This window comes from Hydra vulgaris, chromosome 14 (assembly GCF_038396675.1).
Source record: "Hydra vulgaris chromosome 14, alternate assembly HydraT2T_AEP".
NCBI classification, from domain to species: Eukaryota; Metazoa; Cnidaria; class Hydrozoa; order Anthoathecata; family Hydridae; genus Hydra; species Hydra vulgaris.
In genome coordinates, this window is record NC_088933.1 from 8,639,950 (window position 1) to 8,712,038 (window position 72,089).

A 72,089-nucleotide genomic window follows, 5' to 3' on the forward strand; every position below is an offset into this window, starting at 1 on the left:
TCAGCCCAATTTATGATCTATATATTAATATTAGTTTTGTCATACCCAGACACCAGACAGTAAGGATATACTGGTCCGATAATGGCTAGCCTATGCCAGCAAATTCAATAAAGGTCCGATAAAGTTCCGTTCTTGGATTGCCAGTTCTGGAAAAAAAAATTTCATTTAAACATTTAACCAATATTATTGGTTTAATTTTTAAATAAAATTTTTTTCACCAAGCTAAACTAGTTAAAGAAACTTAAAACCTAATTTACGGAAACAACACTGAAGAAGGACAATTGTTGACAGAAAAAAATTGATAAAAATGTTGGTTTGATAAAAAAGGAAATATTTAAAATATATGTATATTATTGTGTAGATTATTTGAACTATTTAGAAATTTATGACGAATTAAGTTGACAATTGGATAAGAAACGTAAAAAAGCACGATTGTTGGATGGTTATGAATCAAACCATTGTATAATAATTGTTTTTTGTCGATTAAATATATTTTCAAATTTAAGCTTGTTTTTCAAATTTATTCATAAAAAATAAAATTATCAATAAACATGTGTTTAATACTTTTTATTGTCCTTAAACTAATGAAAACTACGCCAATTTTTAACCTAAAAATTACAGTCGATTCTGCTAAAAACAACCTTAAATAATTAGGAAGACTTGAGGGGTCGAAAAGGAAAGTATAGAGACTTTAATTAGGATTGCCTGATGAAAATCCATAACAATCCCATGCACAGTCCATTTAGTTAACAAAGACAAAATCACGATGATACCGTCTAACATTGGCTAATCGTTGTTATGTCAGTTCTTGTCCTGCACTGCTAGCCGCTGTTTTACCATAACTGGCTAGCCAGGCTGGTCCATGAAAAATCCTTAGAGCAAAACGGAGCCTTGGCAGCCTACTCAGGACCAGTCCGGGACTATTATATCCTTGCTGTCTGGGTAGTTTTCTACACGATATGCAAATTTTTTAGCTGATGAAGAGAAATCATCTTTTCAATCTTTCGTTTTAAAAAACCATTTCATTATATGAAGTCTTTTACTACTTAAACCAAATGGTGACAAATGAGATAAACCAAAAACACGGTTAATATTATCTACAACTAAGAGATCATTTATAATTGTTAACTCATTTTCACTAATTTGAAATGTTACTTCAGTAACACATTGCTCGAAAAAACAGTCATTTAAGCATGCTACAAAATCTTGAGCTTGTTGGTTATTCGATTCTACAATACTCTCTTTCCACTTTAAAGTGTTGTAGTTAAAGTCGCCTGTTATCATTATACAAGTAAATTTTTTTTTGTCTTGTGCTCTTTTAGCTGCTATAATAGAAAAAGGAATATTTTTATTGGTGACATAGGATGAGTCAGGCAGACGATATATACATCCTATTTAAGCTTTTTCTTGACCATACTGAATCCATGTCTATATCTGCTCAATAAGATCGGAATTGAGTTCAGTATTAATAATTTTATATGATTTTAAAGAACTATTAACATGTTTGCAAATACCACCCATATTTTTCACCATTCAGCATTAATATTAAGGGTTATCTAGTATATAGATCGTTTCTATATACTAGGTAACTCTTATTATTAACATCTGATAAAAGTGTATACCATGTTTGAATAACAGCAAAAATGTATGGCTTTTCAATATCAGTTAAAACTCTGAAATCATTTTTTTTTATTGTTTAAAAGTATTGAATTTGTATAGTATACTATTAGACTTTAGTTACTATTTAATAAATGACCATCATTGGGATTCTCTGTTAAATTGCTTAACTTTTCATATCGTACATTTTTTGAGATATCTGTTGACATGGTTGTGTTTATTCATATAGCTATTTTTTTATCATTTCTAATATTAAAATGGTATTTTAGATCTTAGTTAACTTCTTTTAATTTACCACGTTCTTCTCTAACAGCTTTCACGTTAATCTTTCACGTTAATATAATTAGTTTCTGCTAAATTTCTCAAGTTTTTAACAGTTTTTAATACAGCATTTCCTTTTTCTTTGTTAGTTAAAACAACAATAACTGGAGGTGGTTTGTCTGCTTTTGTATTTAATTTAAAAACTTGCTGAATAGCACCTTTAACATTAATCTGTTTAAATTTTGTAACTCTTGTTTATCATCTTTTTTAGCCACGCTTCTATCACTATTTGTAGAGGTTTTAAATCCGAAAACTACTAATTTTTTTTTGTCTTAGTTCTCTGTCTTGAGATTCTTTAAGAACAACTTTAATAAACCCAGTTGCACAGATGTATTTTTTTACCTCTTTTTAACTACATCTAAATTTTTTTTTTGTTATGATTTTAAAAATGGAAGAAAGTTTCCTTTTTCTGTTTTACTTTAAAAACATATGTTTATAATTTTTGTAATATATTTTCATAATTTTGTTATATAGAGAAAAATTGTTATATAGAGAAAGTTATTGTAAACCCTCATTTATTTAGAGTTTAGATGTTTCATTTGTGGGATATACTTATCATGTTTTCTAAAAATTCAAATAAACAACATCTTTATTATCGAAAAATAAACTAAACAGTTTAAAAAGAAATTTCAATCCACAATAAAATTTTAAAATTTAATTTTATGAAAAATCGATAATTCTATTCAAAACTTAAAAACGTTGATTTGTCGTCTTCTAATATATAGTTATACAGCTATACTTTTCTTTTACATTGAGTAACATCTTTTATTTAAGTTTTATTTATCTTCAATCTTTGCACACAATTTTAACAATAAATAAACTATTTAAACGAATACAGAACATGTAAGATGAAATCTTAATCCATGTTCTTACATTGATTGTTAAACCACAAGAACTTTTGCAAAAAGGGTAGCTATTTTATATATAAAACGCATTGTGTATTTATTGACATATACATAGATGGATTTTTAAACCATAAGAAGTTTTCAGAAAAGGTTAGGCATTTTTTATCTTAAAAATTGTTGCTTATTTGTTGACATTTCTAATTCATCTAAAGTCATATTGATATTGAAGTTATTTTTTCAGAAAAAAATTACAATTAATTACAATAAAATTTTTCCTAAATATGTTTTGAACTACTTCAGTTTCAAGGTATTTTTATTATTTAGTTCAAGGAATTGGCAAGGAAGCTAGACTTTTTCATTGCAAAGGTGTTGAGTTCACAAATAATTAAATCACCTTTCTAAATTGGTCATCTCGGAAAACTGATTTTAAGATTACTTAATATTCATGCTAATTTTTTTTGTTTTCATGATGATATATGGCTTTTATTTTATAGTTTTTTGTATAAATTATGTCTAGTTTCAGGGTTTTTTCAGGACAATTGCCAACATGAGACAAAAATATGTATTTTGAAATGAATTAAAGTTTAGACAAATATTTCTTGCTCATTTTTAGGAATGCAGGTGTTACAGATTTTTTTTTTTTTTACAAAAGAAATAGCAATAGTTAAAATTATTTTTTCTTTAAAGCTTGCTAAAGCGTGACCATGATGATCATGTTTATTTTTTTGGTAATATGGTGAGTTACTTTATATATCTTAACTTTATCTAGAGAGAAATTTATTCACCTAGGTGAGCTTGTAATTATTTTTTAATTTTATTGTGTACACTTGTTTTAGTTTATTGTTTCTATACAATTAGTTAATTTTTTTTTCAACTTTAAAATCAATTTTCAAGTAAAAGTTTAAAAAAAATTCAAAAATATAGTAAATAAACATTGTATTTGTGTGAAAATATTATTGAGTAATAAAGGTATGACTTTAATTGGTGTGTTCTTTATTTTTTCATTTTTTAATGTATGTTTCTTGTTTATAAATCAATTTAGATGCAAAGTTTTATCCTATAACTTTTCTTTACATATAACAATTTTAAAATTGGCCTTTTTACCAAACTAACCTAGTTTTCATGATATTTAAAATAAAATTGAAAATGAGTATGAAACGAACATAACTATGTTTAAGGAAACAATCAATTATACATAACTCATTTTTAAAGTCTCATAGAAAACCCTCTTGTAAAAATGTGTTTTATGTTTGGTTATTTATTGTTACTTATTATCTTTACTTTAACAAAAAGCAACTGTATAACATCTATAATATAGAACTATAATTTCAAAGGTATACCACTTTTTTGAGAGTTTTACTGATATAACATATATTTCCAAATACAATGAAAATAAACTAATTTAAATTCAAAATTTGACTTAAAAGTATACAAGATGTTTATCAATTAATGTTTAATATTTTTTAAGGTATTGAACATTATTTTAAATTTTTTTGGCTGTAGTTTTGAGCTATTCTACAAAATTGTTACCATTTTGCTTGAACTTTTTTAAATTTTACTTTTTTAAACATACATATTCTGCCAAAATCTATACATTCATAAGAGTTAATTTTTTATTATTAAAGACCAATTTCAGTATGGTACATAACGTAAATAAACTTTTAAAGTATCTGTAGTGTCTGTACTACACCCCTTTTCCTCAATATTGCTTTCCTTAAGATTTAGAATATGACGAAAGCTACATATACCAGGTAAACCCTGCAAACTCTTTATGCATGGTTACCATTGGATTATGATTGGCACGCACGCCTGTGATGTATCATATACCAATATTTTGCCAAGGTTGTTTTACGATCTACATCACTGTGCCAATTTTGCCAATCATGCAGATCTTTTGCCAGTCTTAACCCGTTTATAACAACTTGAAAACTAACATAATGTTGAAAATTTAACAAAGCGTATGAAAACTTAAGTTTTCAACATAACGTTAGTTTTCTTGTAATTTACGAAGATTTGACTAGGGATTATCAAATATATTTTCAGTAAACTGTCTTATTTGTATTATACAAATAAAGAAGATAGATTATATTAAAAATGGATGCAGTTGTGGGTGGTATACCAGAATAAGGAGTTTATTAACTGTACTAAATATAAATTTTTTTCTTAACTACATTACTGAAAATATAATTTTCAAAAAATGATTAAAAGAAAACAATAAAAAAAGTAATAATAAAAATTGAATATTATTACAAGCATTATAATAATTTTTTATTAGTAATTTAAGTTATTTTATAATATTTTCATGGTATTTTATATTTATAAGGTAATTTAAGGTAATAATAATTACATAAACAAACTAAATGTCTTTAATATGCATACATTTAATTCATTAAGGTGTCGTTTAAAAACAAAAAGATAAATAACTGCTCGATTAGCAAGCATATAAAGATTATACATGTCCTTCTACATTTAAATATATCTTACTGCATCCTTCAAATTTATTAAATGTTTTTGTAACCCACTACATATTATTGTATGGTAAGAACAATGTTGTTCATAAGGTACATATATATTACATTTTCTTTTATATCATGCAAAGACATTTGGTTGTCTTAAGAATGTTTTGTTTGGTTGTCTTAACAATGTTTTACCTTTTTTTGTTGAGAACTATATGAAATTTGTGCATTATATGGTAAGACAATCAAAACAAGCTTTTCAGCAAGTTATCAAATGTTAGTATGATTCTGAAATTGTTTAAAGTCTTCGAATAACTTTTTTATCAAAAACATAACAAGTAAGCTTCTTTTTCAAACATTAAGCACTTAAATTTTTTTCAATCATGGTTAAAAATGTTTGTAATCATTTTAATCATGGTTAACATTTTTCAATAATATTGGTAAAAATTTAACAGTTTGCAATAATTTTTAATGTCTTACTGTTTAAACTGAAGAAAGAAACGGTTTTATTGAAATTTCTTTAAGTTTTGCAACAATATGAAATATGAAAAAAGGAGCATAATGGTTAAACGAACTGTTGATTTTTAAACAAATTCTTTGTTTTTTTACATCCAAATTCTTTATCTGATCCTTTTATTTTTAGATTTTTCAATCTTACTTCTAACCCATATAAAGCAGATATATCAGAAATATTATTTAAGTTCGTTTGGCTACAATATGCGTATGTTTGTATGTGTATGTATGTATGTGTGTATGTATGTATGTATGTATGTATGTATGTATGTATGTATGTATGTATGTATGTATGTATGTATGTATGTATGTATGTATGTATGTATGTATGTATGTATGAATGTATGTATGTATGTATATATGTATGTATTTATGTATGTATGTATGTATGTATGTATCTATGTATGTATGTATGTATGTATGTATGTATGTATGTATGTATGTATGTATGTATGTATGTATGTATGTATGTATGAATGTATGTATGTATGTATATATGTATGTATTTATGTATGTATGTATGTATGTATGTATGTATGTATATATGTATGTATGTATGTATGTATGTATGTATGTATGTATGTATGTATGTATGTATGTATGTATGAATGTATGTATGTATGTATATATGTATGTATTTATGTATGTATGAATGAGTGTATGTATATGTATGTGTGAATACATGTATATATGTATCCATATTTAAAAAAGATAGTTGAATATGTATACATATATATATATCGCACCATCTTTATCACAATTATCATCTTCATCATCATAACTTAAAAGTTTTGATTTATTTTTATTAGCATAAAAAGATGCATGAATTAATTATGAGCAAAAATGTAAATTTGATCCTACGTTATTGTAAGTGGAGCTAGTTTTTTCAATGTAACTTTAATTTGCTTTTATTATCAAAAATAAAGTGATGAAGTATTTAAGTATCTTGTTTTAAATTTAGCAAATACAGTTTGACAGGCGAAAAAGATTTGGAGATCAAGAAATATCAAAGCTTAGCATTCAAAGCATCATCGAATAAAAATGACGATTGAGCTTTGACTTTTTGTTGATCTTGTTGTATATGAACAATATGTATTATATGGGATATATTTTCTCTAATAAATTTTAATGCAATACAAATTATTTATTATTTTATATCGTATTGGTAAAGTGACGGAGATATTATATATTTCAAAACAGTCTACATTCTGTTTTTATTGTTTGTATCCTTTTTTTAGGTCGGAAAACATCGAATTATTTCAACTAAATCATTCGGCTTTTTATAAATAATATAAAAAAAAAGATAAATTCTCAGATTTATTTAAGTATTAATCATTATTAAAAACAAACAAAACGAACTAAAAGTAACATAAAAATGAGCAACAACGAAGCAACGTACAATGGGCCAGTGGCAAGCAAAATCCTTCAAAACCAACTTTTAAATTTGAGTAATTTGTTTTTTTAAATGTAATCTAGAGACCCCCAGCACTCGAAAACTGATATAATTTTTTTTCCTACTGTGATATTTAGCTTAGTATATCAGTTTTACCTCAAAAATGGCAATATTTTATTTTTCAAATATTGGCTAAAATGTAAAAAATCATATAAAAATGAAATATGAGGACAGCAAGACAACTTTAAAACATTTTAATTTCTTAACGACTTATATTATTCCATTGACATCATGTATTGAAACAAAAAGAAGAAATATGAAAATTTATTTTTTATGCTTGCTTTTTTTCAAAATGTTTTTCAATAAAACCCTTAAAATGCCCAATATTTTCTTTAACACATTACACAAGCAGAAAATATTGGACCGCTTAAGACCTCACATGTGATCTATTTTAAAATACACTCATGTATAGATAAAAATTTGCAATCAAATTTTCTGAATTAGTTGAGTGCTGAAGGTGCTAGGCTTTTTATTATAAATGATATTTAATTGTAGGTTTTGATTTAAAACTGAAAAAGACGCATAAAGAACAGTTTAAACCATTTAAATTTTAATAAAATCTTTTTTAAATAACACATTTTATGTTATAAAACATTTTATGAAGGAGGAGCGAACAAATAAGGATTTGGAGACTGGGAACTAATAACCCCAAAAATTCATCCCCTCTCACCAAACACGTGAGGGTTTCAAGTTGATAAAATATTTTTTGTACTATTCTCAACTAGACTTATATTCATCTATAAATTTTAAGTTTCATAGTATTATCTCTCAGCGTTCAAAACTTATGACTATATAATTTGTAAAGCCCCCCCCCTCCCCTCAAATTGAGGGTGTTACAAATTATACGGTAATTATAGTGTGTGTATGTACTGCAACCTCTGCTTATGACCATTTTAGTATGATGCACTAATGCGGTTAGATATTTCCTCGTACGAGTATATATATATATATATATATATATATATATATATAATATATATATATATATATATATATATATATATATATATATATATATATATATATATATATATATATATATATATACTCATACGAGCCGTTTACACAAGCCAGGTTCTTTACAAAGTATTTGGCTTTCTTGAAGGATGAGTTTTTAAGCCATTATTCAACAGAAACGTCTAGGAGGCTATCAACTACCTGTGCCGTGTGAAAGTAAGTCCGAGATATATATACATATATATATATATATATGTATATATATATATATATATATATATATATATATATATATATATATATATATATATATATATATATTTATAGTTATATATATATTTATAGTTATATTTATATATATAGAGATAGATAAAAGTGTGTGTCTGATTAGAAAAATTTCAGCAAAGGCTTCAAGCACCACTTTTCTTTTATAAAAGATCTTATTTAACACTTGTATGGATTGGAAAAAATTTCGAGTTTGCCCATAAACTGAAAAATATATTTCTCTGACAAAAAATCAACAAATAAAAAATTTTTTACCGATTTATTTTGTTTAAACTTATATAAAATTTGTATATAGAAAAACGAAAATATTCAAACACAAATATACTATCAATGCGTAGATAAGAACCCAATGGTTTATTTGAAAAAAGATGCATATTTAAATATGTTTGAATTAATATTTGATTTGCTTTCTGTTATAAAGTAATCCAGAATTTGTGGTTCTTTAAAGGAGATGATTCATGGGTTCGAAATATCAAAATATGGTCTAAAGTACTTAATATTCCAATATTATCTTTATTCATATTTAGAAATTGATATAGTATCTTTTTTTCTTCAATCCTTACATACATACTTTTCGTAAATGGGTATTCTGAGAACAGTATAAAATATTTTGTTGCAATCATACCAGGATCGTTTATTCTTTTAGAGCAATTACAAGCCAATTTAAAGCTGTTTTTATCAGGTAGTTTTTGGGTTTTCATTTGGTTGTTTGTTTGCTTTCGAAAGAAAGCAGAACTATAATTACCAAAAGCATCAGTAAATAAACCAATTTTCTCAAATAATAAATTTATTGCAGAAGTTTTTTTATAGCTATATATTCATTTTGGAGCTTGAAGACGTTTTATAACTAATTACTTCGTGAAAGTTGTTTAAAATTAAAGCGGAAGTTCCTTTATTTAAGAATTCATTACGTAGTATGTATTTTTATTTTGATTGGGACTTAGAAACAAAATATTTTGTCGCAACATCACCAAGTAAAACAATTTTATCTTATGAAATCCATTTTTTTTTTATTTTTTTTTTCCCGTGCAGTACTGCCCCAGGTCTATTAGCAAAAGTTTTAAAAAGTCCTGAAAATTGTTAAAAAAAATAAACTGGAATGCTAAGTTCTGTGAAAACTTTAAAATATCTGTACTTAATATCTTTTCAGTAGTTTTTTTTCACTGTTAATTCAGTAGATACTAGATTTTTAGGTAGAAACCAGATTTTTAGGTAGATACCAGATTTTTAGGTAGATAATAGATTTTTAAGTAGATACTAGATTTTTTAAATTTATTCATAGCAAAACATTATATGTAGTTCAAGAGATTAAGTAGAATTCATCAAAAAACATTTTTCGTAGAGATGCATAAAACCTTCCTTTTTAAATTTTCCACGCAGTAATTTTTCTCCACACTAGATTTAAAAACAGTTCAAAGGTCTATAAACTGCTAAGTTAAAAGGTAAGATTTTATGAGGTAATAAGACTATCTTAATGTTATCAGCCTCACAAATTTCTATAACGTCTCGAGGCAAATGGCATCTTAAATTATCATCTGCTAGAACTTTTGGTGTTTCTATTTACATGTTTAAAGTAAGTTATTACTAATCCAATATTTAAAATAATAGCCATCAAGCCACTCAGATTTTATCGGTTGATAAACTGTTCTAGTTAGACCTCCAAGTATCCACGTGTACATCTGACATTATACACAATATATGGAGTATGAAATACGCCATCAGCAATAACTGCAAACTTATTTAGATTCTGATGACATCAATGTCTTCATAACTTTTTCAGAGTGTTTAGTATATTTTCATAATACCATTTGTTTTGATTTTGAGTCATTAGAAAGATTAATTTAATCATATTTTATTAAATTTCGAGGCCACATTTAGCACATCAGATACATAAGAATAAAATAATATAAGTGCATGTTTTTACATTTATTAAGTTACCAATAAATAATGTTTCCAAATTTTTTTGAAATTGCAAACACAAAAAATAATTTACTGTAAATAATTTGTTTAAAAATGCAGATTTTAGTTTCTGAAAAAGAGAGCCAGGTATGGACCCCTCTTTTCTTACAATAATTGCATTTATTGCTGCGCCAGCCAAATTGCAAAAAGAAATTGTATTGAGTTCATCTTTAAAACCTTTTAGCTATGGTGCATGTAGTTTGGTAGTTAATAAGAAAATTATGCTTATTTCGTAAAAATATTGCGCCTTTCATTGTGTTTAAATTTTTTTTCAGTTATCAAATATTGTTATTTAAAATTAAATTTAATAAAACTAAAGTCGTCGCTTATTTATTGAGATTGCCCTGATAGTCTTATAGAAATAGCATTTCAAAACGCAAAATTGTAGGAACCAACACCAAATCTAAAGTATTATTTCCTTTAGTTAAAGAAATCTAACGTATTATTTCCTTTAGTGACAATCAGTGACGGGTCCACGATTTTTTGGTTTTTGAAATTTGTTTATTATTATTATTAAGCTAATTTCCAGACATGGAGCAAACTTTAAACATTTTTATGTTAATAATTATGTCTAATAATGAGGCCTTGCAAAAAATTGTGATGATTGAAGACTGGGAATTAAAAGCCCTACATTTCATTCCCCCAACCCTAAACGTTATAAGCAACAAGTTGTTAAAATATTTTTTGTACTGTTCTGAACAAGGCTTATATTCATCGATAAACTTCTAAGTTTCATAGTACTATCTCTCAGCGTACAAAAACTATGACTATACAAATTTAACCCCCACCCACCCCTCAATTTTAAGGGATTACAAGTTTTATATGGTCATAATTTTTGGACGCTAAGAGTTACTACAATGAATCTTAGAATTTATTGATGAATACAAGTCTAGTTGAGAATAGTATAAAAAATATTGTATGAATTTTTTGCCCCTCACGTTTGAAGTAGAGGAGGGGATAGGATGAGGTTAAAGGGTTTTTTTGTTCCCAGCCTCCAATCATCGCAATTTTTTGTAAATCAATTATTTGACATAAGTATAAACATACAAATTTTTAGAGTTTGCTCCATGTCTGGAAGTTATCTCAAACACAAAAAAAAAAACCCTCACTGGTGACAACCTTCTATAACAATTTTAATTGTCAATTCTATGTAATGAAGCAAACCTTTTACTTAAAGTCTCTTCTAATGAAAGAGTTAAAAATATTCTTTATAGTATTTATTCAGTATTGGCACTTTTAGAACATTCTAATTTCTTCAGAAAACTTACTTCTTCAAGTATTGAAATAACAAAAAGAAAATTTGATTGTTTAAATGCAAAGATATTTGATGCAAATTTTGCAAACTCTTCAAAATTATGCAAACCTTCAAAAACTAGTTGAATTTGAAGCATCTTGCGGCACTATATGGTAATTCAAATGTCATATCACTTGCAATAGTAAAAATGTAATTTATTACCTTAAATGTTTAACATATAATAAACAAGCTACATATACTGGTTGAACTAATAAGATTAAGATTACGTATAGCGGACATATGGGAAAGCAGAATAGTGTCAAAAAAATTGGTCGAAAAACTAATTAATATCGAAATTTTTTTGATTAAAACGTTTTTTTGGGATTAATATCGAAATTAATTTCAAGGAATTAGTTTAAAAAAAAATACTAGAAATTCATTTAGAAAGAATTATGCCGAAAATGTCTATACGGAATAATATTGAAAATCGGATTTAAACTAGCTACGAGGTAGAACATGCGAGGAGTGTTGCTACATCGACTGAGGGTTTGGTTTTGGCGGGCAGTATATCGATTAAAATAAATTGAATTATAGGGATTGTCCATAAATTACATTTTTAATCCCTCGTTTTCATGGCGATACTTACTACAGGCCTTCCTGTCGCGAATCCGTATTTTTGATTGGGGGCGGACAAAGTTACGGAAAATACAAAAAATGGCTAAAATAGTTTGCGAACTAGTTCATTATTTTTAGTTAGTTACTAAATTTTAAAAGTATTGCATTAATGCACAAAATGTCTATTGCAGTGTTTATTAAATATCATCAAATTTAGATAAAACGTTTTGAAAAAAAAAAGATGTAATTATTTAAAATCTAAATCACAAAAGAATTAACAAACTTTAAAATAATACAAAGGAAAAAAAGAAAAAAATCGAAATATACATCAAGAAAAAAGAAAAAATCATCGAAATATACATTTGTAATGTTATAAAAAAATGTATATAATTTTTTAATATTATACAGGTAACTTTAAAACCTTCAATGCAGGTTCCTTATTGGACTTTGGTGAAAAAAACAAACAATAATTTTTAATAAATATATTTGATAATATTGTACCATGTTTCTTTTTATCATATTAAGGTTATATATATCAGATGTCATCATAAAAGTATTACACAATGACTTTCTGCACATTTTATTTTTCTCAATTTTAAAAATAATGAAACAAAAAAATAACCACTGCACACAGCAATCGAGAGGTATATTCAATCCTCTGCGGTCCATAGTTTTTGTATAGTCTCCATATAACTAAAAATATAAAGCAGTATCATTAAACTAATCATTTTCACTAACATCATCTTTTCTTTTAGCATAACCTGCAATATGCAGCAAAGCCATTTTTGTACTCGGTGACAAAGATGATTCTAGTTCAGGTAATTGATTAATGATGTCACGAGATTCTTCAATTATAAAATAGCGACGTTTTTGACAAGAATGCTCATTATCAACAGTATAATCTGTAACATCAACTTTTAATTGCAATAACGGTTAAGCTTTCTCGATGTTTAACTTTACAACAACATTTTAAACTTATAAAGTATGTTCCACCTGAACTTTGCCTAAACTTACTGAATGCTTTTTCAATGTAATCTGTTGAAAATTCTCCAAACATAACATAACCAAAATTATTTTTTAGCAAATATTTACACATCTCCACGAATTCATGACAAGTATGCCAAATTGAAGTAACCAACACAAAAGTAACCAACACAAAAACAAAAAGTTAAAGTAGGACTTTAGGACCGATGATTTTTATTTTATTAAGTCTTTAGAAAAACGTTTTATATTATATAGTGTTACGTTTTTTAATTTTCGTTGTCTTATATTTACGGTATAGACTAAGGGGCCTGGTGAAAAGACTAATTATGTCTTCTTCTTGCCCCTGCTATTTGTATTTATATTATGCTTTACGACTTTAATAAATTTATATGGCAAATAATAAAAATAAAATAAAATAAAATAAAAAAAAAGTACCTGTATCTTTAGTTAAAGATTTCATTCTATGACCTTGTACACCACTCATTTTAAACGCCATATCTCCGAAATCAATTACTGCAAACTTATGTTTAAATCTTCAGAAATAACTCTCTTACAAGAATCTAAAAATCAAATATCACCATAAATTTCTTTTACACTTGCAATTTTCCAAAATTTAGTAACTTTTTCTAAAAACCAAATGGTTTCATTCATATTGCTAGGGTGGATAAGGGTGGATAAAGGTTGATAAGGGTGGATAAGGGTGGATAAGGGTGGATAACTTTCAAATAAGTTTTTAGAGCTGCTATAGTTTCATCGCAAAATGTTCTTAAACAATGTAAATACTTTTTGTCTTTTAATGGGTTTTGGATGTATAGCAACAAAATTTAGTCTTGATAACTTAATTAGCTGATCTTTCTCAAGATCAAAGATACATTTAAGGTCACTCCACTTGGCAGTCAAATTTTGGTGCTTTTTAAATTTAATACCTGCATTTTTTCTGTGATCCAGCTATTTTGAATATTTTATAATAGATAAATAAAATCAAAACGTAAACTAAAAAAAGTCCACATTTTGTTAACCACGGTTGTCCTTCAACTGTCTTAAATAAATTTAAAAAAACTTGATTTGTTTGATTGCCATCACAAGTAACGAAAATAACTTTTCCATTGCTAGACTTAATTAAGTTAATGACATAGCATACTTGCTCAAACAAAAAAGTAGCCAGACAGGTATCATTTTGCTTAAAAAAGATCCTCCACCTTTTAAACATTAAACCATAATACCCAAAGCACTATTTGCTAACAACTCTGAATTATTTTCCGCTTTTCCAAAAAGATAACCACCATGACTTACATACATAAACTTCATCCACCAAAAGTATACAATTTCTATAATTCTCCTAAAAATTTGAAAAAATGGTACTAATACAGTCAGTATCTGAAACTTTTTTTGTCATAGATGTAACTTTTGTCAATGTTTTTACACTTGGCAATTTAAAATCTTTTCTTAATTGATTGTAGGCTTCGAGACGTTGAAAAATTGCAATACGATCTGACTATAGTTTCTACATTATACATTTTTAACCTACTTGCATTCATAGATGAAATAAGATCTTGTAATACCATCTTTTGATGATCAGCTTCAATGTTGTTCAGCAAGCGAATTGTTTCTTCAATTCTTGACCAGCGATCAAGATATGTAATACAATTTTTTGATAGTGAAGAAATAAAACAACGAAAAACTTGAAATTGAAAACTTTCAAATTTAAAATTCCTTGAGATATGAACAACAAACATAGATATACAGTTAAAATACAAGGAATATGATTGGATGTGCAAAATATCATTTATAACAAAAGTTGTTACAGGACAAATAAATTAACGATTTTTAATATCTTCACATAAAAAAATGAATGTAAACAAATTGTTTTTTAAATGTTGCGACAACTCATCACACTTTTCAGTTCTGATGGAAGAAAACGCTTTAGTAGTGGACCTTGGTTTTAAAGGTTGAGTTGGTACCACACTAGGCGGAATATTTGAAAAAATTGAAGGAGATTCAACTGGTCTAACTTTCCCATTGACAATAGTTTTTAAAACATTTTCTGGAAAATGTCAAGAAGAAATTTTTCCAAATAAACCAGATACTGTTGTATCCGGTTTATTTGGCAAATTTCTTCTTGGAATTATTTGAGTTTATTAATTAGTTCTTTTCAGTCTGTTTAACAATTATTTTTTACTTTAATAGTTCCGTATGAAATTGTATAAATTAACATCGCTATTTTAAACATTATCCCAATTTTAAATAGCTATCTTCCGATAAATACAAAAATATTATTTTTTAAATTTAATTTTTGCTCTACTAGCTATGTTAGCGTGACTAAGTAGATCCCACTTCAGTGGATCCCACTTCAGTGGGTCCCACTTCAGTGGGTCCCACTTCAGTGGATCCCACTTCAGTGGATCCCACTACAGTGGATCCCACTTCAGTGGATCCCACTTCAGTGGATCCCACTTCAGTGGATCCCACTTCAGTGGATCCCACTACAGTGGATCCCACTTCAGTGGATCCCACTTCAGTGGATCCCACTTCAGTGGATCCCACTTCAGTGGATCCCACTTCAGTGGATCCCACTTCAGTGGATCCCACTTCAGTGGATCTCGCTTCAGTGGATCCCACTTCAGTGGATCCCACTTCAGTGGATCCCACTTCAGTGGATCCCACCTCAGTGGATCCCACCTAAGTGGATCCCACCTCAGTGGATCCCACCTCAGTGGATCTTACTTCAGTGGATCCCACTTCAGTGGATCCCACTTCAGTGGATCCCACTTCAGTGGGTCCCACTTCAGTGGGTCCCACTTCAGTGGGTCCCACTTCAGTGGGTCCCACTTCAGTGGGTCCCACTTCAGTGGGTCCCACTTCAGTGGATCTCGCTTCAGTGGATCCCACTTCAGTGGATCCCACTTCAGTGGATCCCACTTCAGATCCCACCTCAGTGGATCCCACCTCAGTGGATCCCACTACAGTGGATCCCACTTCAGTGGATCACACTTCAGTGGATCCCACTTCAGTGGATCCCACTTCAGTGGATCCCACTTCAGTGGATCCCACTTCAGTGGATCCCACTTCAGTGGATCCCACTTCAGTGGATCCCACTTCAGTGGATCCCACTTCAGTGGATCCCACTTCAGTGGATCCCACTTCAGTGGATCCCACTTCAGTGGATCCCACTTCAGTGGATCCCACTTCAGTGGATCCCACTTCAGTGGATCCCACTTCAGTGGATCCCACTTCAGTGGATCCCACTTCAGTGGATCCCACTTCAGTGGATCCCACTTCAGTGGATCCCACTTCAGTGGATCCCACTTCAGTGGATCCCACTTCAGTGGATCCCACTTCAGTGGATCCCACTTCAGTGGATCCCACTTCAGTGGATCCCACTTCAGTGGATCCCACTTCAGTGGATCCCACTTCAGTGGATCCCACTTCAGTGGATCCCACTTCAGTGGATCCCACTACAGTGGATCCCACTTCAGTGGATCCCACTTCAGTGGATCCCACTTCAGTGGATCCCACTACAGTGGATCCCACTTCAGTGGATCCCACTTCAGTGGATCCCACTTCAGTGGATCCCACTTCAGTGGATCCCACTTCAGTGGATCCCACTTCAGTGGATCCCACTTCAGTGGATCCCACTTCAGTGGATCCCACTTCAGTGGATCCCACTTCAGTGGATCCCACTTCAGTGGATCCCACTTCAGTGGATCCCACTTCAGTGGATCCCACTTCAGTGGATCCCACTTCAGTGGATCCCACTTCAGTGGATCCCACTTCAGTGGATCCCACTTCAGTGGATCCCCCTTCAGTGGATCCCACTTCAGTGGATCCCACTTCAGTGGATCCTACCTCAGTGGATCCCACCTCAGTGGATCCCACCTCAGTGGATCCCACTTCAGTGGATCCCACTTCAGTGGATCCCACTTCATGCTAGTAAACCAATAGCTCTCGCTGTCAATTAGTTAGTGCCCTAAAAATACTCTTTTTGTTTCTGCACGCTTTTGTGCACCAACTAATTAAATGTTCTCCACCATTCATGGACCACATAACTGTTACAGCCTAAGGCGCAACGCGTTGCGCCTTCGGCTGTAACAGTTCGTTAACAAGCTGAAACTACTCCGTAGACGGAGTGTTAGGAAATATTGGAGTGAGTCAGGAAAGGTATAAATCCGTTATACCTTTCCTGATTCACTCCAATATTTCCTGACATTGACACTCTCCTTTCCACATTCCTGACACTGAGTGGGTCAGGAAAATTTAAAAGACAATTTAAAATGTGAACACATTGAGTCAAAAGTCGTTGATGCATTTCAATTATTTTATTTTATTTGAAAAAGAGTCTATTTATTACATTGGTTCACGGCAGTTTCGTAATTGAACTTTATTCTGGGCATGCGCATTAACAAATATCTCTATGTTTAAATATTCAATAAAGCGTGCAAAAAAAAAATTAAAAAGTACCAATTTAATATCTTAGGTTATTATATTTTTTTAATAAAAATAAGTTTTTAGATTTTTTTTTTATTTTAATAAATATTTAGTACTTCTGATTTTAAAATATACATAAAAAAAAATTATTGATTCAACTTTTATAAGTTCAAGAAAATTGCAACTTTTTTAGTTACAAACTATAAGGAAGAAATAAATCTTGATAAAAAGGTACTTTAATTTATTTTTCGTTAAAACCTTTAAAAGTTAGACTTTAGGTATATAAAGAGTAATTCCAATTTTGAGAAACCGGTGATTTTTCTTTCTTTGTAATTTTTGAAATTTTATCGCAAAAAAATATACGCTTTTTTATATAACTTCCAATTTACTAAAAGTAATAACCAGATGTTAAAGAAAGCGGTAAGAATTGTATTGCAATTCAAGTATTAATCTATTGAATACAAAATGATAAACTAATTGCTGCCCAGTAACCAAAATATTAACTATTTTCGTTAGTTTATTTGCAAGTAAATATATATATACATATAAATTTATATATATATATATATATATATATATATATATATATATATATATATATATATATATATATATATATATATATATATTGACCACGCAATGAGGTATTCTAAATCTTTATAATCTGTTAATATCTGCTTAATCAGTAATAAGATCAAAAACTTTTTAATGATTGACTTATGTTATTTTTAAACTAGTAAGTCGTGTAATATATTTAATTCATGCATTTTAACAATAACACAATTCAAGTCCTTTGTGTTAAAGTATATCCTTTGTAAAGTTTAAGTGTAAGTCCTTTGTATTTAAAGTGTATTAATCTGTAATTTAAAAAAAATATATTAATAATTGATTGTATTTAATAAAAATTAGAAGACGATGATGATTCTAGAAGACGATGCCTTTTCAAAGGTCAAAACGTTAAACTCTTCATAAAGTTAGTATTTATCTCCAAAACCCTTTCATCTCATACGGTCTACTCTATGTTGCATGTTAAACGAACAAGATCGTTTAATATCTTATTTTAATTTTAAAGGAAATCTGTTTGTTTTTATAATAGGGTAGGGTGGGGTAATATGGATTGTTGGGGTAATATGGATATATTCAATAAGTATCCATGGAGTAAGTTATCTATACATAATTCTAAAACTTGAAAACTACCAACAGTTTCTACACATAATTGGCTTTCTTTTTTTGCGTTAACAATGTTTATATTTGATTTACATAAAGAGTTAATATATAAAACACGTTGTTTTGAAAAAAATATAAAAAACATTATGTTTTAAAACTTTTGTCTGCAGACTTCAGTAATATTACTTATGGAAGTTTAATGATGTATATTCATTAGTTGGACCATGATGTAACAATATGTAAAATTTAATTTATAAGTTCTCTAACTCATATTGATAAATAAACAAAAATCTAAAATGGGGTAAAATGGATATACAGGTAAAATAATAGTGGGGTAAAATGGATATATATATAAAATATATAAAATCCTACTCACGTTATAGTATTTTATTACAAAAACACAAGCTACACGACATTTAAATATACATTTATGCTCACTTTTGCTTTTTAATATAGTATTATACATTTTTCAGTGACATAAAATAGTTTTATATAATGCTTCTGAACTATTTACATTAAGATCATAGTTCAAATTTGTTTTCCCTGAATGGCTAGGGTAAAATTTAAACTCCCATTTAAATGTTTTATATTTTATTTTTGTATTCCTCTTTACTTTATAATTAAATTATAGACTTTATATAACTAAAGTTTGTTTTAAAATATTTTAGATAAAATAATAAAACTGAAATAAATTATTATGCCTCGTGAATACCAACGCAAGACTATTGGTACATATGATCACAGCAAACTAATGACTGCCATACAGCTTGTTAAGGAAGGAGAGTCAGTATACAGTGTATCAAAGTCTTCTGGAATTCCTTATGGGACATTATACAGACGATCCCATGATCAAATTCAAAGGAATGACAAAAGAATTGGAAGCGGTTGTGGGTTTGTTTTAAATAATACTGAGGAAAATCTTCTAGTAGAAGCCTTGATGTACTTAGCTGATAAGGGTTTTCCACAAGATAGAGAAGATATCAAACTGATGGTTAAATCCTATATAACATTTATTGGCAAAAAAACTGCATTTAAAGATGACAAGCCAGGGAAAGACTGGTGCATGTCTTTTGAAAAACGATGGAATGTAGTCCTTGGTAAAAGAAAACCTGAACTTTTGACAAAAGCAAGAGCTAATGATCTTTCTCTAAAAACATTGACAGATTTTTTTGAGTTATATGAGAAGACATTAAACAATAATAATTTATTTGATAGACCGCATTGCATATTTAATTTAGATGAAACAGGTTTACGTACAGATCCTACAGCAGGAAAAATCTTTGTTCGTAAAACATCAAAAACAGCCTATTACATTGCTCCATCATGTGGTAAATCAATGTATACTGTACTGTTTTGTGGGTCAGCAAATGGACAGTGTCTACCTCCCTTTGTCGTCTACAAAGCCATCCACCTTTATGATGCATGGTGTCAAAATGGACCAGAAAATGCAATGTATGGTGTAACAAAATCCGGTTGAATGGAGGACTATATTTTTGAAAGTTGGATTGACAGGTTTATTATACATGTAAAGGATTATGAAAAGCCTGTGTTGCTGCTATGTGATGGACACAACAGTCATATAACATATTCTACTGTTAAAAAGGCTCTGGACAATCATATAATTTTACTTTGCTTACCTCCGAACACAAGTCATGCATTACAACCTCTTGATGTTGGTTTTTTTGCTCCATTGAAATCCCATTGGAAGAAAATCCTTAAAGATTGGTTAAGAGAAAGCAGACATAAAAATGTTGACAAGTCTGTATTTCCAACTTTACTAAAAGCTCTTATCAGTAAGATAGATAACAAACTCCTGAAAAGTGGTTTTAATGGTAGTGGTCTTTACTCTGTTGACAAATCAAAACCTATGAAAAAGATAGTGAACATGCAGCCAATGCATGAGAAAGTAGATAAGTTTAACAAAAAAGAAAATGTTGTAAAAAATCTGCAGAGAGCGATTGATTCTGTACTTACACCTAGCCCAAGTCAACCTACACTGACAGCACTTACAAATTCAAAAAAACGCAGAGCACGTGTCCAGGCCAAAAAGGGAGAAATTTTAACAGCACAAGATGTTGTCGCAAGGTTACAAGAAGAAGAAAAGAATAAAGCTGAAAAGAAGACTGTATCAGTAAGTAAAAGAAAACTGCTTGACATAACCAATACAGTTTGACTTTTTAAATACGTGAAAAGCAATAAGTGTGATATCAAATCAAATATAATGATTATCCTTATATCAAATATAATGAGTATCCGCATTACCCCACCAGTGGGGTAATTTGGATATATGAAAGGTGTTGTTAAAAGAGAATTAGTATGTTAGTTATTTAAAATATATTTATGTTTTACTCATTGTGATTTTATTGTATACACCCTGAATGTAAAGAAAAATAACAAAAGTTTTTATGGTGGTTTTTAACTAAAAAAAAAAATTATGTTAGAAAAAAATATATCTAAAATTCTATCCGTATTACCCCTCCCCACCCTATTTAATCGTTTGTTTTTTTAAAGATGTTAAACAAATATTATAATAATAAGGTTGTATTTGTTATGTTTCTAATTTATATATTTTTCTTAATTTATATAACTAATTATATTTATGTGTTTTTTATTATGTGTTTATATGTGTTAAAATAATATGAGTTTATATTTTGTGAATGTGTAAATATCTTTTATATATGAAGGGTATCTATGTTGGGTATAATGTTATGTGTTTATAGTTTGTAAGTGGTTATTATGTTGTTTGCATGGTTCCAAATTGTTGCGACTTAGTTTACAGCAAGAGTGTTGACTTTGCTAGCCAAGTGGTATACTTTGCTATAATGTGACTTGACTTGTTGATAGCAAGAATGTTGTCTTTGCCAGTAGAGTGGTGAACTGTCATGATGAAACACATAAATTGAATCTGTTTATAATTAGTGTATTCATAAAATGTGTTGAAAAAATATTATTGAATAAGTGTGTTTAAAAGAAATGTTAAAAAGATTTATAGATTTTTAATATCTATAAATTTTTTTATGTTTATAATTTTGTCGAAAAGATATATACTCTGTTACTTATTCGTTTACAGTTTGTATTTTGTTAATTTTAAAAGTTTTTGTTTAAAGATATATACTCCGTTCTTTTTTTTAGTAATTTATGCTTTGACCATAAATAAATTTTGTTAAAAAACAGGCTCCTTTTTACCAATAGCTCCTCCCCATTTAAACATTTAAGAGTTTCGATTTCCTTCATTAAATTTGTTAAACCTAATTTTTTTTAATATATAAAGGTAAGTATACAAAGTGCTATAACATAAACTTTAGTAACTTTCATTAAATTTTTTGTATCGAGAATGTTTTCTCCATATTACTATTTTAATGTTTTATTTAAATATATATATATATATAAATATATATATATATATATGTGTGTATATATATGTATGTATATATATATATATGTGTGTATATATGTGTGTATATATATGTATATATATATATATATATATATATATATATATATATATATATATATATATATATATATATATATATATATATATATATATATATATATATATATATATATATATATATAAATTAGAAAAAAACACTTATCTAACTTTTATCTTCGACTTGAAGTTTCACAATTGCTGGATCATCAGGAAGAGTTACTAAATCTCAAAAAATTTCAATTTATAGAAAAAAATATTTTACAGGAAATTATAAATTATTATAAAATATTTTTAATTACTATATTTTTTTGTTAACGGGAAGTTACAGAAAGTAATTATGAAATAATTTTCTTTGGAATGGGGAAAGTTTAATTTGGTCATTTGTTTTTATAATTTTTTAAGAGGTATTTATTTTCGTGCCTACATTTAGAAATTAATTCAGATTTTTTATTTAATAAATTCTCTTGATTTAAATGAGTAATTATTTCAAATTTTTCTTGCAAACATAGCATACATTTTTTGGAAATGTTATTATAGGCAGGGGCAGATTTTAGAATAGACTATTGTAAATTAAAATTATTATTTTTTTCTTTTAAATCCCAAATATATTTTGACAGCATAGTCTCTTTTGAATATTTTTTGTGTTTAAACGATTGTTTGTGGTTGGCATAACGTTTTTTCCATTCCCCCTCGGTTAAGCCAATATATTTACTTACTTATTGCAAATCTTGCATTTAGTGCATTTCAAAGAAATGAAAGTGATTTTATGATGGAGGATTACATTTCACCGTTCAATGCTAGCAGAACTTACTGAGCAGACAGGCCTTTTATTTTTTCAATTTGATTTCTCAATGAGTTTATCTGTAAAAAAAAGTTTTTAATTACTTTTTATAATTATTATTTTTTAATTAAATACTTAAAATATTTTGTCAATAATTAATAAGAAATCTCAGAGGGTTATTCAGTTTGATTTGCGCGTCTATTCATTTTTATATGCGTATTTATTCATTTCTATATGCGCATTTATTCATTCTTATAAGCGTGTTTATTCATTTTTATATGCGCGTTTATATGCGAGTCAACCACCCGTAAAATTTCTAATGTAATTTTTATAAACAATAAATACGCTTTTATATTTTTATAAAGATATATTTTAAATATAAACTAGGTTGCTGCCGCTGCTATTTATTTAAAAAACGGTTGCCGAGCCAGCGCTGGGTTTATGTAACTTCGCTTATGGTTGTAAAATGGAATTAAGTTAAACTCTGTAGTATTCATAATATTTTTAAGTTTCCTGATTACCCCATCCGTGTTTCAATGCCTTTCTCTCTGTTTGTAAGTATGCTTTAAAGAAGAAGAAAAAATTTTTATATTGGATTAAGCTGTGGTGTGTATGCTGGCAGATTCTAAAATTAAAAAAAAACTATACATTAAAGACTTAAAAACTAAAACAAATGAAAACAAAATTATTTATAAAAATTATGCTAAACTTTTTAAAAATCTAAAAAAAAAAAAAAAATTATTACATAAATTTACTTGAAAAATTTAAATTAAATTTGAAGCGCACATAATCAATTATAAGGGAAGCTACTGGCAGCAAGAAATCTTTATCTCACACTTTACCAGATACAATTAGACATAATAATGATTTTATATATGATAAAAGGGAGATTGCGGAAAAATTTAATAAATACTTTGTGTCTGTAGGGCCTAATTTTGCCAAATTAATTCATAAACCTAACAATCCAATTACTAACTTATATTTCCCTTTAACACTAGAAGCCCCAAGGTGGATCAATTGATCCAAACACGACTTTGACACTTTGCTGAAGCTAAAGTTTTAATGTTGACAAAATGATATTTTATGACTTTTATTATTTTGATATTATTTACTAAAAAGCGAAAAAACTACATCAAAAACACATTCAGAGATGCGGCTATAAATATTTATACCTAATAACCCTAAGCTGGATCAATTGATCCACCTTATAGAAAACGTGCATATACATAACAATTTTAGTCAAATAAATAATGTTATTTGCAATATTTGCATATATTTGACATGCACTTTCCACAAACAGGTTTCTTACAACTTTCACATACTGTTGATGTCAGATTACGTTTGCAGTTTGTTTTTATCTGACATCTCAAACGAGTTGATAATTGTGTACTACTGTTGGTAGCTGTTGTGGTATTACTGTTGGCAGCAACTAGGGATTTTCGGTGAGTAATATTAGCTTCTCTTAACTGTTCAGATAAAGTGTAAAGAAACTTTCGTCTCGAAATTTTTTGTTGCGTAACTTTTTTAAAAATGATCCACGCATTTACACCAGTCAAATCCAAAATATTGAAGAAAACAGCTAGCGGCCAACGTCGGCACTCAGATTTTGTTGACATTTGTCGACACATTGAATCTAACATATCAACTCCACATTTATTTGCATTGTAATAAAGTATTCCCTCAGGTTTCTTCTTCCCATCACTTTGCTTAGTCGCCCCTCTATGAAGTGTTGATAATAAAATTACAGTTTTCTTCTTCTTTGCTTGATAGACAATCAAGTTCAACGGTCCATTTATGTAGAAACTCGAATCGTAAAGTGGAAGTGGATCAAATGCTGGAATTTCTTTTCTACTATGTTTAACTGTTCCAACAATTGACGTTTTTTTTTGCAAAAGTTTTGTTGCAAGATCAACACTTGTAAAAAAGTTATCTGTAGTAACATTATACCCGTGGCCTAAATAAGGTTCCATTAGTGACATGACCACATGAGTACCCAAATTTTCTACACGGCTTTCATCTTTACCTAGATACGGTTTAATACTGAGACAATATTTAGTCTTTAGATCAGCTAAAATCCAGAATTTGATTCCAAACTTGTCCGGTTTATTAGGCATATACTGTGTAAAGCGACACCGAGCTTTAGTTGGGAACAACTGTTCATCAATTGTTAAAGATTCCTCAGGTATATAACATTTTTGACTGTTTTCTACAAATCTTGTCAGCACCCATGACATAAGAGCAAATTTATCACTTTGGATAAGCTCTCTACGTTTTGAACGTATATCAAATCTAATGTTTTTCATGATGTCTTCAAATCGAGAACGCGGCATAGTTTCTATAAAAGCTTTGTTGCCATATTTTTCAGACCATAGGAATTTAACCGGAAAATTTCTTGCGTTCGTGCATCCGCGAAGATATATTAAGCCTATAAAAGCATCAAGTTCAATGTCGCTTATATTCCATCCTTCATTTGATAAATTGGCAGATAAAACAGTACATTTTTTGATAAAGCGTGTAAACCCTTCATCCATAATTAGTCTAAACAATAAGAAGTTGTTCCGCTTTTGGCAGTAAACACATTCTGAGTTTGAAATCTTCCAGTTACCTCAACTTTTGACACAACAGTCCATTTTACATCATCTCTACGAGTTTTAACAGTTAAATCATTACTCCCACCGCATGAATTTTCATCTTCGTTTTCATCGCTACTACTTTCTGAATTGTAAATAAAAGTATTACTTTCATCGTCATCAGAAAGATTATCTTCAACAACATCTGCTTCGTCACTTTTTTTTGTTGAATCTGATTCATCACCACTGTCAATTTCCGAGAGATCTTGTAATATGAACAAACACTGTTGCGCCGACACACGTTTTGGGCGTTGATGTGTAACTGATTGGTCAATTGAAAGAGGATCTGCTGCAACAGAAGTTTTTGATGATGAAGCACCTTCAGCGTTTGCTGAGCTTGAGCGTTTCATTATAATACAAATATCTATTATTATACTTTACCACAAGTCAGTATAGTAGTGAGTTTCATACAGTAAATCAGTAATACTAGTGTACTTGTGGTGGCAGCATATTTATACCAAATATGTGGAAACAATATCTTCTTTTATTCACTAACATTTTCATTTTTTTTGTTCGGTTTAAATTATCTGTATAAATATGCTGGTAATCCAGATTTAGGCAAACCATGCTACAAAAATTCTACTTAGAGTAAAATGCGCCGTAATTTGGGCATAAATCTTATGTATATATATGTACGGTGAAAGAAATTTATATATTTTATATAATTTACATCAAAATTAACAGTTTTAACTGTTAGTTTCATACACTTTAACAAGAAAATAAGTCTAAATGCATATAAATATTAAGTTGGATCAATTGATCCACTTTGGGGTTTCTGGGTATATAAAAAACCTGGGGCTTCTAGTGTTAAATTCTTACCTAAACTACTTTGAATTATCTTTCGAAGAATTCGAAAATGCTTTTAAAATGTGAAAGTTAAACAAATCAGTAGGCCCTATAGGTGTCAACGGAAACATTATTATTAGTTCATTTGATGTTTTAAAAGATGTACTGTTTAAAATTTTTTCAATTTCAATAAAACAAGGAATTTTTCCACAAAGCCTAAAGATAGCAAAAGTCATACCAATATTAAAAAACGGTGACTCTACCAACATAAATAATTATCGTCCTATTTCAGTTCTTCCTGCGCTCTCTAAAGTTTTAGAAAGAATTTTGTACACCAAAATATATAATCACCTTACTATAAACAACTTATTTTACAAAAATCAATATGGCTTTCAAAAAAACAAATCCACTGAACACGCAATTCTTGAAGTTACTAGAAATATTTCTAACTCATTCGAAAATTCTCAATTTACTTTGGCTGTTTTCATAGACCTAGCGAAAGCTTTTGATACTATTAATCACAAAATTCTTTTTAAAAAGTTAGAGTGGTACGGAATAACTGGTAATGTATTAGTTTTGCTGAAAAGTTACCTTTATAATAGAAAGCAATTTGTTTATGCAGATGAAAGTACATCATCTAGTTTGTTAAATGTAACATGCGGAGTTCCGCATGGATTCATATTAGGACCTCTTTTATTTTTAATTTACATTAATGACTTATTTAAAGCTTCAAATCTAATTACAATTATGTTTGCTGATGATACCAACTTATTTCTCTCTCATAATAACATAATAACATTATTTAACAACATGAACATTGAACTGGCTAAAGTTTCTAATTGGTTTAAATTAAAGAAATTATCATTAAATATTGAAAAAACTAAATGGATTCTTTTCCATCCAGTTGGTAAAAAACACCAACTTCCAATCAATATGCTAAATCTTTTTATTGATGATATTCTTATTAAACGGGTTATAGTAAAAAAACTTTTAGGTGTGTATATTGATGAAAGTCTTACTTGGACGAACCACATTGCAAATTTATGTATAAAAATTTCTAAGAGTATAGGGATTTTATACAAAGCAAGAAGCGTATTAAACAAACATACATTAATTCAATTATATTACTCACTAATTCATTGCCATTTAAGCTATGTACAAATAAAGGAAAACTCGAACCTCTTTATCGGCAACAGAAGCATGTTGCACGGCTTATAAATTTTAAAGGCCGTTTTGCTCATGCCAAACCTCTTTTATACGAAATGAAAGTTCTTAATATATACGAACTAAATGTTTTTAATATTTTATGTTTCATGTTTCAATGTAAAACAAACTTATTGCCTATTTCTTTTCATAATTAATATCTACAAAAAGACAGAAATAAATATATATTAAGGAATAATAATTTAATTCGACAACCGTTTTCTAAAAGTAATTATGGAAAATTTTGTATTTCTTTTCGCGGACCATTTTTATGGAACAATGTAATTTTAAATGCTCCAAATAATATTTCTCAAGATTGTACTTTAAATTCTTTTAAATTTAATCTTAAAAAACTAATTTTTTCAATTACAAATATATTGATTTACTTTTAAAATATTTTATTATTTTTTATTACAAAATCTTTTTATTGTATTTTCTTTCTTCTATTTAGATTTTTTTTTTTTTATTTATAAAAAACTGTAAAATGAATTATTAAAAAGTTGTAATAAAGAACAATTGCTGCCTAAGATTAAATATTCCTTGATGAAAAAATGATATCTACATATTGAGAAATTAATTTTAACAAAAGTTTTTTACGTTTTTTTAACATGCCTTATGTGGGCCTTATTACCCCTCTAAGGGGGTAATAAGGCCTATGTAAAAAAAATAAAAAAATAAAAAAAAAAAAACAGAAAAAAGTTAGGAAACATTCTTTTAATGCATACTTTATCTCACATTTATAAAATGTTAAGTAATCTTGCATATTTATATACTTCAAAAGAACCAATTTTTTAAACAACAGTGAATAACAACAAAAAATTAAAAAATTCAATAAAAAAATGTTACAAAGAAAATCATTAATCTTCACAGAATTGACATACTAACTCATTCTTATCTTTATAATCATATCCCATGCACGCCTCATGGTACTTATACTTTACGTCTCATGGTACCCATACTTTATATTTACATCATTGTCGCATACTTTCCACAGACTTTTGCTGGCACAACGAACAAAACCAATTATTCACACCCACACTAATATATTGAAAATCTCCTTTCGTCACGGCTTTCGCAACATTTGCTTTTCCTTTACCCTTATTCTTTTTATTAACAGCTTTAGAAGTGGAAGATTGAAAATCTTCTTTCGTCAGGGCTTTAGCAACATAGTTAAATCTTTTTTTGCAGTTAACCATAGCCATATTTTTCTTTTTAACAGGACTCGGCATTAAATCAGTGAAACTTGCATTAAGATTCGTATTCGTATCTAACCTTATGTAGATATATAGATATGTAATTTTTAGTGGGCCTTATTACCCGCTTTGGACCTGCCACGTTTATCGATAAAGTATCCTTTTGTTTCAACGTGTGCATAAATATTACATGTTGAGTAATGATAACTAATAAATACTTAATGCAAATAAATGCACTTTAAAAAATTTAAGCATAAAAAAATATTTGAAAATGTGAAAATACGTACCTTAAAAATTAGACTTGAGCAATTATTGACGGAACCAACGAAGTTATCTTGCTTTGTCGTACGCACGGTAAAAAAAAGCTGATTTTTTTTGCTGCCAGTGATAAAACCAGATAACTCTAATTTTTTAATGCCGAAAAAAAATTTAGCATTTTATATTTTCCCGTAGTTTGGACTAGTGGACCTTATTACCCGCTGGGCCTTAATACCCACACCGAACCTAATTATTGTTATTATTACTCAAATATTTACTCTATTGATTGAAGAGAAAATAGCAGTGCCAATTATAAAACAAGGAAAATGTTACAAAAGAGCACATTGAAATGCCTAAGCCTTTAGTTGAAAAAAATGAATCTACATCAAGCATTTCCACTTCTCTTAATTTATCTATGCACACAGTTCAAAATCTTGTCGTTAAGTTTAACAGAGGAGAATTCGACGACATGACTGCATTCAAGCTGTTTTCTGAGAAAAAACGAGGTAAAAGACCTATAAACGCTTAAATAAAAAATATTATTGAATTATGCGAACAAGAAAACAATCTTTGTACGCAAGAAGTAATAAAAGAGAATCTTTCTGCAGCAGGCTTCAACATGTCTCAGCCTACTATTTCAAGAAAACTCAAACGCTCAGATTTATCAAGAAAGTGTGCTGTGCATGTGCTAGAAGAACAAAACTCAATACAAGTTATTCATGCACGCTATGCATTTGCAAGCGAATTTAACGAAATTTCAAATAAACAACTTATTTATTTGGGTGAAACTGGATTTAATGTGCACACAAACAGCACATATGGTTATTTGCTAAGAGGTGCACTAGCATATTGTGGCAAGAATGTTGGTTTGATTTGTGCTGTTTTAACAACGGGAGTGCTGGCTTATGAAATAGAAACTGGAGGCTGGAATGCAGATTCATTTTTTACTTTCATTACAACAATGTTGGCACCAGCTAGTAGGTTTGCAGATTATGTTATGGAGAATTGTAAATTCTACTGGAGTCTTTTTTAATCATTTTTACAAACAAAGAGAAACGCCTCGAAACACGGATGGGGTAATCAGGACACTTAAAAATATTATGGATACTACAGAGTTTAACTTAATTCCATTTTACAACCATATGCAAAGTTACATAAATGCAGCGGTAGCTCGGCAGCCGTTTTTTAAATAAACAGCAGCGGCAACAACCTAGTTTATATTTTAAAATATATCTATATAAAAGTATGAAAGCGTATTTATTGTTTATATAAATTACATTAGAGAATTTATGGGTGGTTGACTCGCATATAAACGCGCATATAAAAATGAATAAACACGCATATAAAAATGAATAAACACGCATATAAGAATGAATAAATGCGCAAATAAGAATGAATAAACACGCATATAAAAATGAATAGACGCGCATCTAAAATGAATAACCCTGTAAATACTTAACATTACTCAGTTAAAGAGATTATATCAATTTGTTTATAACTTTAGTTTAAGTTCTTGATAGAAATATGTTATATTTACACATTGCTATATTATTTTAAAACATCTAATTTAGATGACTAATAGTAGAGGTAGAATTTAACTAGATTACTATATTACGCTCTGTTTTATTGACTTACACTTTATTTTAAATAAGTTTGATAAAGAAAACTAAAAGTTCAACTTCTATCATATTAAGCATCATTTTTACACACTCCTTTGATGCTTAATTTTATCTAATAGTTTAAGAAGTGAAACTATTAGACTTTGTCGAAAAGAAAGAAACCAGTCTAGGTGAGATGAATTAAACCGTCGCCGAAATAAAAGAGATGCTCTTAGGCGAGCTGAGATAAATTGTCTTCGAAATGAAAGAGATCAGCCCAAGCAAGCTGAAATAAATTGGAATCAAAATGAAAGAAATTAGGCTAGGCGAGAACTCAATAGGTGTATTATGCATCGCATAGCAAGAAATAATATTGCCATAGTTATAAACTACCTCGGAGAATTAAACCATATTTGTCAGTATTGTGTGGCAAAGAAGTTTTTAAATTAAACTCATTTTTTGTGCTGCCATTCAGAAAAAGCTGTATTAGCTCCTCTTTCTCCATATCCACCATTGTTAACCATTTATTAACAGAACATTAACACCACCATTGTTGACTGATTTATTAACAGAAAGCCATGTTGATCATGCTGTCAATTAAAATTTATTTAAACATGTAAAGAGTTATAATTCCTCTTTATCTTTTGCTTCCTTCACCGCCAAAATAGCTCCTCCCTAAAATATTGCCCCATTTAAAAACATGGCAGAAGTAGAGGATGAAGAAATCCACCGAGCAGCTTTAGAAGGAAGAACGACTTCTGTTGTCAAAATGCCTTTGCTTGAAGGTCATGAGAGACTTCGATACAATCTTCCTTTCCATGAGGAAGTTGCTGTTGCGTTTTTGGGAGATGATGATGCTCCACCTGCATCCAGGGAAATTGTTATATACCCTCGAGGTCAGTCTTTGAAAACAATTTTATTTATGTCTGCAAATTTAGATCCTATGGTATATCCAATATTTTTCCTGAGAGATGATGCTGGATGGTACAATCAACTGGAGCACAATCCTGATCATGCAACTTGTGTTAGAAACCATGTTACTTTGTCTCAGTATTATAATTATAGGCTTGCCGTTAGACAAACTTTTATTCCTATTTTCTATGGTAAGAAACGTTTTCAGCAATATGCTGTTGATGCATATGTCAAAATCGAGGGACAACGCCTTGCTTTTATTAGAAATAACTAAAAAAAACTTAGAAATAAACAATACGATGCATTGCATGAACATGTAATTTACCGTGCTAATGATCTTAAGGTAAGACCAGGCCGTGTTGTTATATTGCCTTCTTCATATGTTGGAAGTCCAAGAGCACTAAAAGAAAACTTTGAAGATGCGATGGCAGTCTTAAAAAAATATTGTAAACCAGATCTATTCATTACTTTTACCTGCAATCCCAAATGGAGAGAAATTGTAGAAAATTTAAATCCAGGCCAAACTGTTAATGAAAAACCTGATTTAGTTTGTCGTGTATTTAAAATGAAACTTAAACCTTTCTTTGAGGATATTTTTAAGCATGAAGTCTTTGGCAAAGTTATAAGTCATGTCAGTTAGTTATAAGTCATGTGCAGGTTATTAAGTTTTAAAAACGTGGTTCGCCACATGTACATATTTTATTGAACTTTGTAAATGCTGATAAGCTAGAAAAAGCAGAAGATATTGATTGTTTAATATCAGCAGAAATTCCAGACCTAGCTGTTGATCCTGAACTTCGTAAAATTATAAAATCATGCATGATACATGGACCATATGGAACTTTAAATCCCAATTCTTCCCGCATGAAAGATAAGAAATGTACAAAAAAATTTCCTAAAGAATTTAATTCCCACACTGTTGCAGTTTTTAATGGTTAACCACGCTGTAGACGTGTTGATAACAGAAGAATTATCAATATAAAAGGTAATCAAGTTGATAGCCGTTGGGTTGTACCTTATAATCCGTGACTACTTAAAAAATATCAAGCGCACATAGATGTTGAAGCCTGCATGACTATAAAGTCAGTTAAATATTTATATAAGTACATTTACAAGGGGCATGACTGTGCTAATGTGTTGATAAACAAGCAAGTTAACCATGATAAAATAAACACGTTTTTAAATTGTCACTATCTCTCAGCTCCAGTAGCATTGTGGCGAATATTTGAGTATTCCTTAAGTGATATGTCATATAACATCATTCAACTTTAGGTGCACTACCAGATAATTAGATGATATATTTTGTAGAAGGTGAAGAACAGGCAGGTTTAGACCGTGTAGCACAGCGTGACACTCATCTAACTGCATGGTTTAAACTTAAATGCTGAAAATGAACAAGCCCGGCACTATCCGTATGTTGAAGTTCCATGCCACTTTGTTTTTGATAGCAAACATTGAAAACAAAAAGTTTGGCAAGGAGGTAGCAATAAGGTGATTGTAAAGATGTATAAAGTAAGTCCAATAGACGAAGTATTTTATCATACAATGTTACTTTTGCATGTTAGAGGTGCAGTTTCTTTTGAAGATTTGAGTACTGTTAATGGTACAGTTTTAATACATTCCGTGAAGCATGTCCTCAATTAGGTCTGTTACAAGATGACGCTGAATGGAGAAATACGTTAACTGAGGCTGTTGCAACTCGGTTACCAAAACAAATTAGACATTTGTTTTCCATTATTTTGACCTTCTGTGAACTTTATGATTCATTTAATTTTTGTAATGCCTTTAAAGATTTTATGCTGGAGGCTTACATTCACCGTTCCATGCCACCGATAATTGCTGAGCAGGCACCCCAGGGTCAAATTGAATCTATAAATAATCATGGTAAAACTTTAGCTGATTATAATCTTCCTACTTTAGATGAGTTTTTAGATTATGTCCCACAAAATAAAGAGGAAGATGTTCAGGTTTTAATTGATGAAGCAAATAGAGTTAGACCGTTGTTAAATGATAATCAGCTTCAAATTACTGATGCTATCTTTTCTGCTCTAAAAGAGCAACCTAATAATGAAAATAAACTGTCTAGATTGTTTTATATGGATGGCTCTTTTTATATGGTTGTGCTAAAGCATTTACGTACATTTATTTAATCGTTGAAACTAGCAGTAGACATATTATAACTGCAACAACTGCATGGACAGGAATAGCTGCAACTCTTTTAATATAAGGATGCATACTTCATGCTTTATTCAAAGTTCCTGTGCTGATTTTGGAAAATAGCACATGCAATGTAACTCCAAATTCTATACACGGCCAATTTCTAAGGGAAGTTAGACTGTATTTACTCGGTGAGGCATCCATGATACCCAAACATGCTCTAAATGCCATGGATAAGTTACTCCAAGATGTTTGCAATAACAAGTTTCCTTTTGGTGGTAAAGTTATTCTTATGGGTGGGGACTTTAGGCTAATACTTCCGTTGTAAAGAGAGGGCAACCAACTGATATTGTTGAAGCCTGTATAAAATGATATCAACATTGACAATTGTCCAGCGATTTTCATTAATAGAATATATGAGGGATCGGGCATAAGAAGAGGAATTCTCTCAATGGCTTTTAAAACTTGGTGTTGAAACATTACCTTTAAAAGCAGATGGTTTTTTTCGCGGGTGCATTGAAATTCCTGAGCAGTGCTTACTTGGGGAAAATGGATCTATAGTAGACAAGATTTTTGGAGTTGCAGAAGAAAATGATTATGCAAAACGTGTCATTTTGACATCCACTAATGTATCTTTTGAGCGTCAAAATATATTTTGATAAAATTTGAAGCCTAATTACAATTTATGATGGGATTCAAGGTAATACTTTGTTTCTTTTCAAAAGTTACTTTCTCTCAATCAGGGGAATACAGGAGGCGTTTTTCACTTGCTTGCAAATCACGTGGTTTGTGCCTAAAATTGAAGATAATTTTATTTAGAGACTAATTACAAACGATCTAATATCAAACTAATGGCATAAACACAATAATTTAGACAAATTAGTCTCAATAAAATACGTCAATTGTCTGATAATTTGTTTAAGTTAAACAGTTTATTAGAATATTGATTTTTAAAATTTTAAAAATCTAATTCAGAAAATACTAAATAAAAACGTTTTTGTACAAAATGAGTCTGCAAAAAGCAGGATCTCGTTCATAAAATAGAAGATGGATATGTTTCTGTTGTGTCGATAAAGACAAAAAATGCCTATCTTTGGAGAAAAATGGTTCATTGATTCATTTGATCAAAGAATTTGTGGACCCTGGATTCCGTCTAAGTTCTCATCCGTTTGGAATATTTGGAACTGCAAGACAAACTTACATTTGAAACAGAAAGTTAAAGCTATCAGTAAAGCTGAGGAGACTTCCTGGATAAATGGTCGTGATCAAGTTAAAAATTTGGGAAGAATTAAACAAAAAGATGGCAACTGCAATTTTGCTATTTGTTGCCTTGTGCAGTGTATTAAAAGTAGTAGTACACTTAATCTTTCTGAATTTACGTACATAGAATCTGAAATGATTACACTTAAAAAAAGAAATTGAATTTGCTCAGAATGCTGTCAAATTGTTGGTCCTGGTATTTGACATCCTTGCAGCAAAAAAAAAACTGTTCGAAATCTTCACGCCTTAATTACTTCAAAAAATCAAAATATTGCTGACAGTGTTGTTTCTTGTACTTTGTAAAAAAAATATCTGTTGTTGGTAATAGTAAAAAAAGAAAATATGCAACATGAGGAAAAGCTCTTCCTGTCAAAGTTGTTTTCTTTTTATGAGAAAGTCTGAAAGAGTATTAACCTCCTTCTTGATTGAGCGAGTTAAAGAAATATTTTCTGATGAAATTGGTTTTGCTGATCAAAGGGTTCCGTAGGGAGTTTGTGATCGCTGCAGAGATAATCTTCAAAAAAGGCACAATAGCGAAAATGTGACACTTCCAAGTCTTTTTAATTTTGACCAAATTGAAACCTGTCTCTCAACAAGAGGCTGGGACTGTGATTGCCTCATTTGCAAAATTGGCCACCTCAAGCTAAATGAGAGACACCCCTTGGAAACATCAAGCATTCCATCATCATCATCATTATCATAATCATTATCATCAAAATCTGAGAAAAGATATTCAGACTGCTTAACAATCATTAGAAGAGGTTTTCCACACACTTGCAGTAAGTCTACCTTCAGGGAGAATATAAAGCTGCTTGCATCTAAAGATTTGGAAGAATTCTTTCAAAAGATGCATCTCCTCATGAAATCATCAAAATAAGAAGATCTGGGGGTGGTAGACCATTGCCTATAACACAAAGTATTGTTTTGGAAGATTTATTTTACTTTTTATAAAACAGATATATTTGTAATTTCACCTATCAATTTAAACAAAAAACATATTTTATGATTTTTTATCAACTTCCCATGGACAAGCCTTTGTTTAAAGGAAAACAATAATACTTACCTTTGTACCAAATTAATGAAAAGTAAAAGAAAACTTTACATAGAATGAATTATTTCATTTTTCTCACTTCTACTACGTTTTTAGGTCCTGCATGTCAAAAGGAACTCTTCAAAAAAGAATCTGAGTTGAGTGCCCATGATTTAGTGCATGTGCAATCTAACACAGGATTGTCAAATACAGGAATTAAAAAGCTTGCTTTAACTCTCAATCAAGTGTCAAAATCCAAAATAGTTGAGACCAACTTTTGTGAGAAATTCTCTCAACTTGGTAAGAAGCTTTCTGATCACTTCACCCAAACAACAATTGATGTTCATCATAATCAGAATAAAATCAGTCATCAAACAGTGGTCCACTGCAAACAACTCTATGCATTTACAGATGAAATTTTGAAGAGAAGACTAGTTTTTACTGATCATATAGTAAAACTTGGCATAGATGGAGGTGACTGTTTTCTTAAGATCACCCATGGAATGCAGGAGGATCTATGATCTCAACCACTTTACTCACCTAAAAGAAAATTATTAACTTCTCAGCTTGGAAAAGAAAGTAGTGTTAAACGTCAGTTTCTTGAAGCCATTGCTGAAGATGTTCCTGAAAATTATGAAAATCTGAGAGCAATCCTGAACCTAATTACACCAAACAGTATGAAATACTTTGTTTCATGTGACATGAAAGTAGCTAACATCCTGTGTGGATTGCAATCACATGTTAGTACTCATCCATGCACATGGTGTGATATAGACTTCAAGAATCTGTCCTTCAAAGGCAATCTTTGCACTTTTGGAACACTACGGAAGTGTTTCAAAGTCTTTGAAAATGCTGGCAAGGATCTAAAAAAAGTAAAGCAATTCAAAAATGTCATTCATGATCCCCTTATCTCTGTAGAAGATGGAATGATTGTTTTAGGCGTTATTCCTCCAATGGAACTTTATCTACTCCTGGGTGTTGTTAATCACCTCTACAAAGCACTGAAAGACCGCTGGTCAAAGGCTGATGAGTGGCCATCAGCTCTTCACATCAAATGTCAGCCTTTTCATTGAGGTCAATATGCTGGGAATGAGTGTCACAAACTTGTGAAAAATATTGATGTATTGCAACAGCTTGCTGAGAAAAGTTGCGCTTTTGAAACGTTTCCCATCATTGAAACATTCAGGAAATTTGATTCTGTTGTGACAGCTTGCTTTGGCAATGCACTGGATGAAAGTTAAATTGATAAAATCAACAGCTTTAAAAGCTCCTTTTTTCAACTTACAATGGTCAGTGTCACTCCAAAGGTTCATTCCATTTTTTATGACATTCAAGACTTTGTTGCTCAGAGAAAAGAGTCTTTGGGTGTTACAGCGAACAAGCAACTGAGTCTATTCATCACATCTTCATTTTTAATTGGACTAGATTTAAAAGGCCCTGCCATCACCCAGAATATAAAATGAAATTGGAAGCATTAGTGGTCGAATTTAATAGCAAACATCTGTAGAATGTAAAAAGAAATATTCAATGTGATTTTTATTTGTTTGGAAGAATAAATGTGAATTAAAATTGTCTAGTATTTATATTTATCATTTTAACTTAATTGTAATAAAAAAGACTCAATATTATGAATATTATGCTTTTGTTATATTCAAACTTTATTTCTACAACTACCACTTAGTACACTAATGTTTTTTTTAAACTAAGGATTTTTCTAAACCCATACATATAATAACGGAATGTTCCAGCACACAAATATGCTACATATAGAAACATTTAGATGGTATTTCCAGTTTAGAATGAGTCAAAATCATTTTTTTCAATAATTTTGTCAACCAGCATTTCTTCATAAAATGTTAAGAATTCAAAATCAATTTTCTTTCTCGGAAGAAATAGTTTGGTTTCAATTTTTGCATTATTTGAAATGGGAGCATGTGTACTTCAATTCCCCCTGAGGGTTTCTTTGGAAACTTAAGTTCAAGTTTTGAGCCATTTCGGACTAGTGTGTACAATGTAGAAACCTTTTTTGAATTACGACCTGCCTCCTCGATGAGAAACTCGGTGTAAATTGTCTGCTGTGTGGGTGCCATTTTTAAGCGAGTTGCTACTGCAACAAGCCTTCGTCGTTGTACAATATCATGGGGTGCAAGGCAACGTTGGTTTCTAGGTGTTTATGTGGAATATCAACGGAAAGTCACTGTCCTGAGTGTCCACCCAAATTACTATGATCTTCAACACCATCAACTTTATCATCCCTGCTTTCAGAGTTGTTGTTTGCTGCTGTCACTTCAGTTATAGTTGTCAGAGGGCTGGATATTTTCTCACGTCTTTTTGCCTCACATTGTTCACGCTTGTACCGACGCTGAAGTTTACGTGTCAACACTTTGTTGCATCGGCCAAACAATAAGTCTTCATCAACTGTAGGAGTAGCATGTCTTCTGAATTTTTTACAAGCAGTTTCACATTCTCCAGTTATGGAGGAGATGTCTTTGCTAGCGTACATTCTATCTACTGTATCTCTTTATACAATTACGAGTGGATCTACGTTTGCCGGTATTTTGTTATTATCATCAAAATGTTTAATGATCTGCTTGTATGCTTTACAATTAAAGATGATTGGAATATTTGCCTTTTAATAGAAGACCTTTAACTTCACCAAGACAAGTTTTGCAGACTCCCTTCTGGTTAGATTATCACTTGCAACTTCATTAAGGTGATACACGACACAAAGCACCACTTCAAGAGAAATCGAAAAACGAGAGCCGGTTATTTTTGCGTCATCATCAGTTATCTTGTTACCTAGACCAAATTGATGGATGATTTTTTCGTAATTATGTTCTTGCTCTTCGGATTGCCGGATGAACTAATGGTAAGGGCACTAGGGGGTGTTTGCACTGCCAGGTCAGTTTCCACATCAATCTAAAACAATAATATAATTTGATTAATAACTACAAATAAATTAACATTTAATAGTTTTGGTCTGTTGGAGTGACGGGTCCTTATAGGCTGGTCGTGTGGACATGCCTTAACCCAACTAAGGATGCTCAGAGGGCTCAATTTTTTTTTAAATTACACAATACAAATATATAATGTATATTATTATAAATTATACCTTATTTTATAATGAGAAAATATTTACCTTTCTTGATAAGATAATTAATTAGCCATTAAAAAATTTTAGAAACAGCCTAGTAGATGACAACCTAAAATGAAAGATGGAAACTAATGAACTGGCACAAGATTTTCAAAATATTCTGTAAGGCGCTTTAAAAGTGTTATGTGTTAAAGTATAAAATTATATAATTATTTGAATATATTAAAAAACACTACTTTTTTATTTTATTATATCTACATTAATTAATAATTATATTTTTATTTATTATTTATTAAAACAAAATAGATATAAAACAAAACTAAATATTAAATATTAAACAAAATAGATATTTATTTTCAAGCAATTATAAAGATAATATTTAATAATTATCGTAGAAAAAATGCTAATTTTTGCATTTGTTCTGGTTCTTTCGGGTATGTCGAATTTTTGTACAATGGATAAAAGTTCAGATTTGTAGTGGACCCCTAAATCAATTCAAATCTTGAAAAAGTTTGGCAAACAGGCATTTAGGATACAATGAAACAATTTTGGAGTAGGGACAAAACAATTCTTTGACATGAGGGCATTGGATGCATCCTAATGTATGTATGTATGTATGCATGCATGCATGCATGCATGCATGTATGTATTTATGTATGTATGTATATATGTATGTATGTATGTATGTATGTATGTATGTATGTATGTATGTATGTATGTATGTATGTATGTATGTATGTATGTATGTATGTATGTATGTATGTGTGTATGTGTGTATGTATGTATGTATGTATGTATGTATGTATGTATGTATGTATGTATGTATGTATGTATGTATGTATGTATGTATGTATGTATGTATGTATGTATGTATGTATGTGTGTATGTGTGTATGTATGTATGTATGTATGTATGTATGTATGTATGTATGTATGTATGTATGTATGTATGTATGTGTGTGTGTATGTGTGTATGTGTGTATGTGTGTATGTATGTATGTATGTATGTATGTATGTATGTATGTATGTATGTATGTATGTATGTATGTATTTGTGTGTCTCTATGTATGTATGCGTTTGTGTATAAGTATAAATATATGTATGTGTGTGTGCGTGTGTGTATATAATAAAACATAATAAAAAAAGACTAAAAGAGTATAGGAGGATGAGGTTAAACAAAAATTATGTTTAAAAGTATATAACAAAAAACAAATTTGTGATTTACTACTATTGGAGACGTCTACTGATGTGATGATGTGGTGCATCAGTAAATTCCATTCGGTCGTCTGGTATAGTCTCTTTATGTTTTCTTCCACTTTCAAACCGGGTGAAAAGAAAGCTAAATACACTCTTTTCTTTCACTTATGGGCTAGCAGACCACAGCCAGAGGTAAGACCTACAAAATAAATTTCAGTTTCAAGCCTTTACTCTAACCCAAAAGAGCTAGGATCCCTTACTAGTGTGGAATAATGTGCTATAAAGTTTAATTTTAAATCTGAACACATAGTCAGCGAGCGCTAATCCGACGTGCTTCGTGGATCTTCCGGAAAAGAGATGTATGTTATTATTTTTTTTTTAGCTTTTAAAGCAAATATTTTAATGTTAAATTGTTTTTCTACCGTTGACTAAAAAATATTGAAGTATATAAGAAATACGTGTAGAAATGTTTAGTGCGGAATAGATAAGTAAAGAAATAGTCGGTTTGAAGGAGACCCGTATTTTTCAGGTCCGCTCAGCTAGTATTTAATAATATTATAGTAAAAAATTTCAATTTTGCTTACCGTCGAGCACCAGTTTGATTAGTGATGTAACGTTTAGTTCAGCGTTGGATCGCATTACACTGTTGTCTTTGGGTTGTTGTTAGCGGTGGATTGCCTTTCGTTAGGTGCGGAGTTGATAAAGCAAAATTTAAATGGGTTCAAGTGCAATGTAAGTGTTTTGTTTTTTAAACAAAGTTCGTTATTAGTGATTAGAAACCTATGAATGAATTAGATTAAGATTCAAATAATGACATCATTACTATTTAATCAAAAACCGACTTTTGTATGAAGGAAAAACTTAATTTCCTGTTAAACAAAAAACAGCCATGACTCAGGGAATATCAGTTTTAAAAGAAAAGAACATTAATAACGTAAAAGAATTAATAAATAAGGAATTAGAGTACTTTTTACAAGAAAATATACGAGGATAGTACATTAAAATAGTTTTTGATTATTTGATGACTAATTCATATTTAATAAGAATGGTACTACGTCAGTGACTGCCTCACTGACGAAGTTATCGGAATTAAAGTATTTTCTCTTGAAAATAGTTTTACGCTTTTAGCAGTTAGGGTTATGCAGATTTTAGCTTTGCATTGAGCATTTAAGTAGACTAGTATTGAATTCACAATGATATATACATAACTTTGTTTTAAAACAGTTTTATAAAAAAAATTTGTTTTAAAACAATGCTTACTTAAATTGAAATGTTTAATAGTAAAAAGTCGAAAAAATTAAAAGCAGGCATGGAATCGATTATAAAACTATTCGCTATGTTTGCTACTTATTATAAAACTTTAGATGCTGCTGTGTGGATACAAGTAACAAAAGTAATTGTTAAAAGGCATAACAAAAACCTAGAACTCAACCTGGAAATTTTTCTTCTTTAAAAAACTGCTTATTCGAGTTTTGAAGCGTTAAAGAAAAGCAGGATGCAAATAAAGTTGAGCGAGCTCTGCTGGAAGCGTTTTCTGTGGATGCTCACAATACGTTTGAGCTTTTTAGGGAATAAAAATAATATGATGGAGAAAAAAAGCTAATGCATTTTTGGCCAATTTGAAACCGTTGGCTTATTTGGTTAAACTGTCAGAAGAGTTAGTGCATTTGACGTTTGTCGTGGGATTGCACGAGGTTTTATCATTAAAATTTTAGGCAGTGATTGACCTAATCAGTATTATAAGCTGCTTCAAACAGCATCAGAATAGATTACATTAATGCTATTGGCACTGTGTCTTAACATCATTCTACAAAAACAATTTTAGTGTGTTACAAATGCAGCAGGTTAAACCACATTGCTAAGAACTGTTTACTAAAAAATAAACTTGTTTCCCAAGGAAATTTTTCGATGCCTTAAATGTTATAACAAAAAAAGTGTGACTTCGTGATACCTTAGGATGCAAGAAAATAAGTACAGGAGCAAGGAATCTGTGCAATTTAGCTTCTAAACAACAGTGAAATTTTAATTTAAAAATTAATAATAAGGTACCGACAGCTATGGTAGACACAGATTGTTCAAAGTCAATCACAAGTTTTTGTCCAAAATTCAAAGTAAAAGTTTAAACACTATATAAAAGTGGTGAGATTTAAAGGAAACTTCATCTATGTATTGGATCCGTGACTGTAAATGTTGTGGTTGATGATATCTATAGATATCATTAACCTCGACAGTTCAAGCATTCCGAATGTCATATCAATTTCAAGCGGTCAGAAATTCACCAAAATACAATTGTTGTTGAAGGACTTCTGGCCGTTTGGAGTTAATATGACGCTTGGAATGAGTTCCATTATGTTAATGGGACGAGTATTAATTTCTTCATCAAAAATCGCAAGGTTTGGGACCAGTTATTGCGGAATGGCAGTTTTTAACAAAGATGAATTTAACAAAATTGAAAATAAAAAGAAAGATCATGAAACTCCATTCATTGAAAATAAAAAGAAAGATCATGAAACTCTCCATTCAACACCATCAAAAAAATGTTTTTGATGGTGTTGAATGGAGAGTCAAATGAAAATGGTGAGATGGAGAAAGATCTGGTCAAATATTTAACAAAGTTGCTTATTACGAGATGCCAAAACATGCTAAAGAAGAATATGAAGATAATTTTAAGAATTTGATTGACCGGAAATGGTTACTTGATTATTAATAAAATGTAATTGGGATATCTGCAGGATAAGTTCTTTAACAATTGCAGTTCAACAAAACAAAGATAGGTCAGACCTGTTTTGGAAAAGAGAGAAACTTTATCGAGGCGTATATAAGAGATGCAGATGTTAGCGTGGATAAGTTAAGAAAACAGAAAAAAATGGGAAACAATTCAGCAATCATGATCTACACAAGACATATATCCAGTCAACACTGAGGAATATCTTTTGCTGTTTCAAACTTTGATATTTTGCAACAAAATTTATAATGAAAATGTGAAATGTGTTCTTCAATGTGATTTTGCGGATATTAAAAGTTGTGAGCTACCTTGTGATGGTTGGTCTCAGAATGGCTCTGGTTGGTTCTGAAATGTTGGTTTAAAGAAAAATAAGCGTGTTGCAACAACCAATTAAAAAATACAATATTAAACCTTGTCTTTTCGGAAGATAATTTAGCTGATGCATAAACCAGAGTTTGCAGTAGATGTTTGAATCGATTGACTGGGAATGGGGACTGGGGATGGCCTCCTAAAAAAAATGTATGAATTAGAAGTTGCATAGCCTAAATCCATTTTTAGCATATACATGAGAAAATTGGTCGAATTTGGAGCGAGTCTTTGTTCAACTTTGACATTGTACAACTTTGTTCGTGAAGTGATTTCCAATGGTACTAAAAAAGAAGTACAAATTTTATAAAAAGTTGTAAACTGTGTCAGTTAAAAGAATTAAAAACTATATGGTGGGTGAATTGTTAAAGAATAGTGGAAAAGGTTAGCCACGGGTGTCACACATTATTGGTCTAAAAGATTTCTGAGTATATAGTATACGATAGTAGATTGCGGACCTTTAAGATGCGCATTGTGGCAACAACTGTCTAGTTCATATGGATGTGTTTGTCAGTTTAAATTTAACGTCTTATCGTTTGGGAACGAAGAGTGTTATATAAAATTATAACAGATAATGAAGCGACATTTAAGGCTGAAAAAGTGAAAAGTTTCCATGATAGTTAAGTAGTACGTTTTGTGTTTAAATTGTGTTTAGATCCGACTGATACTCTGAAGGTAACGGAATTATGGAAATAAACTATCACACAATGAAAAGAATACCAGAATGATTGAAAATACCTACACTGGAAACAGTACATTGGTACTACGCTGCTTTCAAAAATGATGGTCTTTACAACGGAGTGTTTTAGAGCAAAATATTTTGATGATGTTTGTATGACCCTTCAGGGTCACGGAGAAGTGTAATTATATTACATAAAATGCTAGAATGTTCTTAGATGTCAAGTGGTTTGTAATTTAAGTAGGTTTTTAATTAATAACTATTTTTAATATGTTTGCGTGGTTTAAGAGTAATAATTAACATGTTTACGCGGGTTTTAATAGTTGTTTTTGTGGTTTATAAGTTAATATAAATTATCATTAAAATTTGTCAAAGAAGGATTCTCATTGAGTTAATTGAATCATTGAAAAAAATTAACATTTTAATTGAGTGTTTATGTGGGAAAACTATATAGGGTGGGGAGGGGTAATACGGAAAGAATTTTGGATATATTTTTTTCTAACATAATTTTTTTTTTTAGTTAAAAACCACCATAAAAACTTTTGTTATTTTTCTTTACATTCAGGGTGTATACAATAAAATCACAATGAGTAAAACATAAATATATTTTAAATAACTAACATACTAATCCTTTTTTAACAACACCTTTCATATATCCAAATTACCCCACTGGTGGGGTAATACGGATACTCGTTATATTTGATATAAGGATAATCATTATATTTGATTTGATATCACACTTATTGCTTTTCACGTATTTAAAAAGTCGAACTGTATTGGTCAAGCAGTTTTCTTTTACTTACTGATACAGTCTTCTTTTCAGCTTTATTCTTTTCTTCTTCTTGTAACCTTGCGACAACATCTTGTGCTGTTAAAATTTCTCCCTTTTTGGCCTGGACACGTGCTCTGCGTTTTTTTGAATTTGTAAGTGCTGTCAGTGTAGGTTGACTTGGGCTAGGTGTAGGTACAGAATCGATTGCTCTCTGCAGGTTTTTTACAACATTTTCTTTTTTATTAAACTTATCTACTTCCTCATGCTTTGGTTGCATATTCACTATCTTTTTCATAGGTTTTGATTTGTCAACAGAGTAAAGACCACTACCATTAAAACCACTTTTCAGGAGTTTGTTATCTATCTTACTGATAAGAGCTTTTAGTAAAGTTGGAAATACAGACTTGTCAACATTTTTATGTCTGCTTTCTCTTAACCAATCTTTAAGGATTTTCTTCCAATGGGATTTCAATGGAGCAAGAAAACCAACATCAAGAGGTTGTAATGCATGACTTGTGTTAGGAGGTAAGCAAAGTAAAATTATATGATTGTCCAGAGCCTTTTTAACAGTAAAATATGTCATATGGCTGTTGTGTCCATCACATAGCAGCAACACAGGCTTTTCATAATCCTTTACATGTATAATAAACCTGTCAATTGAACTTTCAAAAATATAGTCCTTGATCCAACCGGATTTTGTTACACCATACATTGCATTTTCTGGTCCATTTTGACACCATGCATCATAAAGGTAGATAGCTTTGTAGACGACAAAGGGAGGTAGACACTGTCCATTTGCTGACCCACAAAACAGTACAGTATACATTGATTTACCACATGATGGAGCAATGTAATAGGCTGTTTTTGATGTTTTACGAACAAAGATTTTTCCTGCTGTAGGATCTGTACGTAAACCTGTTTCATCTAAATTAAATATGCAATGCGGTCTATCAAATAAATTATTATTGTTTAATGTCTTCTCATATAACTCAAAAAAATCTGTCAATGTTTTTAGAGAAAGATCATTAGCTCTTGCTTTTGTCAAAAGTTCAGGTTTTCTTTTACCAAGGACTACATTCCATCGTTTTTCAAAAGACATGCACCAGTCTTTCCCTGGCTTGTCATCTTTAAATGCAGTTTTTTTGCCAATAAATGTTATATAGGATTTAACCATCAGTTTGATATCTTCTCTATCTTGTGGAAAACCCTTATCAGCTAAGTACATCAAGGCTTCTACTAGAAGATTTTCCTCAGTATTATTTAAAACAAACCCACAACCGCTTCCAATTCTTTTGTCATTCCTTTGAATTTGATCATGGGATCGTCTGTATAATGTCCCATAAGGAATTCCAGAAGACTTTGATACACTGTATACTGACTCTCCTTCCTTAACAAGCTGTATGGCAGTCATTAGTTTGCTGTGATCATATGTACCAATAGTCTTGCGTTGGTATTCACGAGGCATAATAATTTATTTCAGTTTTATTATTTTATCTAAAATATTTTAAAACAAACTTTAGTTATATAAAGTCTATAATTTAATTATAAAGTAAAGAGGAATACAAAAATAAAATATAAAACATTTAAATGGGAGTTTAAATTTTACCCTAGCCATTCAGGGAAAACAAATTTGAACTATGATCTTAATGTAAATAGTTCAGAAGCATTATATAAAACTATTTTATGTCACTGAAAAATGTATAATACTATATTAAAAAGCAAAAGTGAGCATAAATGTATATTTAAATGTCGTGTAGCTTGTGTTTTTGTAATAAAATACTATAACGTGAGTAGGATTTTATATATTTTATATATATATCCATTTTACCCCACTATTATTTTACCTGTATATCCATTTTACCCCATTTTAGATTTTTGTTTATTTATCAATATGAGTTAGAGAACTTATAAATTAAATTTTACATATTGTTACATCATGGTCCAACTAATGAATATACATCATTAAACTTCCATAAGTAATATTACTGAAGTCTGCAGACAAAAGTTTTAAAACATAATGTTTTTTATATTTTTTTCAAAACAACGTGTTTTATATATTAACTCTTTATGTAAATCAAATATAAACATTGTTAACGCAAAAAAAGAAAGCCAATTATGTGTAGAAACTGTTGGTAGTTTTCAAGTTTTAGAATTATGTATAGATAACTTACTCCATGGATACTTATTGAATATATCCATATTACCCCAACAATCCATATTACCCCACCCTACCCTATGCTATTTCAAAAAAATAAAAAACTTTTTTAATGGTGTTCAATGCCATTACAAATGTCTTACTCAAGCATTGACGTTGAATGCCATTGAACGTCGATGCTTGATAACACGTTCCCAATCTTTTTTTGAGTGTCATTTTCGACAAAATGGTTATACGATTTGTATTAAATCGAGCAGTCAGATATTTAAAAACAACAATTTCCATTTCAATCTCATATGTTTATTCTTTTTATTCAAAAAATTTTGCTAATTTGTTATGGCTAAGATTGTTTTTCTGAAGTTGCATCATAAAAACAATTATCAAATAAGAAGCAATTATCATAAAAACACTCTTCTTTTTTTTTTCTTTTTTTTTATGTTATTCTGTTTAACATAATATAATAATTTTTACAATGCTCGTTTAAAAATATTTAAAATAAATTCTGTTACAAGAGTATACACTAGTATTACAATAAAATAAGGTTAAAGCAGATAGAAACTCAAAGAAGATAAGGATAACATTAAGTTATCGCAATCTTTTCATAGAGTCCCTTTTAAAAGAATAATAAATCGTAGATTTATATAATAAATAAGAAGAGTAATAAATCGTTTTAATAAAGCGTAAATATACAGCATTAATATCGAGTATAATATAAATATAAAACTCATAATAAATATACTAAAGAGAACGTAATAAGAAGTATATAAACGCGTAAAATATAAAGCTCGTATTAAGAAGCAGATAAGTAGCAAAGTTACCGGTAAAATAGCCAAACAAACAAAAAATTAATTAGTTAAAATAAAAATAATTTTTTAATTATTGAGATCATTACATTTTAAAAATTTCTTTTTTTGCTTGAAACTTAAATGAACTTAAGGACTTCACCGTAAACTTAAAATCCTTTTGACATTCATTCCATAATTTAGGTCCTCGATAAGATATACAATATTCTGAGAGTTTGTTACATTTCCGAGGTAATTTATAGTTAATGTTTTTATTTAATCTTAGATTATACTTATCATTTAGCTTTATTTCGAACTTATCATTAAAATTTACAGGTAAAAGATTGTTGTAGTATCTATACATAAAAATTAGATGCTGATAGATATTTATTTTAAATATATCCATCATTTTCATATCTTTCATAAGAGGTTTTGCATGTTCACGTTTAAATTTAGAGTATATGATTCGGCAAGCGTGTTTTTGTAGCTTATAAATTTTTTCAAGTTTTGTTTTATGCGTACTTGCCCATAGTATATTAGCATAGTTAATGAAACAGTGAATCAGCCCAAAATATATCAATTTGAAACTTGAAATATTCACAAATGGGCGGACTCGATACATTACGCCAATAGTTCTGGTGATTTTTGATTAAATATAGTTTATCTGGGGAAGCCAGGATAAACGTTTTTTTATTTTATGAAATAGAGTATAATTTGTTTTCTCAACATTAAGTGACAGTTTGTTTGCCCTAAACCAAATATTAACTTTATGTAATTCCATATTCATATCTGAATAGAGATGTTTAATATTATTATTGGTAAGAAATAGATTTATATCATCTGCAAACATTATTGAATTTAGTTTTAACAAGGAGTTATTATAAACTGGAGTGAGAACAAAGTTAAAATACGTCAAAGTTAAAATACGTCAAGGAACAGTCTTAGTAGTAAAATAATTATCTATTAAACACTGCGTAATTATCATAATTAAAAGTTAACCAATCACATTCCACGTTTAACAAAAATTATATAATGATATTGTTTCAAAACGTTATAAACGATTGCTAAACAAAGATGGAAGTTTAAAAAATTCGTAAACAATATTTAGAGTTAGTTTATTGTTATTTTTTTTGTTGTGCTTTTGAACGACTAATAATAAATTTCTAGATTAGAATTTAACTAATAAATGTCTAAATAAGAATTTAGTAGTATTTTTGCTGGATTTACAAAAAGAAGTTTTATATTTCTATATTTGCTTTTAAATCCGACAAAAATACTCCAACACAAAATAAAATGCGACAAAACTACTCCAACACAAAGTAAGATCCTGGAGGGGTTTAAAAAGTTCCTGGCCAAAATAACAGTTTTAAAGAACGTAAGTAACCTATAGCTAAACACGCAAGCAAAAAATAAGGTTCAAATAGTTAGTAAAGATTTAGGTAGAGAGTCTAAAAACTTTGATATTTATACCTATAATTGAGGTAAGCAAGTAAAAATTACTTCGCCTTAATCGTGATTTTTGTTTTAATTAACTTCTTGAATGATCGAATAGTTGTTAAAAACATATCTAGCAAACTTTTCTTTTATTAATCCATTTTGATTACAACTCTCAAAGCTTATTGATTATATCTTGAAATTTTCCATTTTTTTGCAAAAGCGCCATTTTGACTTCCTTCTGGAATAATTATACTACAAAGACTGTGACGCGATTTTAATTCATTTTCGGCTTTGTTCTCCCTCCAGCTAAGCTTTTATACCTCCTTGGTTTTAATGATGCATAACAAAAGTCATTAACATAAATAAGGAATAGAAGCAGACCAAGGATTAATCCCTGCGGAACTCCGCATACGACATTTAATGTTCTGGATTGTTCATTATGAACATATTGCTTTCTATCTGGAAAATAACTTTTTATCCAGAAATATGTTGTATTATTTATACCGTAATGCTTATTTTTTTCTAAGAGAATACAATGATCAACTGTATCGAATGCTTTAGATAGATCTATAGATACTCCTAAAGTATATTTGTTATTGTTAAAATCGTTAGTTATATGGTTGACTATTTCAATAATTGCATGTTCAGTTGAGTGATTTTTCTGGAACCCGAATTGTTTTGCGTAAAACAAACTGTTTATAGTGAAATACTCGAATATTCTATTATAAGTTACGCGTTCAAACAATTTTGAGAATACATAAAGTAATGATATTGGTCTATAGTTTGTAATGTCCAAATGATCGTTGCATTTGTAAATTGGGATTATTTTAGCTATTTTAAGAGCATCAGGGAAAATACCGAACTTTAATGAAAGTTTCAGTATATGAAACAAAGGTTTGCTTAAGCTAGTTTTGTTAAAAATTACTATATTACTAGAGATTTCATCATATCCTGGGGATTTATTTTTTTTATGCTGTTTCAAATTCTTTATAATTTAATTCATTATCATATAATATTTTGTTATTTGAGGGTTTTAGATAGATTTTAAATGGTTCTGATTCACTCATTCTCTTCATTGGGGTTAATTTATTTATTTATTTTTTTTTCAAGCCAAATCTTCAACTAATTCTAACTGTTTTTATTGAGAATGTTTTTCTACAATGATTGCACACTAATTGGTGACTTCTTTATCTCTTCTTACCTCCTTTAATTTGTACTTTTTTACCCTAAAGTGGTTTCCGATAACACCCTTACTATGTGAGATGATTGTATAATGAAATGAGACTACTTTGGATCCATAGGTTTGAAATTCAATAATCGTTCTGACCATAAAACAGTGTTTTAAAAGAAGTCTGTTGGAAACTTCCTTATTAAATGTTGTTCTCGGTACTCTGTGACAAAACCATTGGGTTTTCTTGGCAGTCTTACCAACCTTAAATAACATTTTTAAATAGTGAAACACCTGTATTCTAATGAATGAAGTTTTTTTAGTATGAGCAACTGTAGTTCTACAACAACCTGGATAATACTTTTAGATTTTTAATCGTTAAATCAACTCTTTTGTAAACAGCGATGAAAACACTTAATTGTTTATTAAACATTTTTTTATAAAACAACAGTTTAAATTATGATAATTTATTTATATTGATTATAATTTATGCATCTAATGAGGATAATCATGATAATCAAGAAGTTAGAATGCAAAACACACCAACAAAGTATTTTTTAATAATTAAAAAAAGAATTTATGCATTTATAAAACTATTTATTTTTAATGTAATATATTTTTTAGCGCTTAAGTTCTTTAAACTTTAGTTCAAATTTGTTTTGTTTGTTTTTTTTACAATGATAAAGATTGGAATGTGATTTATCTTAAGAAAAATTTGTTCAACGCCTGTTCCCGGAAACACTGATTCAATAAAACAAAACGAAAACAAAATTAAAAAACCTAAATTAAGATGTAAATCCCATTCTTTTCGTTATTGTTTGCACAAGAAATGCAAGTATTTGTAAAAAATATAAGGTGCCAAAAGCGCGCATTGTCGTATAAGGAACATTTAAACTAAAATAATAATTTAATTTTTTATTTTATCTAAAATAAGTTTAAATTTTAAATTCCTAGTTAATCTATTTTTATCGATTTTTTAACAATTATTTATCGATTTTTTAACAATTATATTTAAACAACCATGGTTTACATTTAAACACAAGGCATAAAAAAGACAAACAAGATGACGTAGTATGTGTACTTGTTTTTGTTAGTCTATTTTGTTAAAATATGTTCTTTTTTGTGTTTTGGTGTTATTTTCAATAATATCATTTGTCTGATTTGTTTACCATAGTTTTGTTTAAAGTCTGATCGGGAATAAATTAATCTGGTTTTAGTTATTATTAAAATGAAACTTTTTAAGCCGGTATTAGCCATATTTATGAAACAAAATCCATAAACTAATATATGGATTACTATCACCCAGTTTGGTTTGTAAATACGTTTGAGAAACGACTTGATGACTTGTCAAAGTTAAAAATAGTTTATAACAGATCTACATTGCTGAAACCTAGGTTTTTTTTAATGGATTTCAAAAATTGAACTTGTTTCCTATTTACTGCATTAAACAAAAAAGATAAGACATCACCGCTTTCCTTACCCCTCGCCGTACCTCCTTTCCCTAGTCACCAGAAATAGAAAACAGCATACTAAGTGTATATTAAAATAAACAGTTTTAATAAAAGAAGATCCAATCGTCAGAAATTTATATAAATCAAATTATTCATCAATACAAACATATACAAGATGCCATAATTAGTAGTTTCTAGTATGTTATCGATAGACAAAAAAAACTTGCAAAATGTGAGTTTAATTTATTAATTTTTTTTAGTTTAACTTATTAATATTTATCTTGTTCTATTATTTTCGATTTCTTTATAGTTAAAAGCTCTTCAATAACGGTTAAAAAGCTCTTTAATAACGGGAAGTTTTCATCAAAACAATAAATAAATATAAAGTTCAAAAAAAAGGTATAATAAAAAAATTTTTAATAAAAAAAATATTTTGCTTATTACTGTTTAATTTACGAGCGTATTAATCGTACAGCATTTTTATAACATTAAAAGTAAAATGTTACTACGATCAAAAACCATTTCAACTTGAATATGTAAACATTACTATGGCAACATTACTACATATGCATACTGTTTTTGCTTTGAATTTAAATTACAGCATGTTCTACTTAACTATTAAGCAGTTATAGATGTAAATTATCATAACTAGCACATGTTTATTCTTTAACGCTCAAGTTGGCACCGTACTTTTTAAAACGTTTTTTGGATGTTTTTATTAGGTTTAAACCAAATAAAAACGTCCAAAGAACGCTTAAAAAAACGTACTGTGCCCATTGGGGCTACAGTTTCACAACCAAGAATAATCCCAATCATAAAAATGCCAAGTTTTACCTGATTATTCGCAACTATCTTTTTGAAATTAAAGAATATTCCTTATGTATAATGAGTATCTTTTGTGACGGAGGTACAAACTTTTTAACTAAACGTTTTAGGTGTCACAACATCTTTTGCTGAATGCCACACAACTTCTAATTGAAATACTTGTGTTTAGGTTTATGTATGTATGTATGTATGTATGTATGTATGTATGTATGTATGTATGTATGTATGTATGTATGTATGTATGTATGTATGTATGTATGTATGTATGTATGTATGTATGTATGTATGTATGTATGTATGTATGTATGTATGTATGCCGTGGCTAGTCGGTCGGAAAAAACTTTCAACTAGGTATTAAAACAAAGAAACTCCTTAAGTTTGCAAAAAGACCCCTAAAACTATTAGACCTCCACCCAATTTGGTGGCGAGGGTGTGGGGGAACCTAGCCAAGGCTATGTATGTATGTATTTATGTATGCATGTATGTAAAATAAACGCATACTTACTTTATGAACAGACGTGTTTTTGCAGCGTAAGAAAATAATGTAAAACTATTACTTCTTTAGCTTATTTTTAGTATATTTTATCTTCTTTTTTTTTATAAAATAATTCATTTTTATATAATATAACAATGATAATGACACCAACTCAAATTATTTTAATCACAAAATGTTAGAAAATATAACTCAGCTTCTGAATCTTCACAACAAAATAGAAATACTTTTTCAATTTCAGATATCAATATTCGAATTTTTTTTTTGTTTTAATAAAAACTTTGAAAATTTAAAAATATTATTAAATGAACTTATACACAATTTTAAAATTAAACCTGTCATTTCAAAAAGGACACAAGTTCATTTATCAAAACTTTTCAAAATCAACAAAAACATGATTTTTATTAAAATAATGTCTACTGCTGAAACAAGCTATGAATTTGAACTAGTTAATTACACATTAATTCACCAACCACGTGAATTTAATGCAGTGGGGGTTAGTTAGTATTCACAATAAACGTAACGATGCGTATTCGCAATTTACGTGGTTCAGATTGTGAATCATTATTCATTGAATTAGTAAATAAAACTGATAAAAACATAATTATTAAGAGTAACTATAGACCACAATCTGGTAGTATGAACAAAATTAAAAGTCACCTTAAAACATTTTCAAACAAAATTAAAAATTCGACAAAACATATTTATTTAGTCGGGGATTTTAACATCAACCTAATCAACTATGCTTCTAATAATATTGCTTTAATAACTTTATAAAGAAATCTTCTAGAAAATAACTTTATTTTAACAATAAACAAGTAAATGAGAGTCGCAAAAAAGTCATAACATTGATAACATCATAACTAATAATTTTGTCTACTTTTCACAAGTATAATTCAGACTGATTTATCAGATCATTTTCCTTTATTCTTAGCTACCAATAACATTTTAACTAACAATATTTCGGCGGCAAATCAATAAAAACTCCTAAAAATATTTTTAAAACTGCTTAAAAAGATTATGTTGATTGGAATCTGGTTTTGAAATCATGTGATGTTAACAATGCTAATAACTTGTTTGTTGGTCAATTTTGCAAGCGATATGAAATAGCGTTTCCAGAAAAAAAAATAATCATAAATATCAAGTCACTTCAAAGTCCATGGATGTTGAAAGGTTTACCAAAATCTTCAAAAAAGAAAAAAAAAAGTATATATAAAGCATATTAGAAAATAATCTTTTAAAAAAGAAATAACTTATAAAAATTACAAAAATTCGAAAAAACAAAAAGGTATTCAAAAAATCTTTATTATACTCAGTTATTAAAAAAAAAAAAAAACGAAAACACTAAAAAAAGTACGGAATGTAATTAAAGATATAATTGGAAAAAATATGTTTAAAGAAGAAAACTCTGCCAAAAATCTTTTAATTTATTGAAAAATTAGTTTACAATTAATCAATTATAGCTAAAGAACTAAACATCTACTTTGTTACATTTAATTTAACATTTAAACAACTACTTTGTTAATATTGGTCCAAATTGGCTGCTAAAATTCCTCCTAATTCCATTACTTTTAATTCATGTTTAAAAACTTATGATAAACTTATGGACGAAACTAATTTAAGACTTAGTGAGCTGGAAGCTGCATTTAGCAGACTCAAAAGTAAAAAAAAGTTAGATTTTGATAAAATTAGTGTTGGTATTGTCAAATCAGTATTTCATATTATTGAACCATCTTTATTTCATGTTTTTGATCTTTCATATAAGGTATTGTTTCTGAGAAACTAAAAGTTGTCTGTATAACACCAATTTTTAAATGTGGAGATCAGTCAAATATTTTAAATTATAGGGCTATATTATACCTATACTTCCTTCTTTTCAAAATTGCTAGAGAGAATAATGTATTATAAGCTATATAATCATCAAACTGAGAACGGCATGCTGCATTGTAAGCAATTTGTATACTATGATCAAAATAACACAATTCCATATTCCATAACTTCTTACCTTAACGGGGTGCTTCGGGGGCTCTATTTGAGGACCACTCTTATTTCTATTGTACATAAACGACTTATACTTAGCTACAAACCTTTTAGACGTATTTTGTTTACTGATGATTCCAATTGTTTTTTATTTCACAGAGATACTAAAACACTTATTAAACCAGTTAATGATTAGTTATGTAAAGTTAATGAATAGTTCGTAAGTAACAAACTTTCACTGAATGTGGATAAAACAAAATATATACTTTTCCATAAAGTAAACAAATCAGAAAACATTTCTCCTAAATTACTTATTTTGCCTATATTTACAATTATTTTTCTTACTGTAATGTTTTGTGGGCTAGTAATAGCCATACAAAACTAAATAAAATCTACAAGAAACAAAAACATGCGTACAGAATAGTGTTTGGAGCCTATAGAAATACTCCTTGCAAACCACTTTTACGTGTGCTCGGTGCTTTAAATGTGTATAAATTCAATTTACACTAAGTTTTATCATTTATGTTTAAAACAAAACTAGGATTGTCTTCAAAAATCTTTGAAACTTATTTAAATAAAACTAATCATGAATATTCAATAAAGTTATTAGATAACAACTTCGTACTTCTCAAATTTAATTTAAAATTAACTTCCTTTTCAGTTAAATAACGCCAACCTTATCTGTGGAAAAAACTTCCAATTATTGTCAACGAAAACAAGGCTACATTAGAACAATTTAAGAATGAATCAGAGCGAATACTTTTTTTTTTTAATTTTTTTTAGATGTTCACGGTTTTATCACAGAGCACCTGGGAAAAGCATTCGAAAGGAACTTCATGCCTTTTTCCTTACCGATGTTTTAAAACTTGCACTGAGATGGCATTGAACTACGCATCTAAAGCATCTAAGGCAAGCGCACTAACCACTGAGGTACGACTGATTGCTACTGTTCAGGGATCTTACCATTTCCAACTTTAAATCTTTCTTTTAAAGTAAGATTGATCGAATGAAAACAGATTTATTTACATCAATGAAATTTAAGTGATGATGTAAAAAATTCATTTAGTGATGTTAATTATAAAATTTTATTATTATTTTTTATTCGAAAATATTTGTTTATGTGTTTTAAAAATTTTAGCGATTGTAAGCAATATAAAACTTCTTAACTTATTGTTAATTTGAATTTTTTTATTTATTCATTAGTTATTTTCTCTTAATATTAGTCTTAATTCTGATTTTTGTCTTTATATATATTTATATGTAACAGTTATGTAGAGCTTTTTTTTATATGGGGCTCGGCGATTGGGCAAAATGTGCCTTCTTCTTGTTTCAGCCATTTATTTCGATATATGTATATGAAATGTAAACATTTTTTAACGGCGAAATAAATAACAAACAAAAAAAAAAATTAGTGTATATATGTATGAGTACACACGCATACATATATACACTAATTTTTTGTATGTATTGTTAGTAAATATACACAACAATTTTATGTACATTTTTCTTTATGCATATTTTTCTATAAATTATATAAACGCAGTAATCCCAATGCGATATTTTAGTCCGTGTTGCATAATACATAAACATTACATTACAAAACAACTTTAAGAAATTTTTGTTTTGTTTGTTTGTTTGTTAATGTGTACATTTTTACTTACTGTTAATGTGTACATTTTTACTTACTGTTAATGTGTACATTTTTACATACTGTAAATAATCCTTAAAGATTCCACTAGTACAACCGTTTAATTGTACAACCAACTTCCAGATACCGGTAAATGTGATTAAACAATTTTAAAGGAGGTATTGTTAGATTTAAAGTCTGTTTAAAAATGTATGTAACGTTTGTAGCGTCTAAGTATGATGCGGAGTACATTTGCATGCAGTTTTGCACAACCTTGTGCGTTATATTTAAGTTTTAAGTCGAGATTAAAGATTGTTTTCTATTATGTACAAACTAGTTGCTTTAAAGTTAAGTAAATAAAATTTTGTTTACTTTCTAATTTAAATACCTCTTGAATTCGTTTTATTCTTTTTTTCTTTATTATCTAAGTTAATACCTTCATTATTTGTAGGAGAGTACCGGAATGGAAATTTTAAATTCCGGCCGGAACCGGGTTTGCCCGAATTGTTAATAAAATTCCGGCCGGAATTTTAACCAAAATTTTATTGGGTGGACATGGCCTACTATAATTATACGGCCTGATTCGTTGCATTTTCCGTAAAAAATTAAGTGGCCAGTTTTTTTACGACTTATTTTTAAATTTTAAATTATGTATGAAAGGTTTTAACAACAACAACGATAACAATATATTTACCAGTGAATATTATACAAAGGTGTTAAATAAAGTATTGAATTATAATATTGTAACAATTACTATATAAATATTTGCTTGCATGCATTGGTTTATGCTTTTAAAGTCATTTAATATGTAATGTATTCTGAACTGATTAATATGTGAATGTATTCTGACTGATTGCCTGTTTCATTATATTCCATTAGAGAGTGGAATAATGAAAAAGACGCACAGACAGTCTATTATTATTACTGTATATAGTCAAACTGCTTTTTTATGCGATTTTATTTAAGTGGAGATAATTCCAATAATAAATGTAAGTGAACTTTATATTTTAAAATAACTGTTACATTTTTTTGATTTGTTTTAGTAATAAAATGGTTAGTAAATGTGTTGTTACAAACTGTAAAACTGGTTACTCTAATGGTCTTAAAAAGTCAACATTTCATTTTCCTGAAGAATTGAGAACGATGGATATACTTTGTTAATAGAAAAGAATGAGTTCCATCAAAATATTCAGCTTTTTGTGTGAGTCATATGATGACAAATTTATTAATTACGGAAAAAGATGCACCTTGAAATGGAATCTTCTTATAGTTCCAACTATTGAAACCAATGAAATAAGTGGATCGTCGACTCTAAAGGTTCCAAAGTTGCCCCGAAAAGATCCAACTTTGAGATATTTAGGAAAAGATGAGTTTGAAGATTTTCAAAGTGTTGATAAAATAATTAATCTTGATTCTTTGACAGAATAACATTCTCTGCCAGGCTTTATATTTTAAAAAATTCATGATAGTGTGGTTTATTATAAACTATGTTTTGATGAAAAATCTGGCATACCAACTGTTTTTGAGTCAATAACTGTAAATAAAGATCTTTATGTTTCATTGTCATATAAAGTCAAAATCATATTTCTTTATCTGAATGGTTTCGTAGTGGTCATAATTGCAAATTAACAAACTGTAGTATGTTAGAAAATTTTCCTGTCTATATTGGAAATAAAGCCAACGATATGAGTTCAATTTTGACAGAGTTAAATGAAATTAGATACTGTTCTCCTCGAAGCAGACCTCCATATTCTGCATCCCTTAACGTTGTGCACTAATTTTACGTCACACTTCAGCACAGTCTTATAAGTTATTGTTAGAACAACTAACTTTACCATCTTTTAGTTTATTTAGAAAAATCCAAAGTGATATAAGGTGATGTAAATGATATAAAGTGATATAAAGGCATATTTTTTTTACAAAAACATTGTGTATCAAGTGTTCAAGTGTCATCCACAAGAAGCACACAATCACTTGATACACAATGTTTTGTTACAAAAACATTGTGTATCAAGTGATTGTGTGCTTCTTGTGGATGAAATGTATCTGCAAAAAGCAGCCCAATATCAAAGTGGGAAATAAATTGGTGAAGATTCAGAAAGTAGTCTTTTTTTAGGTGTTGTTGTTTTTATGATTGTTGGGCTTCAAAAAGCTATTCCTTATATTGTGAGATCATCAACTGAAGTTTACACAATAAGATTATGGTTGAAAAAAGAAATTGATGAGTGCATTACCTCATTGCACCAATCAGGTTTTAAAGTAAGAGCTATTGTTACAGATAATCATTCTACCAATGTTAATACATTTTCAGAGTTACATAAATCCTATACTGGAGATGGAAAACTATTTATTTATTATCCAGCTTATAATGGAGTTTTAAAAACATATCTATTATATAATATAATCTATTTAATGAAAATGTTAGAAATAACTTGGAAAACATTATGCAAGATATTGCATTGTTGTCATCAGAGATATTAGAGTGTCACCTTTCTGAAGGTAGCATGGAAGTTGTTGTTACTATACCAGGCTACATTGCTAAAAAAATTGAAAAAAAGATTTAAATGTCTATCTTGTGGTCAAAAAATGGTTCCTACAGACCAAGATGTTCTTAATAACGAATATCTGAAAATATTATCCAGAGGTGGACTTATATGTCCAAGTCAATCCTTGTGTGATTTTATTTGTCATCTTTTTAGTATTCTAGATATTATTTCTCCTATTCTAATCAAACATTGCAGTTATTCTTTATCACTTAAAAGTTTTGCAGAACAAATTTTTAAGATTTATTATAGCAGTGTTGATTTTACATGCGAGTATCACCAAGAATGGGAAATTAAATATGGATCTCAAATCGTCATTGATATTTTTTATAATAATTTACAAAAAGAAACTACAGATTCTGTAAGAAAAGATCAGGTAAAAGAGTTTAAAAAAAGATAAAGAACTGATAGCTAGTGCAAATAAAAGATTTTTTCTCAAATTCTTAATACATATAAAATTACAAACCTTTGTTTTTATTTCCTGATAAGAGTTGTAAGTGGTCTTTGCAATATGTAAGTTTGTTTTAGTAGCAATTTGATACATAGCTATTTGAAAGCCTATTTCAGTATTTCATATGTTATCAGTTAGCGAAAAATATTGTATATCATAATGTAATTACATGATGATAATCTCAGTTACTCCTCGACCATTTTAATAAATTAAACATTTGCCGTAAAAAAACTGGCCTCTTAATTTTTTCCGGAAAATGCAACAAATCAGGCCGTATAATAACAGTAGGCCATGGGGTGGATAACAAGAATTATATTTATGTAATTTTTTACTTTCAAGATTGAAAGTAAAAGCCTGCATCTCAGCATCGTGGCTATATCATAAATATATATATAACTTATTTCATCAATTTGATTCCTGTTTCATTTAAATCTATTATGTTGTTTTTATTTGTTTCTTATAATTTTATTTATTGAAATTTTTAACCTGCATAATATTTATATTTAAAATTATTTCTTTGTTTTCTATTTTTCCATTTAAGAAAAAATCAAAATATTTACTGTATTAGGCATCTTATACTTTTTAATTATTTAAAATGAGACTATTTTCAAAAAAAAGTCTCATTTTAAATAATTAAAAAGTATAAGATGCCCGAAATATTTTAATTCCAACTGGAATCGAGATGACAAGTTCCGGCCGGAATTCCTACCTGAACGGAATTCCGGTACATCCCTAATTTTTTGCTAGCAATAAAAATAGTTGATCTCATGATAACAAAAGACACTAAATAAATAAACTTTATTTCATATACAATTAAGTAATATGTGTTATATAAGACAGGGTGAATTAAAAAAAGCAATTGCTTTCACTCAGCGTTTTTAGAACTTTACGTGAATAAAAACTTTAGCAAATTCAATCAAATTTTTATTCACGTAAAGAGCTAAGCAACTTACTCCAAAAATGCTGAGTAATTGTTCAGCTTTACGTGAAAAGTTTGAGATAAATTGGTGAAGTTTTTATTTACGTAAAGCTGACCAACTACTGAGTAAAAGCAATTGCTTTTTTTTATTTAACCGGCCTATAGTATATTGGATATTGTGAGGAATAAATTTTGTTTAATGAATTTATTTTTACATACTGAGTGTATTAAAAAAAATGTGCACCACAGCATGAACTAAAACATTATTTGTAGGAAAAGTAATGCATTAAAGGAGTGGTAACAAAAGTAATGCATTAAAGGAATGGATAATAAAAGTAATGCATTAAAGTAGCGGATAATAAAAGTAATGTATTAAAGGAGTAAATAACAAAAAAATGCAATAAAATAGTGGATAACAAAAGTTTTATTAAAATGTGAGTAATTATAAATTTACAAATATTTTAATTTTTGAAAATCTTGTAATTTTTAAAATATATTTTTCGCTTTTAAGCTTTTTTTTTATTGTATAATATAAAATTAAATTATATGAAAAAGTTCTCTTTTTTTGATGTTGTGAAATATTTAAACCTTTTAATTCCAAAGTCAGCCATTCGGCACTGTGGACTGATCAAAAGTTTAGAAAGTCAAAAACTTTTTAGAAAGTTAGACCAGGAAAGCTATTGCTGTGTTAGTACTTTCAACTATATTCTAAAACAAATATTGTGAAATAATAGATAAAACTGTCAATGATAAACCTCATCATACTAACTTAGTTTTACTAAAAAACAGGTTGGCGGTGTTTAGGATTAAATTGAAGCATTTTTTCATTTAACATTTTTATACAAATATATTCATGCAAATATATTTTAGTGATGGATCTAAAAGTTAGGTTTAGTTAAGCGGAATTTAGTCGAATAACTTTTTTTGCTTAACTAAATCTAGGCGACTAACATTTAAATGTTAGTAACCTAAGTTTAGTAACTTAAAAATAATAAAATTTAAAGTTTATTGTAACTTAAATTATTTTAAATATAACTAACGTTAATTGGTTGCATACTTTTTGTCTTTTTGTTATATTGATAACAAGTATTTTAAGTATTAAATAGTCTCGGTACCAGAGTCTAAAGAAGTATGAAAGTATATCATAAAGATATAGTAAAAGAGTCAACACAAATGGGTTATGGAGGTGAGACAACTCTTCCCTTCTTTTTTTTTATAGTATAGTATGAAAAGTTTACCAACTTATTATAGTTCATGACAATTAAATGGCAACTTAACTTACCTTAATATAATTCATGACAGTTTAGGCAAAAGAACGCTTGCATAGTATTGCTGCAATTTTTCTCTTCTAAATTAAATAGTAATTAGTTAGCTAACTCGGTCAAAAAATATATTAGCTGTTATTTCTTACCAAATACCTTGTACCAATTAAGTATTATTTTTTAAAGTAAACTTTTATTGGCGATCTTTTAAAGAGGAAGTCCTTTAAAAACGAACGTTCTAAGAAAAAATGTTAAAATAAAATTAAGATAAAAAATGGGGCAACTGATTAATTGCAACTTTTATAATAGCTAATCTGCATAAGGGAAAACTAGCGCATATTGACTTCAGCACGAAACAGTTGCAAAAACGGATATATATGCAAACTGGCATAAGTGCGAATTGGCATAATTGCGCTAAAAGAATTTGCAATGATTCGAATAAGTATGATTTGGCATACGTGAGAATCTTCATAAATGCAAAGTAAAATTGGCATTAATGCAAACTTGCATATGTGCGCCAAACAGGGATTATCTTTTTCAGGATATTTTCATAATTCCGGATATTTTTTTCAACATTTGGTTTTTCTGGAAATCCAAAGCGTTTTCCATAGATACAAGTTTAGGTATATATCTTTGTAAAAAATTCTTTTTTTCACTTGTCACTTATGCAAAAACTAAGAAAAGTTTGAAAATAAATTAGAAACAACTCAGTTAAAGCAAAATTAAAAGGAAATTAAGGGAAAATACATTTTACCCAAATAATTTTCCGAATTTTTAGAAAACGGTCCGGATGGTCTATGCTAAAATAATTTTCAAAAAGTGGCATAAGTGCGTCAAAAAAGTTTGACAACATTTGCATAAACGAAAACCCTCTCGCCAATTTACACTTAAGCCAATGTTTTTAAATTATTTTAGAGCACTTTTGCCAGTTTTTACGAATTCATTTGGTGCTCATATGCCAGTTCGCGCACATGCCAATTTGTCTTTCGCACTTATGACAGTTTGCACTTATGCCAATATTTGCAAATTCTTTCAGCGGGCTTAAGCCAGTTTTCACTAATGCTAGTTTTAGCAACTAATTTTCACTTATATCAGTTCACACTTATGCCAATGTTTTCAAATTCCTTTGGTGCACTTATGTCAGTTTGTACTTATACCAGTTCGCACTTATGCCAGTTTTTCAGCTGCTTCGCTCTTATCCCAGTTCGCAGTTTACTTTGTCAGCCTTTTGTGTTATATCACATCATTACTATTAATCACGTTTTCAACAACATTTTTTTTTCTTTTGTTATAATAAAAGGTACTTTTACTTTTCTAGAACGTTTAATAGATTAAGCTCTATCAGGGAAAGTGTCATCACTACCTATTGTCTACATCTAAGTGTGATCACTATCTATTGTTTAAGAACTTTACTACCAACTGTTCCAGAATGTAAAAAGTGTCATCACTATCTGTTGTCCATCTTTACTACCTGCTGTTTCAGAATTCCGCGTCTTTTCTTACTAGTACAGAATAAAATGATGACTTTCAATGAGAGAATACAAACACAACTTTTCAATTATTGCACTTTTAAACTTTAAAAATAGAAGAAATTGTTTCTGACAAAACTTCAAAAATAACTGCAAAAAAAGCGGAATAGAAAAAAAAGCGAAATAGAATAGAATTGACAATTTTTTTATATTAGGGCCGTTGTTAGATGAAAATGACGCTTAGGTGGTCTTACAAATATGTATTTTATTTGACAAAAACTGTGACTGTAAAAAATGGCTTTTACGATTTAATTTCTTCATAAATAAACTTTCAAGTTTCCAAAGTTTTTCAAGTTTAAGGGATTTTCCTCTTTAAAAAAATTATAGCGATAGTTAAACAAGACTTTTATAAAAATTAAAAAAAAAAATTAAAAAAAATAAAAACATAAAATAATTAAAAGTTTTAATTGTCAAATTTTGTCTTGCTGTCGTCACTGTCAATATCTGTGTTTTAATGAAAGTAAAACTAAATAAAACAAATAAAAATTATTAAAAAAAAAAACTCAAAATATCATCAGTGTTATTTAAAGGAAATTTAAAAATAGTTCTGTATAAAACACATCTATAAATAATATGGTATCATCTATGTTTTACAAGTTGATTTACATATAATTTCGCGTAAAATGTTTGACTAATTATAAGTTCATTTTACAATAGGCTAAAAAAGTACACATATTAAATTTTTTTTTTTAAATGTGAGGTTAAGAGTATTGACTTATTAACCCTTATCTTGCAAAAACGTCTTAAGATATACTCAGTTGAGTAGCTCTTTTGTTTACTCAAGAAGGCCTACTACTAAAAGCTTGTTCTGTTGATTGCTATCGCTGTAACCAAAAATTTCTGAAAATTATTTCATGTCAACTCTGGGCATTTGTTAACTATGTGATGTCAAGCTGTTCAGTCAGTTTTTGCTATATTAATAAAATAAATTATATGTAACAGTAACACCTGCACTCCTCCCCGATGTCTGCTGGAGCGGGCATAAAACTCTCGAGCAATTTGCATTTTTGTTCGCTTTACGTTTAGTTAAAGTAAGAGGAAATGTTAAGTTAATTATTATTAAAACAAAAATTAAGTTATAGAATAAATCAAAAAAAGAAGTTTAATGGAATTCGAGAAATGAGGATATTGTATACAAAATATTTATCTTTATATAATTCCCAGGAATTTTTACACATAATGATTAAATAAATAACTACCCTCAAGTTTTTTTGAAAAAATTATTCATTTGACACACTTTTTTATTATAAAAAGCATAGTAACATTTCAAATGAAAAACTTATTTAGGTTATTGGTTAGGTATAAATATATTTTAGCGTGCTTATTTATTGGTTTTGATTGTAAAATTAGTTATAAGCAACAGTTTTCTTTTTAAAAAAAGTATTTACTTGTTTAGATAAAAGACAAAAAAAAAAAAATATTATTTAATAATAATATTAATTAATATAAGATTAATCCTCTTTCAAAACTAGATTTATATACTGCTGGTTTCAATGCTCTTTGCCCTGAACAACAGCAACACTTAAACAACAGTAACACCTAAACAACAGTAAGAAGATTTCTGTACAAGTTGTGTATTCTTCTGGGATAAAACCGTTTTCAAAAAATTCAATCAGATCTTTTTTTTCTTCTTGTAATTGATTAGCATTTAATTAGGATTTGCAAAACTTAAAATGAAAGGTTCCTTTCTGTGATTTTTTACAGTGTCTGTCAATCATTTACGGTGTCTGCTTTCTTTAACTACGTTAATTTGAACTCTTATGTTTTTTAGAAACTTACACCTGGGTAATTATTTTTAATATTCAAGAAATATTATTTTCAGCTAATTAACTTATTATTATTTTTTTTTTTTTAATTTAAATTAAAGTTATTTGAAAGTTCTTAAAAACTACATAAAGTTCTTTTTTTTTATGTCCTGAAAATTTTGACAGGTTATAAAAAGTCGATTTATTTTTCTTTGCATTTTTTTTATAGTTAAATGCATAGAGTCATGTTTCATGTAAGAATAACTAGATTTCAAAAGTTTATGTTTTGCAAATTTTGTTGCATAATTTTGAACATAATGAAAAAGAGCTTTTGCAACTTAACGATTTTTTTTTTAATCCAACAAGTATTCCAAATCATAGTTAAGTAAATTATTTACTTAACTATGATTTGGAGAAAATCATAGGGTCAAAAAACACATAATAGAGTAAAATTCAACAAATCATAGAGCATTAAAATAGTGTCCCAGTCTGCTATAACATAGCTGTACAGAGATTACATGATTTGTACATGATTTTTTTATAAGTTTAATGATTCTGATGTAGTACAAAATTTTATTTACATAGATTTGTGTACACCAACTCAAGGAGGAAAAACTGAGCATAAGCTAAGATCATAGATAAATAATCAAGAAGCAAAGATAATTAAATTGAATTTTCTTAAAAATGAGTTGTAAAGTTAGCTATCTGGGTAATAGAATAAGAAAGACAAATATTTTTAACTTTAAAAGATCGCGGTACTAAGGATCTTTTAAAGTTAAAAGTGTTAAAATTCCATGTGTTTACTTTAAAAGCACTGTTGCAGTTTTATTTGAATCTCTTTTGTCATTTTTTTTAACAATAGAAGTAACAAAACTTTATGATGTTTTAGATTTGACACTTTCAGACTTTGTGCAAACTTCTAATTTAAACCTGAAAACAAAAATAATCCAAATGTTTTAGGACACATAAACGCCAAAAAAATCTGTTGGCGTTTACGTTTCCTAAATATATTGATGGTAATCCAAGAACACTACTTATCAAAAGTAAATGTTTAAAAGCTCTTCGTTTTATTAACTTTTTTTTTTACCTTTCATTGCCAATGACATTGATTTTGAATTGGAGGGGCACAATCGTCAAATTTTAAGAAGTCTTAAAAAAAAGGTCCTTTAATAAAAAGGTGAGGGAGCACGTGACCCCGGCCCTCTCCTTCGCTCCCAAATGGTGTTGTTGGCTCTTCACATTTTACTTTGTAGCAGTTACCTTTTCTTGCAAAAAAAATTTATTAAATGCCATTTGTTTTTTTTGAGAAAATTTTTCACATCGTTTTTTCAAATCTTGTTTTTTTTAAGAATTATATTTTTCACAAGTGTTTTAGTAATGCAAAGAGCGTTTTCAAAAAAATTTTCACACATCCGGTAATTTTAATCTATATTTAAGTAGAACTGTTGAGATCTTACTCGGTTTTTCTCGGTTTTCCATTCAACAAAGTTTAGATGATTCTGTTTTTACATTTTGATTTATGTAGTTTTTTTTTTTGGTTGCTTGTTATCCTAAAGTTCCTTGTAAGCTTTCCTAAGAAAAAAATATTAACTTTTAAAAAATTTATGGGAATAAATATTTTTCGCAACAACTCAATCAAATCAGACGTATTGTGCTCCAGATCTTGTGCTCTACATCACTATCGTAAGTATCAAAATGATGATTTTACTTTGAGATCTTATGAACAACTATCGAAATATTTAATTATCAACAATATATAATCAGCCATCTTAAGTAATGATTGATTTTACGAAAAAATTGCTTGTAATTATTTTTTAGGAGAAAAATGGAGTTAAATTTTACATCACTTTTGATATTTTACATCACAAGCAAAAAATCATTGCAAATATTAAAAGCATGTCTACGGGTTTAATTTAAAAAAACTCAAGTTCAAATGTTACTGAAACTTGAAACTTACTTCTTTACTAGTTATGCGCATTTTTTATTTGACTCATTGGTTCTTAGACTTTCGGTGGTTCCTAGTTTGTCTAGACAATAGGTGTTGATTTGTCAAACGCAACATGCCCTTCATACAGACATAAAAATCATTAAGTATAACATTGCGACATACTGATTCAATACACTAAAAGGTTTTACCACATCAAAAAGCATATTGTATATATTATAGTAAATTTGATTGTAAACAATCAAATTTACTTTTCTTTAGAAAGCTTTAGAACTATTATAGACACTTATAAGTATTTTATTATGAAACATCAAAAATAATAATTTAGAAACGTCTCATTCAAACTATTCTTTATGACTTTTTCTTCCGAACTAACTGTATTTCTAAATATAGTAATAAAAATACAAACTTCGTTTATTATATTAAGCAGACGTGGCTTCGTAATTAGAGTTCTTGCTCGGAATCAAGAGGTCTGAGGTTCAATGCCAACTGTAGCCAGATAAGTAACATTGGTAAGAAAGAAGATGTAAACTTCCTCGTCAAATGCTCTATTGTGGTGCTCTATGATGAACTTCTTGGAGCACCTTAATAACCACATGAAAAAGTATTATACTTTTTACTGACATAAAGTTTGGACATCTAGTATTATATTAATTAATGCGTAAAAAATTTATGTGCTGTTATCATTTTATTTGAAAAATTAAGTGTCAGATATAAGAAAGAGATTTAACTTCTTATTATTTAATATGCGCCAATAGTTAATTTAACAATACTGGTCTAAACACTTAAATGTATTATTGCTACTTGGTCATAGACAGTTGTTTTATGTTATTACGGAAACTCTATGAAGCCAAAAAGTTTTATCAAATAACACCATAACGTGAATAAATTTAACTGAGGCAGTTTCCTATCTACATTTTTTAAACTCCAAAATATTAAACCCTTTAAGCCTATTCAAATTGAAACTAATTTTAATGAAAGAGCTAGCTGTAAACCGATGCAAATGAAAAATAATTTTAATAAAAGCTAAACAGCAGAAAGCACAGTAAAATCAATTTTTTGAAGTTGTTTTTGTTGTAGTACTAAGCTACTATATTGCAAGAACTAGGTATCAAGCTACCATATTGCAAGACCTAGGTAACAAGCTACCATAATGCAACAACTAGGTTACAACCTACTGTATTGCAACAACTAGGTAAGAGTAAAATGTTAAACAAATTGACCACTGTTTTTGTTTGAGCAAATGATTGTTATAAATGATAAATAAATTAATATAGTTAGTTATAAATTATAAAAGTTAAGTTTAGTTTTGTGTTATCTTGTACTTTTATTTCAATACATCGAGTTGAATTAAATTGAAATGGGTCCATTGCAACGGATCAACCTTAATTCAATTGATTCAAATAAGCTATGTAAAATCTTTCACTCTCTGTTTTACAAAGAATAACATTAGATGAAGTGCAAAAGTCTTTTTAAATACTTATCGTGACATATATATATTAAAAATAGTTTTTTTAGTGAAAGGTATGATGCAGTATTTTTTTATTGAAAGGTATGATGCGGTATTCAAAGGAATTAAGAGTTTAATTTTACTTTATTAGTTTTTCGATTACAAGTATTTTTGCTTTAATTTTTTATTTTTTTTTTATTTACCAATTGCATTGTTTTTAGAACAAATTTTTTATCTAAAAAAAAAAAACTTTAAATTCTTCTAACCTGTTATACTCTAACAAAAACATTTTTAAAACTTGCCGACTTTTTTTATGAGCGGGCGTCAACAAGAAGCAACGCTTCTTGTTGACGCCCGCTCCGCTCTCCGCATAAAATAATGCATTAACATGTAAGAAAACAAAAAATTGAAGGAACTATATAGAAAAATTTTACTGAAAAAAACTATAAAAATATTGAATGAAATTGAAATCAGATTTTAAATATTAGAATGCGAGTAAAACTATACAAAAAAAAAAAAAAAAAAAAGTTATACATAGTTAGGATTATTCATAAATGCTGAGACGGATCAGAGAATGTTTTGGTAATATTGTTTACAGATCTGATGACTAAAGATGATAACGACACAACGAGTTAATGATGGTTTGTGAAAAATGATCAAAACTGTTGGTTCCGATTTTTGAATACATATATTATTATAATAATTTTAGCCACATTAAATTGTTCATAAATCTATATATAAATTACAACTATTTGTAAAACAATTATTTGTACCCAATTACCTGTATATAATATTTGACGCAATAGATAATCCATAATTTAACTTTATCATTTTACTCGAAATTTGGCGGTTTTAAAATCCAAAGATAGAATTCCTAAAGATTTTTTTTCTTATTAATTTCTGTTTTGTATTTAAAAACTGTTTTAAAATATATCTGCTCTACAATGTTTAAATGTAAATATTTTAAAGTTTAAAGTTTAAAAAAGAAATATTTTAATCTTTTGTTGTGTATTTAATGCTTGTTTTGTTGCATTGCAGCCAAAAAAAAAAATATTTTTTCTAGCTTCTTCTAGCTTGCCGATTACCGATAGATATCCAACATTCAGCATTCGAATCTAGCTTTGAAAAAATTCTAGCTTGAATATCATTATTGTTAAAACAACGGTTAAAGTTATTCTTTATAATCTGAAAATGATTATGATAATAATAAAGATATGTAAAGTAAACGGTGACAGAAAACATGGACATTTACTCACAAAACTTGCACAATACTTAAATTTGAGAACGTTAAAAAAAGGTTATTCCCAAAAAAGAATCTTATAAATTATTTTAAATTTATTTTTGTTGTTTTTAAGCTTTATTGTCAGGTAAGTTTTTATTATTACTTTTATTATTATTAACTTTATTTCAAATGGTTACAAAAACACAAAAAGCTGTCTTATTTTGCGTTATTTTTTAAATGTATTATTTATTCAAGTTTATTTGGCTTTAAGTTGTGAATGTATTTGCTTAGCAATAAAAAAAAACACTTAAAAGAAAACTATATGACTTTGCTGTTAAGCCTTTGTTTAAACGAACTTTGTTGATAAGCCATTGTTTAAACGAACTTTGAAAGCCTTGTGAATTGGCAAATTTCTATCTATTAAAAATACAATCTAGTTTCTTATTTTTGGATTTTTGAATTAATATTAATTTATTCTGACATGATCCCCAAGAAATTTTATTTTTATTTTATTTTGAATTAGCCTAATTTTTATAATGAGGAAGTTTTGCAATCAAAGTTGGTTAGTTTCTTTGCCATGAGACGATCTTTAATACCTGGTTTTATAAAGCGTCGATCAAGTCTTTTTTCAAGTAAAGACTCTGATAGTTCAGATTTTAACGAATATTCGGATGTATCTAAAGTATGTTTTAAAATAAATTTCTCATTAAAGCTTTACTTTTTTATTTGGTTATTTTACTTAATGTTTATGTTTAACCGAGTACGCTCTGCACTTTACCCAGTTGTCATTGTCTAAGTAATTTCTGATGTCATCATTTAATAAAACAAGATCGGTTTAACATTTTAGGAAAGCGATTTTTACAGCGAAGAAATCAAAATAATACGCGAAAGATACAATGGTGAATTAGAGCGTTCAATTAGTGATGGTAGTAGTTGTTTTGACGAAAGTTCAACAAAAAAGAAGTGTCAAGTAGATAATGACAGCATTACTAGCAGTAATAAACATAGAAGTAGTTGTTATGAAAACATTTTTGAAAAAAGTAATGTCAGCAGTAGTTTATCAAATTTGGAATTAAGTAGACAATCAGCTTTTGAAGAAACACAAATGGTTGATCAAGAAGATATAATAGCACTGACTCGTCACGTTAGAAATTTTTCTGATGCACTTAATAATTTGAGAAATACATTCAAAGAAAGTATAGTAGGTATGTCTTATTTTGCTCCAATATAATTTGTTTTTATTTTAATATACAGACCAGAATCTTTGTTAAATAACACTAAATAAGATTTTTAATTTTTAAGTTTTTAATTTACTAATTTTTCTAAACTATCTTTTGTCTACCTATCTATGCTGGTCATGAAATTAAGTAATACTCTATTGACATACAACATTAGGACAAATTTATTATTTATTATTTTTAATAAATAATTAAATATTTAATTTTGATAAAAAAAATTGTACTAATTAGTTTCTTAATATGTTAAACAATCTTTACTCCATTAATTATAGCATATTTTTTTAAAAAAAAAAGTTTGTAAAAATAAAAAAATTTTAATATCTAAAACTAACTTTTCTTGATTTTTGCCAAGTTATTACCTCTAGTTTTTCAACCAACATGATTTATATATTCTTAATCATTGATTATGATTGATATACACAACATTCTGTTCATTAAAAAAAAGAATTAAATTTTACAATTTTGTGCAACAAAATTGTATTTTGTCTTATTTTAAATATTAAAAGTCAGAAGTAGTTCATGAACATGTCTTTTATATTCATGAAATAACTTAAAATAACGTAAAAATATAGAAAAAAATTATAGTTAAAGGAAAATTATCGTCAATTTCTTCTATTTATAACCACATATTAAATTGGTAAAATGTTACTAAATTTCCAGTAGTCCATATAGTGGATGATTAAAAAATCCAATTTCTGTAAACCCTACTTCAAATCTTTTAAGTTAATATTTAGATTTGAGTAAGCTATATCATTTTTCATCCAAAAAAACATAAAAAAAGTTCAATTTGCAGATATAAATTTTTGTAAAAAAGTTAGATTGTGTACTTACTAATATTTAAATTGTAAGTTATTAGGAAATAAAAAACAACTTTTATATAATAGCTTAAATAATTAAATAACATTAGAAATAATAATAAATTGTTTAAAGATTGTCTCTAATCCACATAATAAAAATTGT

At 28.8% G+C, this 72,089-nt stretch overlaps 4 protein-coding genes and 2 long non-coding RNA genes across 6 annotated transcripts in view; 4 read left to right on the forward strand and 2 right to left on the reverse strand.

Annotated features, from left to right (window-relative positions):
* The first annotated feature begins 15,087 nt into the window (after window positions 1-15,087).
* On the forward strand, window positions 15,088-17,170 carry LOC136090889 (mucin-2-like). The gene is given in 2 exon segments (XM_065817865.1): window positions 15,088-15,187; window positions 15,567-17,170. Coding segments are annotated over 2 exon segments (1,704 nt in total).
* Window positions 17,171-31,416: 14,246 nt separating this feature from the next.
* LOC136073125 (uncharacterized) lies at window positions 31,417-32,567 on the forward strand. The gene is made up of 3 exons (XM_065817866.1): window positions 31,417-31,766; window positions 31,914-32,259; window positions 32,355-32,567. The coding sequence occupies exons 1-3, from the start codon at window positions 31,417-31,419 to the stop codon at window positions 32,565-32,567; spliced, it is 909 nt and encodes a 302-aa protein (XP_065673938.1).
* Window positions 32,568-37,720: 5,153 nt separating this feature from the next.
* LOC136090549 (uncharacterized) lies at window positions 37,721-41,128 on the reverse strand. Its single transcript, XR_010643496.1, has 4 exons — window positions 40,950-41,128; window positions 40,394-40,564; window positions 39,215-39,278; window positions 37,721-38,994 (listed from the first exon to the last, which is right to left on the reverse strand). It is a non-coding gene; the product is annotated as an uncharacterized LOC136090549 (long non-coding RNA).
* A 3,765-nt stretch (window positions 41,129-44,893) lies between these two features.
* Window positions 44,894-46,372, reverse strand: LOC136090890 (uncharacterized). The gene has a single exon (XM_065817867.1). The coding sequence runs from the start codon at window positions 46,370-46,372 to the stop codon at window positions 44,894-44,896; it is 1,479 nt and encodes a 492-aa protein (XP_065673939.1).
* Window positions 46,373-51,776: 5,404 nt separating this feature from the next.
* Window positions 51,777-56,646, forward strand: LOC136091225 (uncharacterized). The gene is made up of 3 exons (XR_010643804.1): window positions 51,777-52,132; window positions 52,211-52,299; window positions 55,982-56,646. It is a non-coding gene; the product is annotated as an uncharacterized LOC136091225 (long non-coding RNA).
* Window positions 56,647-69,908: 13,262 nt separating this feature from the next.
* The window catches only part of LOC100211723 (rho GTPase-activating protein 45), a 50,070-nt gene continuing 47,889 nt past the window's right edge, over window positions 69,909-72,089 (forward strand). Inside the window, exons 1-3 of the mRNA XM_065818361.1 lie at window positions 69,909-70,036; window positions 70,415-70,573; window positions 70,739-71,096. Of these exons, the coding sequence (XP_065674433.1) occupies window positions 70,469-70,573; window positions 70,739-71,096 (463 nt within the window). The 5' untranslated portion in view covers window positions 69,909-70,036; window positions 70,415-70,468. The remainder of the gene's footprint in view (window positions 70,037-70,414; window positions 70,574-70,738; window positions 71,097-72,089) is intronic.

Coding starts and splice junctions, on each gene's coding strand:
- LOC136073125 (XM_065817866.1), top strand. CDS start 31,417: ATGGCAGAAGTAGAGGATGAAGAAATCCACCGAGCAGCTTTAGAAGGA. Junction 31,767..31,913: donor AACCATGTTACTTTGTCTCA/GTATTATAATTA, acceptor AAAAAAACTTAG/AAATAAACAATACGATGCAT. Junction 32,260..32,354: donor TTGGCAAAGTTATAAGTCAT/GTCAGTTAGTTA, acceptor AATGCTGATAAG/CTAGAAAAAGCAGAAGATAT.
- LOC136090890 (XM_065817867.1), bottom strand. CDS start 46,372: ATGCCTCGTGAATACCAACGCAAGACTATTGGTACATATGATCACAGC.